Here is a 59,509-nt window from a genome sequence, read left to right on the forward strand (position 1 = left end):
TTTCTAAGCTACGTTTTCTCTTGAGCCTGAAAACTTACTGGGTATAAGTGCTTAGAAAATGTCACATGCTAGGGCACCTGGGGTTCAAGTGGGTTAAAGCCTCTGCCTTCTGCTCAGGTCATGATCTCCGGGTCCTGGGATCGAGCCCCGCATGGGGCTCTCTGCTCGGCAGGGAGCCTGCTTCCTCCTCTCTCTCTGCCTGCCTCTCTGCCTACTTGTGATCTCTGTCAAATAAATAAATAAAATCTGTAAAAAGGAAAAAAGAAAATGTCACATGCTCTTTGAAGTTTCTTCTACTCTCATCTTCATCTTCAGCCCAACTTTGCCTAGAGCTTTGGAGGCTGATGCAGATGCACTGCAGAGGACTGAAGGTACAGTCCATATTCATCTCACCAACGGGCTTGCAGTATTGCTGAGCCCATTATCACGTCCTCATGAATGTGGAGTGCCCCCAGTACATTTCCCATTATTGTCTCAGTGCTTTCTAAGTTTATAATCCAAGAAGAAGAAAAAGAGAAAAAAGACCAGTTGCACTAAAGATAAGTCGGAAAAAGTTTCAAGTGAGTAACTAGATGAGTAATAAGCTACAACACGGTATCAGGGTTGAAAAGAATGCTAAAGATCATCTCTAATTTTATCAATGAGGGAAAGGGAACAAGCAGAGAAGAATCTCCGCTGTGGAGATCATGAAGTTATGACCACAGGGGACCATGGGGAAAAATAAGGATGAGTTGGCAGAGAGGGAGAAGGGAGAGAAGCCATGGCCCATGTAACAGGGCAGGAATAGGTCATTAGGCAACAGAGCCCCATGGTTAAGTAATAAGTTCTGGCATCAGACATACCTGGGTTTGAATCCCAGCTACCATCACTCAATAGCTGTGTGACCTCAGAAAAGTTGCTTGTCCTCCCAATGTCTGTTTTTATCTGAAAAACAGGATAATAATTGTATTAATTAGTTGGCAGAATTGTTTTACATCGACTGTAGAATGTTTGGATTGGGGCCTAGTACACAGAGCTCACTAAATACTAGTGATTTATCAATCTCTCCTCTGAACAATCTAAAAATGTTTCACAGAAAATTTAGGGATTTCAGGGACAGTTTAAATAATAGGTATGAGGAAGAAGTAAGACTCATAAAAATGCAATTACAGAATTTCCAGTTTCCACAATATATGGATTGAGATAATATAGACCTTCTCCAGCTATAAACATATAAATGGGCCAGAAAACATAACAAAAGATATCAACTACATAGTTGAACCAAGAGGGGAAAAATAAAGTCCCAGCCAGAAATGAAGAAGCAGCTTAGAGCCAGAGTTGTTGGCCAAGGCTGGGATCCTAAAACACAGGTGCGGGAAGGAAGGCGGTATTAATGCCCAAGTGAAAATACATGAGGTCAGAGGCTTGCACATGACAGAATTCTAGAACTGATACCCTTCAACCCTGGAAAAGACTGCTTTCTCCATGAAAGAATGAGCAGGGGGTCTACCCACTAACTACTAAGTAACAAGAGACTTGCCTAAGGTTGTAGGGGAGAGCTTCCTTGAGAAATTATTGTTAAAAGGAATCGTAGGCAAGTGATACCCCTGTTGGAACAGTACTTATACCACGAAGATATGTTGAATTTCTACACATACCCCATAGATCAATGCTAAAGATGTGCTCACAATGAAAAAAATTAAAGTATACGAAGATACAGTTCACCATGAGGCAGGCAGCAGAAGCTAACACAACAAACAAAAGTACTAGTATAAAATTTCTTGAGATGATGCAAGAATTTGGAAGAAAATCTAAAATACCTGAGTTTAAAATTATTAAGGTGACTAAAAAAAAGGAAGAACAACCTCAGAGAGGGATACATGCACAAAGAATAGGAAGATATAAAAAAGAAAGAAATATAACCTCTATAAATGAAAAATAAGGTCTTTGAAACAGACAAACAAACAAAAAACTTCAGAAAAAGATTAAACAGATTAGCCAAATTGGAAAATTGGTGAGCTAGTTGAGAGAGAAAGATTGTAAAAATATGAAAGGATGCTAAAAGAAACATAAGGAAGACTAGAAAGACCCAACATACATGTATTAAGAATTTCCAAAGGACAGAGAACATAGAATACTGGAAAAGAATATGTCTGAAATTTTTCCAGAATGATTCAAGAACTAAAATTCTCAGTTTGAAGAAGCATCAATTTTGAGTGGGATAAATAAGTTCACACCTACATATATGCAACAGCAAAGACTCTAAAATACAAGAGAAAAGGTGGACTGCCACAAAAAACTTTCCTTAAAATAAAGGCAGATTTCCTATCAGCAACAACAGAGGCCAAGAGATAATGTAATATCTTAAAGGTGGTGATGAAATAGAACTATCCTGAAATTCTATATTAAGCAATCAAGACTGAAGAGAAATGAATACACTTTCAAGCAAAGTTTAAGAACAGTTTTCTGAAAGAACCATTAATGGAGGTCTTTCTCTAAGAAGGAAACTGAACAAAGAAGAAAGAAGCAGATAGTAATAATGAATAAATAAATTTATAAACATAAGTATAGCTGAAAAAGTTCTGGCTGTTAAACAGAAGCAACAATAATAGGAACTAATTTTAGTGGGTTGAAAATAAGATGCCATGACTGTTGGACAACAACATGAAGTCTGGTAAACAGAGTTTAATTTCCAGGAGGAGGGTAATGATATTAACTTTAGACTTTGGTAAGTATTTATTTTAAAAACTAAACAATATGGTGCAGCAGCCACTCTGGAAAACAGTATGGAGTTTCCTCAAAAAGTTAAAAATAGAACTAGCCTATGACCCAGCAATTACACTTCTGGGTATTTGCCCGAAAGATACAAAAATATTAACTTGAAGGGATACATGCCCTCCAATGTTTATAGCAGCATTATCTACAATAGCCAAATTATGTAAATAACCCAAATGTCCATCAACTGATGAATGAATAAAGATATGGTATGTGTACACACACACATACACACATACTGGAATATTACTCAGCCATAAAAAGATGAAATCTTGCAATTTGCAACAAGATGGATGGAGCTAGAGAGTATTATGCTAAGCAAAATAAGTCAGATAAAGGATTTCACTCATAAGTGGAATTTAACAAAATAAATATGCACAGGGAAGAAAAGAGGGAGGCAAACCAAGAAACAGACTCTTAACTATAGAAAACAAACTGATGGTTACCAGAGGGGAGGTTGGGAGGGAATGGGTGAAACAGGTGATGGGGATGAAGAAGTGTACTTGCGATGAGCACCAGGTGTTGAAAGTGTTGAATCACACTATATTGTACACCTGAAACTACTATTACCCTGCATGTTAACTACACTGGAATTAAACACTTAAAAAAAAACCCCAAACTAAACAATATTGTAAGAATGGAAAGAGATAGATAAACTCCAAACTAGCAGAGAGAGGAAAGGCAGAATAAGAAAAACTTCATGAATCCAATGAGCAGCAAAAAAAGAAAAGCAGACAATAATCTCAAACTATTAATGTACTTCTCATCCCAAATCTATTGACTGGGATTGTTAAGTGGCAGGGAATATGACAGGAAGTTTAAAAAGAAAAAAAAGAAAAGAAGGACGAAAGTACTTAATCACTGAAGCTACTTCTCTGGGAGGAAATCCTAATATCTCCAAGGCTATGAGTTCCATGTGGGGGTTCTCCATTCCCTTCTCTCTTACAGGGAGAAGCATAGGGAAAAAACAGGAGTGGATTCTGCTGCTCTTAGGGCCCAAACTTAGACCACTTCCTGTAACAGCACCACTTCCTATCTCTGGGGGTGATACAGCCAAACTATAATGAAAGCTACTGCACAAAATAATTTCATAAATATAAACAGCCGAAGGAGCCCAGAGGTCAGCATTGTCCACGAGCAAGCAGGCTAGAGACGGACAACTCAAATCCTTCAGGATAATGGTTTAGAAAAAAAAAAAAAAATCCTGCCAGCACATATTTATATAACTCTTATATGAAGGCAAAGTATTTTTGGACATCCTCATCTGATAAGAAAACGCTCATATACATGTGCTGTTTCATAAAATCATTAATTGCAGTAAGAAGAACGCCAGGAGGACTCCATTTACATGTTTTCATCCATTTAGAGAAGGGGCAAGGTGTTCAGACTGGAAGTTAGGTGGACAAAACCTTATGAGCTGGTATATTGCGACTGTTTGGCAAAGATTAAGCAATCAATGAACTCCAATAGCTCCCCATCACTTTCACTTGCCAGGCTGCTTGTTCAGGAGTGCCTGCAAACTTTCTGTGACTTTTTTAGAACACAAAAACCAACCTAAAATTGACTGACTGCCAAGGAAGTGTGTAGGACGGTCTGTCTTTTCCATCAGTCATACTCCCCCGGGTGAGGGAAAGATTCCTCATCAACAGGCATAGATAACACCAACACCAGCCTCCTGACACCCATTTGGATAAGTTGCTCCAGTTTCCCTATCTGTAAAATGGGGATAGCTACTGTACCTATCTCAGGGTTATTGTGTTAGTTACAACAGTTAGAGTGGCGAAGACCCAGACCCAGTGCCTACCACATAAAATATTTAAATTTGTTTAATGATTAGATGAATGGATGAAGTCATGAATGAAAAGCCGTGTGAGGCCCCGCCATGTTCTCCCTAATGCCTGGGCCACTGTTCTAAATACTGGAAGGCTGAATAATTTGCTCCAGTATTGATTCGAACTATTGGATAACCAAATGTCTACCCCCACTCTGAAACCAAACTTCGAAACATAGCCCAGCCTGCAGGTTTTGGCATAATTTGAGCCAGGTTCCCCTTCAAATAAAACACTGCCTCCTTTGCCCCCTGCTGTTCCAGAGCGTTTTTCTGACTTTTAACCCCAACTGGTATACACCTTTGGAGAAATGTCTGAAGAATTTGCCTCCTCCAGAACCATCTGGCACTACTAGATCATTTAGGTTCCGAGGTGTGTGTGCACAGCAGCTATGGACTGAAGGGAAATTGGGTGGATTCTCTCAAGGGGGGGGGAGGGGTTGCAAGACTTCTGTTTTAATGTCCTGGACTCCAAAGTGTGGGGAAGAAGAATATGTCCTTTTATAGAATGTTGCTTTTCTCCACTAGGATGCCCAGTGTGAGCGATTTCAACACATTGCTCTCCTCATCTAGAAAAGTGGTCTCCTTTTCTTTATTAACCCAGAGTTGACCCACTCAACCAGTCCAGGCCTCCTGAGGGGAAGTTCCTCACACCCAACCTCCTGAATCTGATAGTCATGAACCTGACTGCTCCCCTGCACCCACTCCGTTGTCCACTCCCCCAAAGCTTCTCAAGCTCTCCCTGGGCTGAACTCTGAAAAGAGCTGCCCCTTGCTTCCTCTTTTCCCTGCCTAGACCATGTGTCCTGCTCTTCTGCCACGCTTTCCCTTCACCTATAGAAGGAGACCTCTATAAACAGACCAGGTTGCAGCCACTAGCCCTCAGGGCTGATTCTGTAAATCTGAACTTGATCAAACTACTGGATACCTGGCGTGGCGGGGAGCGGGGGGTGGGGGGGCTCTGGTGTCACGTCACTGGAAGCCTCACTTTGTAAGCAACAGAAACAATGGCTGACTTCAGCAGAAAAGGAACGGTTTTCAAGGCATACAAAGTAGCCCATGAACCCTTCAAGAACACTGGACTCAGAGAGCCCATAGGAGCTTAGACCTTGTTCAGTGAGGACCTCCTCCCCCACGGTACACAGAAAGCTGCATGTTGGTGCTACTGTTACCACCACCACCAAATGGTGCCTCTCCTGCTTCTTCATGCCTCTGGCTTTCTGTTCAAAGTCTGGGATGAAGCATCCAACAGAACCCCCCTCAGTCACATGCCCAAACCTGAGCTGTAAGCAGGACCAGTAAAGGGTCTTTTCCAGCCTTTAAGAAGGAAGTTTCTCAAACACAGAGAGGGCATTCATATACTAGATAGCCCCCCTCCCCCACAAAATAGTCAATGATATGTGTCTCACCATTGCTTGTTCCGTTCCTCATTCCTGACTTCTAAAAACAAGCACTATGGAAAGGCACTCTCCATCTCCCATCTGCTGAATGTCCTGGGATCACAGGATTTGAGCTCCTGCTTTGGACATGGCACATGGGTCCCAGCCCAGATCTGGGATATGGCTTCTAATATGCTCTCCAAAACTTTCCTTGTGCCAGTTTTGAAAGGAAAGATATGTCATGGTTCCCAGTTTCTCCTGACAGATGGGCCAGGAAGGTTGAGGTTGTCATCATCACCATTTTTTAAGAATTTATTATTTATTTGGTAGGGAGAGAGAGAGGGAGAGAGAGAGAGAAAGCACAAGCAGGAGGAGTGGCAGGCAGAAGCAGGCTCCCCACTGAGCAGGAAGCCCAACACGGGGCCCAATCCCAGGACCCTGGGACCACGACCTGAGCCAAAGGCAGACATCCAACTGATTGAGCCACCCAGACACCATCATCACTGTTCTTCTCTGCCTTCCCCATGCCTTACTCTGGAGCTTAGCACATGCCTCAAACTGTGCAGTATCCTTAGCACCTTTGCTTAGGTGCACAATCACTATTTTTGGAATATCCAGGCTTATAGGGCTAGTAGAAATATTTTTAAGTCTGCAATTTCTAAGCCATGCCTTTCGAGGACATGGCCACGCAAAGGGTCCCTGAGGTCAGAGCACTTAAAGCAACTGAGAAGTAAAAGTTCATCAGCTGAGGGAGAAGATGCTCTTATCATCCTTCCTTCACGATTGCTAGCAAAGGGCTTTGTGTTGATTCCATCCCTCTGCCAACATTTGGTTCCCAAGCTTGTTCTCTTGTATCTGTCCCATGTCCTGGAATGCAGCCAGCCTACCACACTGAAAGGATGGCTGCTCTCTGCAAGGAGACTGCCTGTCTGGCTGTGTACAGCGAGGATGCCAGCAGGACACCAGACAGCTGCTGGAGGGGAGAGGAAGTGGGCAGCTGCAAGCAGGGTGGTCACAAGGAGCGCCTCAGAGATGCCCCGAGATGCAACAAATCACAAAGCACCACATCCTTAAACAGTCAAGCAGGCAGAGCAGCCTGTTGGGAAGCAACCAGAAATAAGGGATTCCTTTCTGAACAGAAGTCTGGGTCAGGAAGTGAGTCAAAGAAGCAGAGGTGAGGTCTGTTACATTCTGGTGGCAGTTCCGGTGACCAAGCCCAATGCTCTCCTGTGCATGGGCCCCCCGTGGAAGGTCCTGCAGGCCCGCCAGTGCACACAAGAGAAGGTCACATTGTGTTAGATGTTTCTGCTTTAAAGCAAAACAAGTGGTCTCCATTTCTATCTGAGTACCTTCTACACACTAATTCTATAAATGTGACAGACAGCATGAAGTCTCAAAGGTAGGGTCACTTCCCGCACTGGAACAGACAGATCAGTATCTTGGTGTGACTTTGGAGCCTGAGGTCAAAATGATATCAAGCTATTTCACCTACTTCTTGAAAGGATTTAAGACTGCTTAGGATAAGAGCTTAGGTGAAATAAAACCCAAAACTGTAACTATAAACTCTAAACACGGGGTGGGAAGGGAGTGGGGAGAAAAATAGCAAATAGCAAGTTTAAATGGGAAAAAAAAAATCCTACCAGGAGTCTCTGACAAAAGAGAACAGTAGTTATCTAAGCCCAAATCCTAGTGTCGGATGCCAGCAGGCTCAAATCTAAGGGAAAATCTAGCAGGTTAGAGAATTCTTGCTATCTACAAGTAAGCAGCCTAGCCATCAGCTCATGAAACTAGATAAACTTTTTTTTTTGGCCGCTACGCAGAAGCTGGCAGGTATTGTCATTCTGTGTGCGGCAGAGGTGGTAAGCCGAGGTATCAGAGCAGTTTGGAGTACACAGAAACGTGTGTGAGGAGACCACGAGGGGCCTTTCTGGTATTGTCTCCTGCCCACACAAGCAGCTTATCTGAAGCTCTTTCAAAGCCTCATTCTGTAAAGGCAGATCTCTGGGAGAGATGTGATCCAAAGAACCTAGGTTCCTGGTGATCTAAGTACTTAATATAAGGAGGGGGTCTGCAGACACAAAGTCAGCCTGGGTTTCAGATGGGACTCTCAACCTGGTTGCCATTCAAAACACCTTCTATTAACTTCTCCAGATCTCAATCAAGTCAATTATTTTGAAAGCTTTTCGTAAACTAAACAAATATACTCTTATTGAGTCACAGCCCAGGCAGCCTTATCATGAGCAACTGTTTAATTTCCAACATATTTTTGAAATGTTGACAATAGCCTCCTATTGCAATAAACTATCCCCAAAATGTCCCTTGTCTCATCCTGACTTTTGGCAGAAAGGTAAATTTGAGGTACTTCACCAATACCTGGACAGACTTGCATTAATTTGAGGATCCACTATCGTGGACATAGGTGTGTGGGCTATGAAGGTGATATTTCACGTGAACAGAAAAAATTCTAACTTGCTGAGTGCTCTTGCAGCGGACATGGGAGCCCTTGCCTCAAGTCTGGTTCTAGGTTTTTGTTTTTGGTTTTTTTTCCTGTCGAATCTGTTCCTGTCACAATAAGTTATCAGTTGAAACTCCCAGCTTGTCTATGATAAATCATAGAGGTCAAGGCCTGGTCTGGAAGATGCTATAGGCAGGGATGGTTTTTAAATGCCAACACATTTTATTTTAAATGATCCTACTCCAACAAACCCCCCAGGGAAGTTGAGTGCCAAAAAACTAAACTCATAGTGGAGATTTATTGAGTATTATTTCAGTGTAATTAAAACTTAGATGCTCTTTCTGACAATGATTGTTCTGTGACTAGGACTCAGAGGAGGTGGAAAGTAATCTGGGTAGCAACACACACTTGGAACAACATACAAACTGAGAAGGGCCAGTAAAGGAACCAAGTGATTCTGGTTCTGGCCAGAAACACATGGGTCTCTGCCCATGTAAGATAAAACACAAGGAGTATAGAAGAGTGATCAGGAAAAAAAGAAAACAATCCCATTTACATTGCTTCAAAAAGAATAAAATACCTAGGAATTAATTTAACCCAAGAGGTAAAAGACTTGTGCACTGAAAACTGTAAGACCCTGATGAAAGAAGTTGAAGACAGAAATAATTAAAAAGATATTCCATATCCAGGGATTGGACAAATCAGTATTGTTAAAATTTCCTTACAACCCAAAGCAATCTATAAATTCAATGTAATCTCTATCAAAATTCCAATGGCTTTTTTTTTTTTGTAGAAATAGAACAATCCTAAAATATTTATGGAACCACAAAAGATCCTGAATAGCCAAGGCAATCTTGAGAAAGGAAAAGTTAGTAGCATCACGTTACCTGATTTAAAACTATATTACAAAGCTGTAGTAACCAAAACACTATAGTATTGGCATAAAACCAGACACATACGACCAATAAAACAGAATAGAGATCCCAGAAACAGACCTGTGTATAAATGTTTGTTTATAACAAAGGAGCCAAGATAATACAGTCCAGACAGGACAGTCTTTTCAATAAATGTTGCTGGTAAAACTGGAAAGATGCATGCAAAAGAATGAAATTGGACGGCTATCTTATATGTTTTGCAAAAATGAACAAATGGATGTAATAAATGATGCCATAAATCTTCCAGAAGAAAACATGGGCAGTAAGCTCCTTGGCATCAGTCTTGGAGAAAAATTTTGCCAAAATTTTGCCAAAAGCAAAAATAAACAACTGGAACATCAAACTAAAAAGCTTCTGCACAGCAGAGAAAGCCATCAACACAATGAAAAGGCTACCTACCAAATGGGAGAGACTATTTGCCAATCACAGATCTGATAAAGGTTGATATCAATAAAGAACTCCTACAACTCAATAGCAAAACAAACAAGCAAACAAATAACAACAAAACCAACCCCAATCTAATTTAAAAATGAGCAGAGGATCTGAATAGATGTTTTTCTGAAGACCTACAGGTGACTAACAGGTACACGAAAAGATGCTCAACATCACTAATCATGAAGGAAATGCAAATCAAAAACCACAATGAGCTATCACCTCATACCTGTTAGAACGGCTGTTTTAAAGAAAGAGACAAGAAATAACAAGTGTTGGCAAGAATGTGGAGAAGAGGGAGCCTTTGTGCACTGTTGGCAGGAAAGTAAGTTGGCACTGCCACTCTGGAAAACAGTGTAGAGGTTCCTAAAAAAATTAAAAATAGATCTACCATATGATCCAGCAATTCCACTTCTGGATATTTATCTGAAGAAAAGGAAAACACTAACGTGAAAAGATATAAGCACCCTCCGTGTTTATTGAGGCATTATTTACAATAGCCGAGACACAGAAACTACCTAATATGGACACATGTAATGGACACTATATATATGTATGCTGTATACCTGCAACTAACGTGACATGTCAATTATATCTCAATTAAAAGAAAAGAAAAATGGAACAGAGTGGGGATGGAGAATAGAGAAAATTCCCAGAAAGTTCCAGGCTCCTCTCAGCCACAGAAAGTGTTAAGCAAGTGCTGCTGGGTTTTCCCCACCACTTCATTTCCAAACCTCAATCACTTTTTTGTCTTCCATTATATAGTTAAATTATAAATGTATTGGGAATTCACTGAGAAATCTAGAACACTGATTCACTGATCTTAAATCCACAGGAATCCAGACAACATACAAATTCTGTACTGACCTATCAAAGAACAACAACGTCTTTGGTAGTCTGACTGCAAGGCTCGTGCTTACTTATGGTTTTGCTCTAGAAGAGGAGACGGAAAAGAAAAGGAGTCAGTGCTGGAGTCCAGCACTGAGGATTGCTTCCATCTGTCAGAAGAAAATCTGGCTAGGGTGCCTGGCTGGCTTAACTGGTAGAGCATGTTGCTGTTGGTCTTGGGGTTGTGAGTTCAAGCCCCACATGCAGTGTAGAGTTTACTTATTTTAAAAAAAAAAAATTACAATTTTAAAAAAAGTTAAGAAAGTCTTCCTTTGATGAAATGAAAATACAGTTTATTTTTACCTAGACATCATTAGCCTCAATAAAAAAAATTTTTTTTTAAAAACCTAGTCTATGATAGCAAAATTCCGAGGCCAAGAGTTTTGCGTTTCCAGTTTCTGAAGGGCCTGGTCATGTCCACAGAGCCAGTGGTGGTGGCGTGTGAGTGGTACGGTGCCTTGGAGGCTCATGCACCAAAAACTTCTCAAAGGAGTGCTCCATCTCCCTCCTCAAGCCCTCAGCCTCTCCAGGTGGGCCCAGACAAAGAAGGAGACTGTGGAAGAGAACAGCCAAGTGAGTTCTTTCCTCTCCACAGTGAGGAAGCAATTCTCAGCACAAGGCATGGGGGGCCCTGTGCCAGGAACTCGACACAGGGCGGATTTCAGGTCCTTCGTCTCCCCATGGTGCTCACCCAATTCTGAACTTCTGCAGGAGTGCAAAATGTGCTGACACATTTAAAGGAGGCAGAAAGCTCTGGGGATTGCTCAAACGCTCTATTGCACAGACCATTTGTGGCTGAAAGCTGGCTACCTTCCTGGGCTCTCAGTTCATTCACCAGTGCCCTATTCAGCACCTCCTGCTTCCTCTGAGTTCAGCAGGTGCTAAGGAGGAACGGTGAGAAGCAGGAGCTGCTGGCCCAGCCACCCAGGCCGGGCCTGGGCCGCGCAGGATGATTACGATCTTGAGTGCTGGCCCTTCTTGGAGAGACTGATCACACAAAGCCTCTGTTTGTTACATTCCTAGACAAAACACCTGCCTTTGGCGGCTTAAGTTCCCTTCGTGGGAGTCCTTATCTTTTCCTCAAGTGTAATAGTAGAGGTTGGATCATGCTGATGCTAGAAATTTACATTCCATACAAATACCTAAGTGCTTTGTATAACAAATCCATCAGCTACAACATGCACATAATAAATTTAAAAATTATTTAGTATCATGCATGGTCCTGTGCTGAGCACTGCTTTTATCGGTGGGTGTTTCTTTATCAAAGTATTTACTTGTGGTCCATTAGGGTGAATGTATTTGCGGGATACTGACAGACGTAGTGTTCAATATATACGCTATTAGGCCTAGATGTAATTACACCTATCATTTGTTTCCTTGGAGGTTAATATTGCTTTGAGAAGAGATATTAATATACACAACAATGGCACATCTGTTCTCCCCGGTTTAGGTGAGACTGATAAGACAAGTCTAAGTTAGCACAGCTTTATGCTCATTAACATTTTAATCTAATTAAGAGATGCTATTAACTTTGGGTGATGGCCTGGTTCGCCAGGCCCTATGCGGAGAGTGACTTCTTTGATGTCATAAAGTTATTTAAATGTGTCCAGGGACTGTGCGGAAAGTTGCCCTGAAGCAAGTCATCCAGAGGTCTATTTTATAATCCCTGCACATGGGAAGGAGGCTGAGCCCTTGTTGCCAGCAGCCATCTGGGGTGGGGTAGGAGCTGTGGGAAGCACACACCTACTAATGGGAACAGGATAAGCCGTCCAGAGAGTGATCTATGCTGCTCAAGAATGGGGTTTCTGTGACCAAGATTGTGTGTGTGTTAAAACTATATGAGCTGTGAGAGATTATAGTGGAGGGCAGAGTTTGGTTTTTTAGGGCTCTACCTGCTGGCATAAATCACCCCCAGCTGAAGGGACCGGGCCCACAGCTTTCTCAGACACCTACTATTGGGGCAGACTGGGGCTGATGGTGAGATGAACGTCACAGAAAGAGCTCTCGGAGGTCAACAGAAAGGAGGAAGAGATCCGGACCCCCTCCAGCCAGCGGTTCTCTGCAGCCTGTCCTCCAAGGCCATGCTGGGTCCCTGGAGGCCAGAGGCAAAACACACCCCACTGTGCATACAGAGCCCCTCCTGGGGCTCCCAGCCCTCACCAGCCAGCAGTTTGTGGAAACTCTGACTTAGCAGGAGCTTCTGGCCCAGCTGGCAGACAGGAGACAGGTCCCTTTGCTTGCTACTGGTGACTTCTTAACCAGATTGTCACCTGTGGCCAAAGGGATTGGCAGACAGTGAGGTGTTGGGGTGGGGGGTAACGTTACAAATCCAGACCCCATTTCCCTTTATTGCACCATCTTTCTTCTTTCCTCCTGTTCTTCTCTGTGCTCTTTTCCCCGTGGCTGCCCCTCTCCACCTTCAAGCATGGACTACTGAGGGGACACCCCTTTCCTAGGCCCTCCCACAGTTACCCCTCAAGCTGTCTCCTCCAAGGCAGCTGCTTTCTGACACCTGTGTGCCCCTTCTCTAGGGAGGGGAGCTGCTGTGCCCCCGGAGGGAGCAGTCCAGCTTCGTTTACAGCTTCCCCCGTGATGTAGGGCCACAGGGCTGGTGAGGATCTCTTTCTGACCAGAAGAGAAAGCCCTAAGTCCTAAGAGACCAATTCAGCAGTGAAGGGGTTACTCTTCAGGGTGCGGGGGTGGGGGGTGTGGAAAGTTGCTGGACACTCTTCCCAGCTTGTCTGATGGAGATGCGACCTGGCACCACTGAAAAGCTTCAAGATTAATGGAGAAAAGGAGAAATCTGACAGCTTTTCCGCTGGCTTCAGTCCTCCTGGGTGGGCCGATTGGTCTTGAATGTCACTAGCTACTTAATCTTGTGTATCTGAAACAGGCTGGCGTGTTTGAGGAGCCCTGCTTGCTCTGTGCAGACATCAATTGGAGAAGCAGATAAAAGGAAACTGCATTGAATCTCCCCTTTAAGCCTTTCACCAGGCACTTTCTGACTGCCAAATAATTAGGGGCCCCAGCAGACACAACCGTCGTGGGGTGGATACTCTGGCCACACCTATAGGGCGGCCAGGACTCCCCTGGCCAGGCTGCCCCGTTCTCTCCCATTTGGCGCGTCCCCCAACCATGCTCACATTCTTGCTCACCCTCATGTTCTGTTTTTCTCCTCCTTGGTCCCGCTTACCATTCATAAACTATGGGTGCCTGCTCCATCTAATGGCTAGGTTAATGGATCTCCAGAGGCATTGTTCTACAGCACGGATGCTGACAGGGTAAAGAAGGGAGGGGGGTTCCCTAAATGCACCACATGACCTGCTTATATGTCCTAAAAAAGTAGGGTTTAACTGTTTTTTCTATCTAAAATATCTACTAGGGAAAAGATTTAAAACCAAATGATGCTTTCTACTTCTTATTTTGTCAAACCTAACACGGGGGGCCGGGGGTGGGGGGTGACCATTCAGGTTAAATGTCAAGCATCAAAAGGAAATGGATAATTGCTTCTCAGCTTTTTGGCTAAGATCAAGTATAAAAGGGAATGGATAAATACAACGAGCGTTTGCCGAGGAGGTTACAATAGGTTGGCTTCTTATATTTAAAAGGTGGGAATGTTTTTGTGGTTCCTGCATGAAATAACTGTCTGGTCTCGTTCGGTCTGCAGCAAGCAGCCTCAGATGTGTCTTCCACGCACGAAACTCTGAACATAATGGCTTAGGAAGAACCTGTCCTAAACCTAAACCACTGCTCCAATCAGAGCTGGGCTTCTGTGGGTGTATTTCAGATCATTCACCCTGATGCTTTCGTCACTTTGATTTTTCTAAACCCACGAGCGGGCTGAGCATATCATCAAGAGGAAGTGATGAATAGCCCAGGGTTGACCGAAGCCAACATACTCGATGTTGTCTGCAGCCTGGCATCTGGGAACAAACGAAACCGCCGTGTCTGAAATCTGCCACATGACAAGCATACGCAGGTCTATGTGGAGTATCTTCCCTGAAGTGTACATTTGGCTGGGGTGAAAGGTCTCTCTGAAGCAGAACATTTTCCAATAAACATACACAAAACTCATCATAAACCAGACTAATTCTTCTGTCTGCCTGAGGAAGATGGAAGACATAAACTGAGCCCAACACCACAGCAACATGTCACGGCTCTCCATTATGCCTTTGAAATATCACCAGATATCTGGCTAGTTTTAAATTACCAGCTTCTCCTCTCTGGCCAAAGACGTCTGTTTAAAAGAAGATACAGGAAGTTACTGATGAGACCTAAAATGGAAAATGAAGTGGAAAATGTCTTCAGTGTACCAAAGCAACCTTGTTTCAGCCATCATCTCAAACAGCAGGCTATACTTCGTGTGTGTTTCTCATTTAAAGGCACAGCCTCGGGACGCCTGGGTGGCTCAGTTGGTTGGGCAGCTGCCTTCGGCTCAGGTCATGATCCCAGCGTCCTGGGATCGAGTCCCATATCGGGCTCCTTGCTCCGCAGGGAGCCTGCTTCTCCGTCTGACTCTGCCTTCCACTCTGTCTGCCTGTGCTCGCTCTCGCTCGCTCTGACAAATAAATAAAATCTTTAAAAAAAAAATAAAAATAAAAATAAAGGCACAGCCTCACCTAGTGTCAAAGCACAAGGCTAGTGTGGCAGAAGGAATGTTGAGGACACTGAAGAGAGACAAACGCTTTGTTATTCTTCCCAGTATGTTGTGCTGTCAGGGGCCTGGGAAGTAGTTGGACGGAGAGGACAGAGGTACTGGGTGAGAAGACAGAAAGGTATAAGGGTATTACCTTCAGTAGTACCAGGATTTAAAAGGGAAGATGGGTGATTCATATGGAATCACAAGGAACTGAAACGGGAGAGACTATTCGAAAGAAACGGTCACTTTTTTGGAGACTGGCTATGAATATTTTTCAATCTTGTTTGAGACGCCCGAAACTTTGCCTGACCTCTCCTGGGGGTGTGAGGACGGGAGGGCGGTGGTAGAGGTGTGCAGCAACATTTCTATGTGCGGGCAAGAAGCAGGTGAGCCTGCAGAACAAGAAACCCAAGGTCCAGACCTAATGTTGTCGCCAGAGTCTCTGCAGCTTCAGTCCTAAGGCCCCCTTTGAACAAAAAAGGTAGAGGTTCCCACACTCACGAAAAGTCAAGAGATGCCAAAACAAAAACAAAAAACAAACAAACAAAAGACCAAACCTATTGGATTCTCTCTGCAGCTATAATCAGTGGCAGAGCTTCCCCCGCAGCAATGTTTTTGCCTCGTTATTTTATTGTCGATTTGCCTTATAGGTGGCAAAAACAAAGGTAGATTAAACTGTGGGATCCCCATAACATTCTCACGAGAATGAACCCAGGACCCTTGAGACAACTCTAATAAATATAATGGAATATGGACTGGGAAGAGATGAGTTCAAAATATATTCTTGGTAGCTTATAGGCTCTTAGTTCCCCAACATAATGTAAGCTAGTAAGCACTTGAAAAGGCTCCTCCGCCCTTATGTACCTTAGCAACTGACCTACTGGGCTGCTTTGAAGGTAAGGTTTTGTTTTATTCAGTGTTTTCATTTAGAGGTAAATACCCTGAGAAGGGTGCCACATATATTCATTGATCCAACAAATATTTGTTAACCTCTGTGACTGCCAGAGACTGTGTTGGGGATACAGCAAGGATCACAAGAAACACAGTTCCTCCCCCCAGGGAGCTTAGAGTCTATTGGGTGTCTCAGATGTTGGACCAGGAACTATAAATCTGAAGAACATTTAAAAAGAGGTCCTACTGGGTGCTCTGGGATTTTAGGCCATGGGGTCAGAGAAGGGCTCCCTAGGTACCGCCGAGTGACAAAGTTGGTGATATCCCAGGAAGAAGGAACAGAAGATTTGGAAGCAGAGAAGATCACAGAGTCCATAAATTGCTGAAAGAGGACAAAATTCTTAGAACACAGAGAACAGGATGAGGCACATAGACATGGAAGGGTAGGCAAGGCCAGGTCCCAGAGGACCTCAAGGGTACTGTTGACAAGCTTGGTCTCTATTCTAAGAGAATGGGAAGCCAATGAAAAACTTCAAAAGGAGAGGGACATGATCAGATTTGTACCTCAGAAACACCCACTGTGACTACTTTGTGAAGAAAACATGGGATTGAGTCACAGAGGATTCTAGGAAATAGGTAGAAAGCTGTTGCAGAAGTCCGAGTGGGACTCAATGGTGAATCGGACCAAGGTGGCAGTAGTGAGATTGCAGACAAATTTACGGTAAAGATACCTCAGGGCTGTGGGACAGAGCAGAGGAAGGCAATAGACCTGTGTGAGGATCATATCCTACCCTTAGAAGGTGGGTCTTAGCCAATCCATCTGAGGTGGGTCTGACCAGTGGAGGCAATGAAAGGTGAGGAGGGTAACTGGGAGGAAATGTACTGAAAATTACTTTGATCAACTTCAAGATTTTGCCTGAAACTGGTCTTAGGTATTTGCTTCAAAAAATACCTGGGGGACGCCTGGGTGGCTCAGTGGGTTAAGCCGCTGCCTTCGGCTCAGGTCATGATCTCGAGTCTTGGGATCGAGTCCCACATGGGGCTCTCTGCTCAGCAGGGAGCCTGCTTCCTCCTCTCTCTCTCTCTCTGCCTGCCTCTCCAACTACTTGTGATTTCTCTCTGTCAAATAAATAAATAAAATCTTAAAAAAAAAAATACCTGGGGGCTTTCAAGGATTTAACAAGTCAGTCTGTAGAGAAAAGGCTGTTAGCAAATTATGGGCAACAGCTGAAGACAGGCTATACGGGATTGGAGAAAAGAGAAAAAAAAAAAAACTAGAAATATATTCCATATTCAGATTCCAGAACAAACGCATTTAAGTTTAGATCAACTTTGGTAAAACACAAACTGTAGAGGATACATTTGAATGTAGCTGATACAAGAAAAGTAGTTTGGAATATTCATCAGAAGACCTAGATTCAAAGGAATAACCTGTAAAAAGCTCTGTTTTGAATGTCAAATAGTTGAATATCAGTAATTTCACATGCTTATCTGAACTCAGTATATGCTTTAAGAACAAATAAAATGTTAAGTTTACATATATATGTATCTTTTCCTTGTGTCAGCGAAAGATAATAATGTTGAAAGGATATCTTATCTTAAACCTACTTTTTTTTTTTTTTTCCAAATGATCTGATTCCTCCCCATCCAAACTACTGGGTAAAGGCTTCCTCCATGGAATCCAGGGCCCTGCTAGGAGAAAGCCACACTCCCACGTGCAGATTCCTAGCTTAAGGGAACAGTGTGGGAAACTAAGAGGATCATCACAACCCTGACTTGTCCAGAGAAGAGACTATATTCTCAGCCACACTTGATAAGATTTCACCAGTAACTAGCAAGGAGGAATAGGAAACTCTTGCCAGAGCCCTCTGTATATCATTTATAGCCTATTATATAAACATACGGTACATGTTTACTATAAAGTTTACTATATAGTAAACTGCACATAGTTCTTATTTCATGCTGTTTAGTCATTCTCATCTAATCCTCTTGTATCTTCATAAAGTCCTGAAAGAATCTCTGCAGCTGTTGTTCGTGAGGTGGCATGAGCCCAGGGAGCCTACCGGAATCTGTGGTTCTATTCTGCTCTGAGTACCTTCCCAGGAAGGCAGTCTCCTTACACAACACTGCTCAGTGGGGCCTATGTTGCTCAGAATTACATGTACACAGGAAAGACAGCCCATTGCAAAGAAGTGTCATTTAAAGGCATGTCTGGCTTTTAGTAATGAATACTTATATAACTTACACTGGGTTGCATAAAAATTAAATAAATAAAAATTACAACATGGATAAACCTTAGAAGCATTATGCTAAAACAAAGAAGGCAGTCACAGATCCTGATGCAAGATGGCGATGGAGGAAGATTCCAGATTCACCTCCTTCCACAGATACACTGCATCTACAGCTACATATGGGACAGTTTCCTCTGAAAAAATAAATTAATACACCCAAAACTAGCTGAGTGACTCATACACCAGGCAAACAAACAAAAACCTCTATCAAAGCAGGTAGGTGAGGCTGAGACACAATTTCACTATAAACCCAGTCCCTTGCATGGTGACCTACAATGAGGAGGGAACTCAAAACCTGGAGCATCTCCCCAAGGAGTGAAGGCTTTGAAGTCCACATTGGACATCCCAACCAATATCCTGCCCCTAAGAGATGATCCCCAAAACGTCTAGCTTTGAAAGCCAATGGGGCCCACATCTAGGAGACCCACAAAGCTACAGTGAATGAGAAAAGGCCCTTGAAGGGCGTGCACACTAAGATCCAACCATGCCAGGGCCCAGGGCAGAGGCAGCTAGTTGAAAAGCACCAGACTTTCTGCAGAAGAGGTTTATTTGCTTATCTTCAAGCATCATCCTGAGGAGTAAGCATCTAAGTTAACTTACATGTAGGGGTGACTGAAATATTCTCAGGACAGAGGCCAGTGGACATCACTTCTGTACCCTCACTCTGCCTTGTATTAGCTCAGTGGTGTCTCCCAAAAAAGAGCCTGTAGCTCTGTGGGGGCACCCTGAATTTTCTGGCTGCTGCCTAATGGGCAGCTCTAGATCACAGACTCTGGGAGCCTGTAGGGCTTTACTTGTGGATCCCATAGGATTATAACCGATAACCAGTTACTATCCCCAGGATACAACAAGAGGCAACAGTCCAAGGGGCCCTGTCTTTCTGTGAAAGAGGCGTATTAGTTTATCTTCATAGCTGTGGCTTGAGGGATAGGCTTCCAATTAAATCATATCTAAGGGTTGACTATAATCCTTTCCAGAAACATTGGAGGGTGGGTACTATCTTTGTGCTCACCCTATGGCATGCTCCAAAGAGGAACACTTACAGTGTCTAGTGCCCCAGATTTTGTGGCTGATGCCTTGGGGTGCCTCCTTGATTACCTGGCTGTGGTGGCCAGCAGAGCTTGCCTTCCTGGGTTCCACAGAGATTGCAGCAACTGGAGAGATCAGTTTTGGTCAGCTACTACCCCCAGGGCACTGTACAAATATACTAAAACATATCCCCAGTCTTCCTCTGAAAGAGACCTAGTTGTTTATCCTATAGTTTTGGCCTGAGGAGCTGGCATCCAGTCTGGCATACATCTAGCAGCCTACTAAGGGGTTCTCAGGGGTAGAGGCCAGTGATCACCATCTTCGTGCTCTCCCTCAGCCTTACCTCAGCTCACAGTATCTCCCAGATAAGTTCCTGTGCCAACTAAAGTCTGGCTTCCTGACTTCTGTGGCTGACGCCATTGTTCTGTGAAAGCCCTCTATGAGCTTATCTGAACTGCTTGTACACTCCTTTGGCGCCCTGATTTTTTGCAGTAGCCACCCAGGGGACACCTCTAGATGGCCTAGCTATGGTGGCCAGTGGGACTTACGCTTGCAGTCCCACAGAATTGTGCATATTTTCATACTTTAAAAGTTACTGCCTGAGGATCTGGCTTCAGTCAGTCTGAATCTAGGTGTGGACTGAGATCCTCCTTTTTGGGACACTGACAGGTCATGGCACCCTCTCAACTACTGGCAGTCACTAAAAATAAATTATGCTAGTTTGACAGTCACCGAGGTTTGAGGGACAACCAAGAGTTAGAGCAAGTTTGAACAATAAGATTCATCTCCTACGTAAGGCCGCTCTTAAGACTGGGAGAGGTGGCTGTTTTATGTAATGCATAGAAATGAACAGAGTCAAGAAAAATGAAGAAACAGAGGACTATGTTACAAACAAAAGAACAAAACAAAACCTCAGAAAAAGTCCCTGACGAAATGGAGATCTGTGACTTACCTCATAAAGAGTTAGAAATAATGGTCATAATGATGCTCACTGTACTGGGGAGAATGATGGATGAACCCAGTGAGAATTTCAACAAATGGGAAATATAGGTAATTACAAAATAGAAGTTACAGAGCTGAAAATACTAAAGTTTACTGAACTGAAAAATACAACTGGAGAGGTTTAAAAGCAGACTAGATGAAATGGAAGAGAGAATCAGTAAACTCAAAGATAGGCACTGGCATTCACACAATCAGGGCTGCATAAAGTAAAAAAAAAAAAAAAAAGAAAAGAAAAAAAATGAAAATAGCTCATGGGGCTTCTAGGAAAACATCAAGCAGACCAAATTCCACATGAAAGGGCTGTTACAAGGGCAAGAGAGGGAGAAAAAAGGTAGGAAATTTATTTGAAGAATAATTACTGAAAACTTCCCTATCCTAGGGAGGGAAATAGCCTTCCGGATCCAGAAAGCCCAAAGAGTTACATATAGACCCACATTGAAGAGACCCACAACAAGTCACATAATAATAATGTCAAGTTAAAGATAAGAAGAGAATCTTAAAGGTAGCAGGAGAAAAACAACTTATTATGTATAAGGAAATCCCCCATAAGACAATCCAGATTTTCAGCAGAAACTCTGCAGGCCAGAGGAATGGCATGATATATTCAAACTGCTGAAAGAAACATTCTGCCAGCCAAAAATACTCTGCCTGGCCAAAGCTGTCATTTAGAATTGAAAGAGAGATAAAGCATTTTTCAGACAAACAAAAGTTAAGGGAATTTATCACACTAATTCAGCCCTACAAGAAATCTTAAGAGTACTTCTTTAAGAGGTGCCTGGGTGGCTCAGTGGGTTGAGCCTCTGCCTTCGACTCTGGTCGTGATCTCAGGGTCCTGGGATCGAGCCCCGTAATGAGCCCCATATCGAGCTCTCTGTTCAGCGGGGAGCCTGCTTCCTCCTCTCTCTCTGCCTGTGTCTCTGCCTACTTGTGATCTCTGTCAAATAAATAAATAAAATCTTAAAAAAAAAAAGAGTACTTCTTTAAGCTGAAATAAAAGTGCTAATTACTAACAGAAAAATATAGGACAGTATAAATATCACTGATAAACACATAGTAAAACTTCAAGAACAATCTAATGTTATAAAGGTAGTTAATCATTTACAAAGCTAGTATGGGGGTTTAAAGACAAAAGAAGTAAAAACTAGCTTAAACTACAATAATTAGATAAGAGATATGCAGGATTTAAAAATGTAAAATGTGACACAAAAAATATAAAACATGGGAAGGGGAGAATAAAAATGAAAAATGTAGTGACTAGAGAGGAGAAGGGAGTTGGGGTAAATTGGAAGGGGAGGTGAATCATGAGAGACTATGGACTCTGAAAAACAATCTGAGGGGTTTGAAGTGGCGGGGGGGTGGTGGGAGGTTGGGGTACCAGGTGGTGGGTATTATAGAGGGCACGGATTGCATGGAGCACTGGGTGTGGTGAAAAAAATAATGAATACTGTTTTTCTGAAAATAAATAAATCAATTAAATAAATAAATAAATAAAAATGTAGTGACTTCTAATGCATTCAAACCTAAGTTATCAACTTAAAGTAACCTGTAATAAATATGAATTGTTATATACAAGACTCATGGTAACTTCTAGGCTTTTTAATTACACAGAAGATGAAGAGAAAGGAATCTAAGTACAGCACTACAGAAAACCACATCTCAAAGGAAGAGAGTAAGAGAAGGAAGGAACAAGGAACTATAAAACAGCTAGAAAATATTTTTTTTAATGGCAGCATGTACATACCTATCAATGATTACTTTAAATGTAAATGGTCTAAGTTCTCCAATCAAAGGCATAGATTGGGTGAATGGATTTAAGAAAAACACAAACCAAGACCCATCTATATGTTATCTATAGAGACTCATTTGATATGTAAGGACACATAGAGGCTGAAAGTGAAGGCATGAAAAAAGATATTCCATACAAATGGAAACCAAAAGAAAGCAGTGGTAGCTACACTTATATCAGACAAAATAGACATTAAGACAAAGACTGTAATAAGGGCAAAGAAGGGCATTACATAAAGTAGTCAATCCAAGAAGAAGATATAACATTTGGAAATATTTATGCACCCGTCATAGTAACAACTAAATATATAAAGCAAATATTAACAGACATAAAGGAAAAAATAACAATACAATAATAGGAGTTTAAGCCCACTTTCATCAATGGATAGATTCTTCTGATAGAAAATCAGTAAGAAAACCTTGGCCTTAAATGACACATTAAATCAGATGGAGTTAAGAACATAAGAACATTCCATCCAAAAGCAGCAAAATAAACTTTCTTCCCAAGTACATATGAAACATTCTCCAGGATATGTTAGGTTATAAAACAAGTCTTAATTACTTTAAGAAGACTGAAATATCACAAGTTTCTTCTGACAACAGTTGTATGAAATTAGAAATCAATTACAAGAAGAAAACTAGAAAATTCACAAATATGTGGAGAACAAACAATATACTACTGAAAAACCAATGCATCAAAGAAAAATATAAAAAAAGGAAATAACACTTGAAACAAAAGGGAATGGAAACACAATATCCCAAAAGGTAGGGGATGGAGCAAAAGTAGTTCCCGTTTACAATTACATCAAAAGAATAAAATAGCTAGGAATAAATTTAACTAAGGAGGTGAAAGACCTGTACACTGAACACTATAAGATGCTGACAAAAGAAATCAAAGACACAAGATAGACATTCTGTGCTCGTGAATTAGAAGAATGTTGTTAAAATGTCTATAATATCCAAAGCAATCTACGGATTCAATGTAATCCCTATCAATATTCCAATGGCATTTTTTACAGAAATAGAACAATCTTAAAATTTTCACAGAATCACGAAAGACCCCAAACAACCAAAGCACTCTTGAGAAAGAACAAAGCTAGGGTACCACACAGCCTGATTTTAAACCATATTACAAAGCTATAACAATCAAAAGACTATGGTACTGATATAACAGACACATAGATCAATGGAACAGAATAGAGACTAGAAACATACCCACACATATATGATTAATTAATTTATAACAAAGGAGCCAAGAATAAACAATGGGGACAGGACAGTCTCTCCAACAAACAGTGTTGGGAAAAATGGACAGCCACATGCAAAAGAATGAAACCGAACCACTATCTTATACCATAAACAAAAATTAATCAAAATGGATTAAAGATTTGAATGTAAAACCTGAAACCATAAAACTTCCATAAGAAAATATAAGCAGTAAGCCCCTTGACATCAGTCTTGGTGAACATTTTTTGGACTTGACACCAAAAGAAAATGCAACAAAAACAAAAATATGTGGTGCAACATCAGACTAAAATGCTTCTGGACAAGAAAGGAAACGATAAAATGAAAAGGGTACCTAACAAATGGGAAAAAATATTTGCGAATCACTTATCTGAGAAGGGGCTAATAACAAAAATATAAAGAGCTCCTACAACACAAGAGCCAAACTTCCAATCTTATTTAAAAATTGGCAGAAGATCTGAATAGACATTTTTCCAAAGAAGGCATACAGATGGCCAACAGGTATGTGAAAAGATACATCACTAATGGTGAGGGAAATGCAAATCAAAACCACAATGAGACATCACCTCATATGTGTTATAATGGTTATTATAAAAGAGACAAGAAATAACAAGTGTTGGCAAGAGAAGCCTTGTGTACTGTTGGTAGAAAATTGTACTATGTGAAGTAGTATGGAAATTCCTCCAAAAATTAAAAAACAGAACTATCATATGATCCAGCAATTCCATTTCTGGGTATTTATCCAAAGAAAATGAAAATACGAACAAGAAAAAATATAAGCACCCCCATGTTTATTGTAGTATTTATAATATACAAGATATGAAAACAACCTAAGTATTCATTCATGGATGAACGGATAAAGATGTGTAGGTATATTGTGGAATATTACTCACCCATAAAAATGAAGGAAATCTTGCTATTTACAACAAGGATGAACCCTGAGGGCATTATGCTAAGTATAATAAGTCAGAGAGAGATAGATCCTGTATGTTTTCACTTACATGTGGAATCTTAAAAAAACCCAAAACAGTAACAAAAACGAAAACCAAGGTCATTGGTGACTGGCAGAGGCAGGGATGGGGAGTGAGAGAAACTGGTGATTAGAGCCAACAGGTAGAAACTTCCAGCTATAAAATAAATAAGCTAGGGATATAATGTACAGCTTTGTGACTATAGTTAATAATACCATACTGCTTATTTGAAAGTAGTAAAGAGAATAAATCATAGAAGTTCTTATAATGAGAAAACAAATTTAGTAACTATATATAGTGATGGATATTAACTAGACATCGTAGTGATCACTTCACAAAATATACAAATATCAAATCATTATACTGTATACCTGAAACTAGTATGTCAGTTATACCTCAATTAAAAAAATAAGGCAGTCACAGAAGACCACATATTATGCTTTTATTCATATCCAAGTCCAGAATAAAGAAATCTACAGAGGTGGAAAGTAGACTCGTGGTTGCTTAGGGCTAGGAGGGTTTGGTGGGGGGGAGCATCTTTGGAGAGGTATCAAGGAGAGAGAGGGATGATAGCTAAAAGGTATCATTTTCTTCTCAAGGCGATAAACATGTTCTAGCACTGAATGTAGTGATGGTTGTACAAATCTATGAATGTACAAAAAAACACTGAATTATACACTTTCAATGGATAAATTGTATGGTATGAGAATTCTATCTCCATAAAGCTATTGAAAAAAAGAGCCAATGGTAAAGACATAATTTGCCAATTTTGCTCATATTATTTCACAAGATATTAATCCCCACTCACAGGTAAGTAAATGAATATCTAAGAATTGCTAATAAGTGACTTTCAGGGTCTTGCGATGCCAGCTCTTTTTCTGACCAGTAGCGTGCTACTGCTGGTGCCTAGGGTGGGAGGATAGTGAACTCAAGACCCTTAGTGTTCTGTGTTCAAACTGCCAGTAGACGATCTGCTAACCATAGGTCTTTGGATGGGCAACTTAATCTTACATTTAGGTCCTTATTTTTCTCTCTTGAGATTGAATAACATCAACCACCTTAGAGCACTACTGGAAGGAGTTCGTGAGACACAGTATGTAAGGCACCTGGGACCATGCCTGGTACGTGGCAGGTGCAGTGATCATTATGTTTTATGAACCTGTGCGTATTAGCATTGATGGGGTTGCAGGAGAAAAACCCAGTTTAACTTTTTTGAAGCAAAGAAGGAAATGTATTAATTCATATCACATGAAGTCCTCAGAGCAGTTATGTCCTAGGACTCAGGTGACCTCTCAGGACACTGTGTCCCTTTTCTCTTGGCTTCATGCTCAGGCTGACTCCCCATGTGGAGGCAAAGATGCCAAAGAAACTCCAGGTTCACATTTCACCAGGTTAGCAGCCCTGGTAGAAGAACAGATCTCTTTCCAGATGGTGCCAGCCCAAGTCCTGGGAAAGACTCTCACTGGCCGGGGTTGGTCCCTTTCTGAATCTCTACGGCACAGGAAATGGAATTTCAAAGGCTGATCAGGCCCAAATCATGTCCCCTGTCTGTGGGTGGAGGATGGCTCAATCTTCCCCAAAATAAGACCTCTGCCATGTCTATAGACATTTATTCTCTCCCACAGCAAGACACCCTTTTAGGCTGAGTGGTGAGGCCAAGAAAGTTTCTATTTCAAATCCGCATTTGTACCTTAAACGATCACCTACTCTGTAAAGGGCATTTGTGAGTTTATCTACAGGGCCCTCTTTCTACATTCTGTGCCTGTGTGTGTCCACAAATGCACGCACGTGAACCCTCGGACATGTGGGGAGACTGCCAGATGCCAAGGCTAAAATGAGAATCTTGTATAATCAACTGTTTATACATTTCATAACAACAGTAATCCCTTCCTGATGGCTTTAACTAGTTGTTGAAGTCTAGAAAAGACAACCTTTGTAAGAAATGTGGAGAAAATTATATGTTGTGGGTAATTTTACTTATTGAATATTTTCTTGGTTGTGAGTTTAGAAAAGCTAACAAGAAAACACAAACGAATGTTTTGGGAAGCCCCGCAGTGCTAGGCAGTGACTGATGGGAAGACACCAGTAGCAGGTTTGCGACTGTAAATGACCAAACCCTGCAGAGTGAAGCTGTGCTCTGAGGGTCCGTTCCTGGGGGGCCACAGGCATACTCATCCTTCGGGCCATTTTGGGAGATGTTTGGATTTAATTTGTGGGGGTCTTTCCCTCTTCCAAAGGCGAGTTTAGAACACAGAAGAAATTTAAGGCTCCAGGATGCTCTGCAGAGCTGTGGCCTCCCCTGGGGCCTGTTTCTCATCTTTAAATATTTTCATGGGTGATTCTCATTAAGTTCAAGACCTGTTACACATGTGCCTCCCTTGCCTCAGGAGAGGCCTGGCCCCAGTTGCTTATAACCATTCTTTGTAGGTTTCCCATGGTCAAAAAACTAATAGAAACTAATAGAAAACTGTGGCAAAGTGCTTCTTTTTTTCTCTCTCCCTTTTTTTTTTTTTTTTTTTGAAGATTTTATTTTTAAGTAAAAAAAAAAACAACCCCAAACCCTCAAAACAATGTGGGGCTTGAACTAGCCACCCCAAGACCAAGAGTCACATGTTTCAGCAACTGAGCCAGCCAGGTGCCCCCAGGCTTTGAATTTCAATCAGGCTTTACATCCTTATCTTCCTCTATTTTTTCTTTTATCACCAGAGTACACTGAATAATTTATTATGTGTACTGGTTACATCTGTCTTCTCTAGTTAGGCTCTTAAGCTACCTTAAGGGGACAGGCACCTCTGTCTGTTTTGTTGAAGAATATATCTCAAGCACCTGGAACAGGGTCAGGCACGCAGTAAATGCCGAATTAGCACATCTAGAATCTACCAGCACGTTTTGAATCAGGTGGTTGTCAGGGACTAGGGGTTAGCACGAGCAACTAACCATGTTCTCTTCTTTCCAACCTCTTCCTATTCCTTCATTTGCCCTGAGAGGATTTTATCTTCCTTTTGTATGAACCAGAAACCTGTACTTGGGTCGGCATGTGTTCTTCCCCACTCTAAGTTTAATGTGTAAGCTCTAGGTGATCAGTTCTCCATGTCTGCTCTTGATAGAAAAGAGTTTTGGAATGCCAACAGAAATTCTTTCCCACCAAAGCCTGCTTCGGCAAAGTAAAAAAATCAAAATGCTTTGGGTTTTAGACTTGTCTCTCTTGTAGATTTAAGAACTAGATTTTGAAACTCAGAACTAGAACAATGACCACTTTGTCTTGAACTACCTCTGCCCTCCTCATGGACAGATAAAAAGCTGCAAATGCTGCCCAGGAGACAGTGCACTCTCCGTGTTGTGGCGTAGCTCCTACTGTAGCCACTGCCACAAATGACCAGCACATCCTCTGAGGCACCGGTCTTTATTTTGCCTTGAAATGCCTACATGGGATAATGGACTGGGGGACTCTTTCCTCTCTTTAAAAGACTTCATGGGGGGGCGCCTGGGTGGCTCAGTGGGTTAAGCCGCTGCCTTCGGCTCAGGTCATGATCTCAGGGTCCTGGGATCGAGTCCCACATCGGGCTCTCTGCTCAGCAGGGGGCCTGCTTCCCTTCCTCTCTATCTGCCTGCCTGTCTACTTGTGTTCTCTGTCTGTCAAATAAATAAAAATCTTTAAAAAAAAATTAAAATATTAAAAAAAAAAAGACTTCATGGGTCTTTGCTTGGTTCAGGACATGCTGATCTCATTCTCCAGGTCTAGGAGAGCCGTCTCTAGCTGGAGGCTTACAACGGACCCCCAGCATGGGAACTGGGCTGCTGCCCTCGTGTTCAGATCCTACCATCCAAAGCTCCTTTACTACCTGATCTTACATTAACAATTATTCATCAACTAAGCTTTTCCTAGGAAGGACGGTTTATTTTTATCCTATTTTGACTACTGAATGATCCTGACAAGTTTGTATGGAGGCAGGCATATAGAGTTAGAACTGCAAATAGAGCGTCTGAAACCACCACATTCCTTTTACTGTATTGATAACATTTTAAACACAGGGAGACTGATTTAAAGGAAATTTATTGGAAAGAGAATAAATATTCTTCCCAAATAAAGCATCCTCACACAAGTCAAGTCACTGGCTGATAGTCAGGGCAGAGAGTACCACAGTGGACCCGGGGTGGGAGCTGGGGCTTCCCCCTCAGCCCTCCAGGTGCCTTCCCACCCCACAGTGGAGACCTGGGAGGACAGGTATGTCGGAACCCAGACCATGGCAGCCACCAGGAAGAGGACAGAGTCCCCAAGAGATTGTGACTTTGGGTGCCTAGAAGAAATTCCTTAGCTCTCAGGGCTCAAATCCACCTCAAAAGATTCCCAAGCTCTCCAAAGTGGAGCTTAAATTTGGCAACGTTCACCTCACAGAGTTCAGGGAAAGGGACAGTTTGCTAGAGGACTCGACTGTCTGGTTTCTATGGGAAAACAGACAATCAGACATGGGACTATTCACCATTTAAAGAATTTAATTGACTCACCTTGCTTGGAGTCCTTGCATGCTTGGCAATCTTCTGATCGTGGTTGGCTCCCTCGTGTTTAGTTTTTTGGCCTTAAGGAAAAAACACTTGACTGAAACTGGCTTAAACAATAAAGGGTAATATTTCTCAACAGAGGAACAGTCTGAGAGATGGCAGGTCCAGGGCTGGTTAACTTAGTGGCTCAACAACATCATCAAAAACTCGATTCTTTCCATAATTCTGCCCTGCAGTCCTCAGGGTGTTGGCTTTGGTCCTTTAACTCATCTCCCCATGGTTAAAAGATGGTGGCAACAGCCAACACAACACGTGGAGGCCATAGCAGACTCTTTTCTTTAGAAAATGGGACGCTTTCCCAAGCCCCACCCCTATGCCACTCAAAAATCTTTCCTTATATCTTATTGGCTATAATTGTTACCATGACTTTTTCTAAGCCAATTGTTAGCAAGGGGAAGAGAATCACCGCGATCACCTTAAATTAATCAAGACTGAGGGTGGACACTACTTTCTTAAAGCACGAGGTCACACGTGATATTATTAGATATATTAGAACTCTGTTTACAAGAAAAACCTGAGGAAATGGCCCTTGTGTATCTAGTGCAATCTGAAGGATCTGCCATGGCTGGAGTGTTTCCTGCCAGGAAAGATGCCTTGATAAAGTGCTCTGAACTCAACTGCCTGGTCCCTGTGGGGGCGACTTGTCTTGTTATTTTAAAAGTTATTATCTTGCTTACTTAAAATTTTTTATTCTTCTTCAGAAACAAACAAAAATGCTCCTAGAAGGAAGAAGTGACCTATTAAACTTCAAAAAGTGTTGACGCTTATCAGATATGCTTCTGTAGCACAGAGGACAGATGCTTGACAATTTCAAGGGCTCCGTGGGTGGACAAGAAAAAAATGTTAAGAGCACCAAAAAACCTTAGTAAAAGATTTGGCAAATGCCCGTTGAAGGCTCTGGGTATGACAGGCATGGCACCAAGCAGGACACCAAGGAAGCAGTTTCTGCTCCTAGGAACCACAGGCCACCTCACCGCTTTGCCTGGAGACACTTTGACACTTTGTGAGAGCTAGACCCAACTAGTCAGGGACTCCACATCCATCCAGATGTCTCGGGCTTCTGGCTGCACCGTCAGTGAGCATGACCAGTCTGCCACCAGTGGAACAATAGAGACAGAAGGCAGTCTCTTATTTGTCCCCCTTAATTGACCAAAGCCCACTGGAAGGTGATGCATGTACCTTGTTTCAGTCCCTGGGTCAGTGGTTCTTGTCAGCAGACAAGGCCAGCAGTGACTGCCCTGTTTTTGCCTTTTAAGAGTTCATTTATTTGTCAGAGAGAGCGCGCGCACAAGCAGGGGGAGCAGGAGAGGGAGAAGCAGACTCCGGACGGAGCAGGGAGCCGGACACAGGGCTCTATCCCACAAAGCCGGTATCACGACCTGAGCAGAAGGCAGATGCTTACCCAAACTAAGCTACTCAGGCGCCTCTGCCTGCCCTGTTTTGTAACTACAAGGTGGTTACATGTCTGCTCTCCAGCAAAGCACTGGTAGCAATCTTTGGAATAATCTTTATATAGGAAAGCCTTATAAGAGGGCAAAGAACAAGTTGGTGAAGGGTTGAAGGGGCGTAGGCAGAGTTCCAGGAAGAAGTGAGAGATACTGTATTTGAGAAAGCCCAGGATCAGGAGTGGGGCACGCAATGAAAAGCGCTTGCACCAATTTCCCTTGTAAGGCAATGGAAACACATAAAGAATGGATTCCAAGACCTCAAACCCTATAAGAAGCAATGTGCTGACACCATGAGCCCCTATTTAATAAACATTTTGGGACTTGTGGGTATATTAGATTTAGCAGACACAGTAGAATTTTGTTATTACTATGATTAAAAATAATTTGCCTAATTCAGGAATACTAGGGGGGGGAAAGAAAGCAAATTTCCCCACCAAAACACTTATCTATTACTAAAGCCTGTTGGGTGAATTATTTTAGTAATTTACTGATGCCCATATAGATGCACATACTCATCCATGCAGTGGTAATTAATAGCACTGCCCAGAGAAATTTACCTCTACAGATGCAAACAAGTGGAATTTAATGAGGCTTCCAGATGGTCACAAACCACCATTTCTCTTCATATATATATATATTTTTTAGATTTTATTTTTAAGTAATCTCTGCATCCAATGTAGGGATCTCACGACCCCAAGATCAAGAGTCATGTGTTCTAATTGCTGAGCCAGCCAGGTGCCCCTCTCTTCATACACTTTCTTGATATAGAAAATGAATGGAACAAAGATTCTATCACATGAACCAATAATTACACCCATTCTTGTGGGGACTACTGTCCTTTCTAACGGACTACTGTACTTATGCGATTGGCTTGAATTTATTATCTACCACATGAATGTGTCTTAACTGGGATTCTATGAAATGAGACTTCCAACTAAGAGAAGGTTCAAAGACTAAAGATCACCCCTTCAACTCCAAGAAAATTTCACAGTTAAATTTAAAAACCGTAGAGGGTGAGAAATTGGAATGAAACACCTAACAGCAACCCATTTAAGGTAAGAGAGACAAGACAGTAAATTCCGTGATATAGTCCAACTTTCCGGGGTGTGGCGTCTGAAACAAATGCCAGTTTTAAGGAGTAGTAAGGCTCCTCGCAACCCATGCGTGATCTCATGGCGACAAAGATGGTAGCACAGGGCCTCTGCATTCCCCAAGCTTCTCAAAGGGCAAGATCTGTCAGGACTCCTAAGCTCTGGGTGGTTGCTGTGCAGGGGATGTGAGCACACTACACCCCTGTGGTTTACGAACAGGCTGCTGGTGGTGATGGAGAGATGGGAGCGATGACACCAGGATGCGAGGACGGAAGACGTGTGACGGGAAAGTGGTGGCAGTTCCGTGAGTGCAGGAACTTGGTTGGCCTGATTCACTGCTGTGTTTGTAGCACCGAAAGCTGTGCCTAGAATGCAGTAGGTGCCAAATAAGTATCTGTGGAAGACTGAAAGCATGAACAGTGCAAGCTAACTGCGTCACCCGTGCCTGCTTCCTCTTTGCCCTCCCTTGCAGCGTGCTTTCCTCCCGCGTTCCTTTCACCCCGGGAGGTGTGGTCACCTCACCTTTCCCATGTCTCCCCTTCCTATTTACTTTTGTCTAGCCAATTTATGGGGTTGCTCGGCAAATGTTTTGACTCCAATTGGGAAAACAAGCTCTTGGTGCCATCATTGTCACCTGGCCCAGACTCTCAAAACAAGCCTGGTGTTGAAGAAAATGTCAACGGAAAGGTTTTGGTCTGCCTCTTTGGCAGATTACACAGGGCTTACAAAACACTTAACACGTCTGGATATCAAATTTGAGCTTCTTCAATTGCCTTTCCAGAGAGACCTCGCCCGCCCCTGCTCATAGCCATCCCCTGCGATGACTCTAGAACTGTGTCAGACAGCAGCTCCCTGGCACCTCAAACAAAACAGAAGTGGAAAATGAAGATGATGCTAAACCTGGAGTCACTGTGTCCGGAACTTGAGGAGAAAACCAGACTCAAGTCCTTTATCTCTCATGTGGAAGGCTGTGATGCATTAGGGGTGTGCACTGGTGCAACTCGCCTACACTGTGTGCTTTGCCTATAGAAAAAAATGGTTTTTTTTCTTCTTCTAACAGGCATTAGTTGCCAATACTTAAAAATCAGGAGATTTAATGTTAAAATCTACATTCCCACCTTCTCTTGAGAAATTAGAAGTTCTAGCAATGTGGTGCCTGCATTTTCACAGAGTGGCTGCAGCTGGGGCCGAGTCACTATGGGGGCAGAAGGGCAACTGAAGCCCTTTTCATTTCCCTCCTGTTGGGACTGTGTGCTCTTTCCCTCTGTCCTCACTGCTCCCTACTGTCTCCTACCTTGTTTTGAGTCTTGAAGGCCCATGTGGTCTGCTGAGGCATGCCTCCCTGCCTCTTCCACCTTTCTGCCTGGCACCTGAAGGGAAATGGGGATCTCTTCTAGCGCTCTGATCCTTTGGCTGGCTCAACAAGTTGTGGCTGAGAACTTGCAAGATCGTACCCTCTCTCACACACTTCTGTAGAAAGGCCCCGTTGGCTTCTAAATCCCCACCTGTTAGAATCAGCCGGGGAGTAGTTTTAAACTTAAATCAATGCCTGATCTGCATACCCAGAAATCCTGGTTTAATTGGTCTGGGGTGGGCCTAGGGATTGTGTTTTGTTTCGTTTCTTTAATGTTCCAGATTATTCTAGTATACCTCCAGTTGAAAACTACAGTATTAGATAGCATTAACCCTCAATATCAAAGCTCAATTTCTAGGCTGAAGCTTAGCTGTAATGACATGAGATTTCTGTTACTTTCCAAGGATAGATAGCAGTGGTCCCTGCAAGGCGTGGACTGTGTGCAGGGGGCTCCTCGGTATATCAGCTGAGCTCCACGTTCCCATTCTCCCGATCGCCTTCAAGATGCCAGTGCTCAGATTCTGGAGTCAGTTCTCTATGTGATCTTATCTGTCATGCTGACTCTGAATCTTCAGAAACCAAACCTGGTTACATCCCTCGCTTGCCCAGGGGTCTCAGCTCTGTAGTGAACAACTTCTAACTGCTTCCTGCACTCCCTCCATGCCTGTCTCCAAGGCCTCCTGAGGTCCATCTCAAGTTTATTCCTGCCCATATCCCTGCTTGTTCGGACCACATGCAATTAGGTGTGGTAGGCAACAAGCTGCATTTTTTTTTTTTAAGATTTTATTTATTTATCAGAGAGAGAGAGGGAGCGTGAGCGAGCACAGGCAGACAGAGTGGCAGGCAGAGGCAGAGGGAGAAGCAGGCTCCCTGCCGAGCAAGGAGCCGGATGTGGGACTCGATCCCAGGACGCTGGGATCATGACCTGAGCCAAAGGCAGCTGCTTAACCAACTAAGCCACCCAGGCGTCCCCAACAAGCTGCATTTAAGTGAGAGAACCCAAACCTGCTTTAAGCCTGTCCTGGCTGTCCCCTCCTCTGCTTTTGTTAACCATTTCCTTTAGCAAAGTGGCCTTCTGAGTCTGGCCCAGAACTGCCGCTTCTTTCCTGGATGGGGAAAAGACAAACCAGATTATCTGGCTCAGTTGGGGAGCTTGCTCCCATCCACTAAAAGTTTTATGATATCTCTCTTCCCTCACTTTTTGGTCCCAAATCTTTCCTCTCCCATCCAGAATGCTCAAATTCATAAGCCTATATATTGAGAAAGGCTTAAATGAATGAATGAATAAGTACATATGGTCAAAAGGATAACCACAAAGTCAACACATAACCTTGCAGAAAGTCCAATACACATTTATTGAGCATCACTGCAAGAAGGACTGGACACTGGCCATATAGTGGTGAATACGTCCATATTGTCCTTGCTCTTTCTGAGCTGGTACTTCTTAGTATCTCAGATACTTTTTAGTATCTCTGTGCACCTGAAAGCAGAACTGGCTGGAGTGGAGCTGACCAATAGGCTTCAACTCACAAGTCAGAGCCAGTCAAGGGAGAGCACCAGGCTGACAATTCTAAGACCATCTCTAGGTTCCTGGGTCTAGAGCGATACTGTATGGGTAGATGGTAGAGACAGAGGCTGGTGGTGGTACCAGTTTCTGTCATCCCATTATGGCTGAAACAACATCAAACTAAGAATTGTAAGATCTATGCTCGGAACCTGGCTTCACCAATTCCTACTCACCTGTCCTTGGGCAATCAAGATTTTTTGGTTTTTTGGACTATTTAATGTAGATTTCCTTCCTCACTTTAGTAGAGTACATCCTCTTACAGAAGCTTCCTAAGAAAGGGTTCATGGAGGCAAATTTTTTGGGTCCCAGCAACTTTGAAAATAGCATTATCTATCTTCATCCCAAGATCAAAGAAATAAGTCAATGTATTAAGGACTGGCAGGGAGAATTGAAAATCGTGAAGCAAAGTGTTAAATATAAATGACTGTTGTAAATATATAGATTGACATTAATGTCAGCAAGAATTATTAACGATCCTTAAAGCCTTAAAATGCAACACAGATAGTACAACAGGGAGGAAGGGAATTCAGAGGGAAAACCTGAGAGAATTATAGGGTAAAACTGTATCCTCTCTATGTTATAAGGAATGCTTCATTTTTGCTCATTGTCCAGTGTTACTTCTGACACATTCTGATACTATTTTTACTGCCATTCTCATATTGCATGCGGCCTATGTTTGATGTCTTCTTTATCCCTGCTGTTCTGAAATTTCATCAGGATGCCTATGTGCAGACCCTTTTCCATGTAATGTATGGGTCCCTTAACCTGGAGACTTGTGTCTTTCAGTTCTGGGTACATTCCTTGCTTTAGGTCTTTGGATATTTCATTCTTGTATTTTTTTATATTCTCTATATCTGGAACTCCTATTTGTTATACATCAAATTTCCTAAATTTATTATTTGTATTTTTTTCCTCCTATTTTCTATTCTCTTTGAATATACTTTCTGGAAGCTTTTACTAACTTTCTTTAGCCCTTTTACTGACTTTTAAATTTCAGTTAACCTTTTTTCTAGTTTTAATTTCCAGGAGCTCTCTCCTCTGTTTTTTTTTTTTTTAAATATATATATAAAACCCTGTTACACAATATTTTCTTTTACCTCTCTGTGAATATGAATCACAGCACTAAAAAACTTATATTTTAGTTTTCTTTTGCTCCCTGGTTTTGTTTCCTCTGAGTTCCTTCCTTTTCATTTTCCATTCCTCTCTGCTGTAATATTTGTTTTCATTTTAAGGATTTCAGAGATGTTAACAATTATTGTTGACATTTATATCCAGATAAACATTTACAACAATTATTTTTGTTTAACTCTTTGCCGTTTAAATCCTTCTCAACAGTGTTTTATACTATGATTTACTTCCTATTCTTGGGATCTTAATTTTGATTCATCATTTAGTTGGCCAGAGTACATCTTCAAATAACTCTCTCAAAATGTGATACATGGGGAGTATGTATTTGGACTCTATGTCTAGAAATGCATTTCTTTTGGCTTCACAGATGAAAATCTACACGGGTATAATATTCTTCATTTATTATTCTTGGATTTCATTATTATTCTTGGATTTCACTTCAAAATCTTATAAATACAGCATCATTGTTTCTCTGGCATTTCCATTTGCAGAGGCAAGTTGAGACCTTGTCCAGTCTTTTTCATTTGTGGGTACTATTTCTGGTTAGATGCATTCCCATTTACCCACTTAGACATGTAATTCCAGGTTTTGCTAGAATATATTTTGGAATACTTCCTTTAAAAAAATTTTTTTTAAGTAGGCTCCATGACTAGCATGGAACCTAACATGGGGCTTGAATTCATAACCCCAAGATCAAGACCTGAGCTGAGATCAAGAGCTTCTGACACCTGGGTGGCTCAGTCAGTTTTGTATCTGTCTTTGGCGTAGGTCATGATCCCAGGGTCCTGAGATCAAAAGTGTGGTGGGCTCCCTGCTCAGTGAGGAGTCTGCTTCTCCCTCTCCCTCTGCTCCTACTCCCGCTGTGCTTGCTCTCTCTCTCTTGCTCTCAAAAAAACAAAAACTAAAACTAAAACAAAAAAAAAGTGAAAAAAAAAAAAATCAGAGTCTTAACCGACGGAGCCACCCAGGTGCCCCAGAATATTTTTCTGGATGAGCCAGTTGTCCCCTTACATCTGCAGATTCAGGACTTTTTCTTCACTGGTAAGTTTTCATTTTTATCATGATTTGAAGTGTTGTTTCTGTTCTAGGTACTCTAGTTTCTAGAATTAGAAATCTATGGTTCTTGGATTAGCCCTCTGTTCTCTGAATGATAATCACTTCTTATCTGCCATCTTTTTTCTCATTTAAAAAATATGTATTTTTTCCTTTTCTCTCTTCTGAAGGAGTTTCTAGGTTTATCTCCACATTACTGATTGAAATGCTACCACGTCAGCTTGGCTCCTTATGCCTTTGAGGCAGATTTTGGTTGTGTTATTGCAAATATTGTGTTATTGTTTGGTTGTGCTATTGCAAATATTGTTTCCATGCCAACCCACCTTTCCTCCTCAACGTTTTCATTTTATGTTGGGGCACGTGAGGTAGCTATTGTATCTTGTTAGCCCTTCACTTTAGAATGGGTGCAGCCATCACTTTTTGTTCCTATTTCATTAAGGTCATGTGTTACTGAGGATGTTAATTTTCTAAAATTTTATTTTTAAGTCATTTCTATTCTAAGGCAGCCCCTTGAAGTCTTTAGTTCTTAAGGTATCAGAATTATCTGGGAGAACTTGTAAGGTTGATTTCTGGCTCCATCCTGAGAGATTCAGCAGGCTACCTAGTATAGGTGTTGTCCAGGCTCAAGAGGGTCCACTGGAGTGCAGGTTCTATTAGCTTAGGCCTGTCACCAGAAATGAGACAGAAGTGCACAGCACACAGTCCACTTCCTGGTCACTCATAGGCCTGAGTCATGTTGGCTTTCCTGTAAAGAGGTAGAAATTTTTCCCACTACTTCCAAGGCTTTGCTCTCTGTTGTTCACTATCTACAGTGTTCTTTGGGTGGGACTTCAATCAGCAATGCTCCACTATCAGTCCCAACAGGCCCCATATCAATGGGCACAGATCACAGTGGAAAGGAGAGTCCACATCTATTGTAGGAACAGGGGCTCTGTTCTCAACAGGGGGCACACACCTGTGTCTCTGAATAAAGAGGACAGTTCATGGGATCTTCTTCCTCAGTCTCTGGTGCAGAGCCCTCTTATGTTATATGGAGGGAGTATAGCTAGCTCGCGGATATGCTAGATTATTTGGCCCTTCGATTTTGGATCCATCAAACATATTAAAAATCTCTCTCAGTTTCCAGCAGTGGGGTTTGTTTTCTTTGTTGGTTAAATAAGAAGAATCTTAATCTGCGCATATTCATCCTTACTCGAGACTTCACAAATTTGTCAAGTTGGAAAGGCTACGAGAAGCGGTCGCTACTAGCTAGATAGCATGTTCAGCAGGAATAGAAAATTTTAGCATGAGCAAACTGAGATGGAAGGTAGAATAATTTGGAAAGGGGGAGAAACTGTGGAGGTAAGGAGTTTAACTCATTTTACCAAATTGTTCTCATAAGTGTGCTCCAATATGCACATGGCTCCTGATCTGCCTGTCCTTCTTTTCCTTTCTGTCTGTAACAGAGGAGCTTCCTTTATTCCTCTTCTCTTTCCAACCACACTCGGCTGGGAGAATTTCATTCTCCACTTCTTCTAGTCCTATGGCCTCAGAGTCCTTTGGACGGCTCTGTTCCGGCCCCATAGGCTTACCTAAACCTGCCTTCACAGGAGTGCCTTCCTGGGGTTGATGCTAACATTGTGGCTTTCTATGTCTTTCTTCCCACAGGCTTTTTCAATTACCTCCAAGCCTTCTTCTCTCCTCCCTGCCGCCTGGCTCCTCATACAGCTGTCATCATTTAAATGGATATTCTGGGCCTGTGTTACTTGTGTTCTTGTGTATATGCATTATATTTGTTCTATTCTGCAGTGATACTGTACACTCCTTCGACCAGAGGGACCCAGTCTTCCATTGCCTTAGTAGTTGCTCAGTCTGTCATGTGTGCCCTCAACATGGGGACCCCTCAGATGAAGAAGATTACATGTTTCCTTTTGCATGTACATGCCAAACTGTAAGAGCAGACTCTTCCCTCTGTAGTTTCTGTTTCTTACTCACTTCTCATTTCCCTCCTCATTAACTTTAGTTCTATGAGGCTGTGGATAGATTCCTGGTACTTGAAATCAGAAAACCTCTGTTCTTCTCCAATGATATTACCTGTAACTTTATACAAGTTGTTTCACATCAGTGAGCTTCAGACTCTAATGTGTCTTTGTAAGGGGGGGTGGATTATAATGGCTTCCCCACACGGCTCCTGATTCCTGCTGCTAACACTAAGTTCATATTGTGCTCCTTGTTCTGCTGAGGTGTCAGAGCTCCTCAGTGATTTCCTTCCACATTTCCCTGGCCATCAGAGTACCTAGAAACTAAGATGTTTTCCTACATGGACAATAGGTAGACATGGCTCTATAAAAAGGAAGCCCTCGGGCCTGACATGAGGTATAAGGAAAGGCCAATCATACCTCTGAGCATCCTGGTTTAAAGCAAGTGACTAGAAGAGACCTTCCAGATGACAAAGGCAAGGCTTTCTGTATGGGGAAGATAGCTACAGCCAAGGTTCAAGCTCCTACTTACATCTCCTGCCTAGAACCAAACCTTTACCAAACTCAAAAACTGGTTCCAGGATTGCGGCCCCAGTGTAGTCATACAATATCTTCCATGGCTGTCATTTCATTCCCAAATATCATGTACTTAGCCTTTATCCTAGAGCAGCTCAGCGGCGTCAAATTGCTTCCAGTAACAGCATTGGCTTTTCCATTGCCTGATTCCAAATGAATCATATATGATCTTATTTCTGAAATTGACATCAATTGATGTTAGGCCTGGGATTTACATAACAGCTAAGATGTTTATAAGCACCATCCCAGCTTAACCTTCTTCTCTCAGGCCACAGTGTACTCTGTGATGAGGGCTGGGTTGCAATTCTAGTTCCCTACAGCTGGCTGGAGCACCTCCCCCCCCAATCCTCACCTCAGTTTCTAGCCTTCCAAATCTAAGTCTTAGCACACTGCCTGGTATAAAGGAGGGAATCAACATGTTTGTAGGGTAAAGGCAGACCTCACGCCAACAGGAATCCTGATGAGAAATAACTATTTTCTAATTTCAGTGTGAAACATATGGAAAGACTCATTCTCTCCTCCAGATAGCAAGGAATAGCAATAGCCAATTTATTTGTTCTCAAGTGTGACTTGGGCTGGTATGCAAAGAGAGTTCCAACTTGCTAAGTAGTCTTGTTAATTTGGTTCTTTCTCTTGTAGTTTCCCTTGATGCCAGCCCCAACTGGCAGTTTCTGGAAGTTCCCAGCAATGGCATCTCTTGATGGTGGTAATTACTAATTTGCTGTCTTGGGAATGATAGCTGGTCCTATAAAATCTCCAGTATCTTTAATGTCCCTGAAGATGTTCCATGCAATTTTTTTCAATACATTCTTACAGAGCAGTCCAAAGTTGGAGCACTCTTCTTTGAGCAACTTCTATTTGCTGCTCCAAGTCCTCTACCGCGTTGCTACTCAAAGTGTGGTCCATGGATCAGCAGCGTTGAAATCACTTGGGAGCTTGTTAGAAAGGCAGTATCTTGGATTGCACCCCAGAGGGGTGAAAACACAGAATCTGTGTTTTCACAAGATTCCAGGTGTTTCCTATGCACATTAAAGTTTCAGAAACATTTCCCCAATACAGTTCAGATTCAATAAGTCTAGGTCAAGGGTGGGGCCCAAGATTTTGCAGTTTTGAACAAGGTCCAAAGTAATGGTAATGCAGCTGGTCCAGGGGCCACTCTTTGAGTAGCAAAGCTTTAGTTCATTAGGGAAAATTGATGTCCCCTTCCCCCGCCCAACATCAAAGCAGGCAGGGCACAGATGGCTGATGTTCCCTTAGCCTAGAACACAGTTTCTCCATCCCAGCTGCACACCAGAATCATCTGGGAGGTTTTTGACAATACTGCCACCCTGGCCTATTCCCAGAGTTCGTGATTTGAATGGTGTGGGAAGGGACTCTAGCACTGGGATGGTCTGGAATTTCTTTGGCAGTTCTAATGGATGGAGAACAACTGGCCTAAGTTGAGCTCCTATTGTTAGTAAGAGTACTCCCTGCCTCCCTCTCCTACCAAATTCTTACTCCTCTTGCAGGTCTAACCTCTTACATTGGAAAGACTTTAGTTAAATTCTCAATTCCATTTGAAGTACCTCCCAAAGATCACAAGAACATTTGTGGAAATCAAATTCCAGCAGCTACTGGGTAGATATTCTAAGCAACCCTCTAATAATGACAGATGATTCTTCTTCATAATCTTTGCCACAAAACAATTCCTGAAAGGCACTTTTTTTTTTTTTTTTTTGAAAGGCACCATTCTTTAAAAGATTCCAGGATGGCTACTGGTCCTGCTGTCAAGGTCTTTCTGCTCCATCCCCCCCACCCCAGCGTAATTTTTCCACCCGACCCCACACCCCAGCATCAACTTTTTGAGTGGAATTCCCAGGAGAAAAACCCAAGTCAGGTTTCCTGTATTCTTCCACATCTCTTCCTCCGTCTTCATGTTGGTCAGCAATTCCTTTCCTACATCAGTTTGTCATGTTTAGGTGCTTATGGTCTTCTCAGGGAATTCTTCAGCAGTCCCCTGGCTCCTCTCCTCTTCACTGCTGAGGGCAGCGTTGGAGTTTGAGGGTGACAATGAATTACTTCCCTTCTTTTCCACTCTAAACCTCAAAGCTAGGGAGACATAGACATAGGAGGCCCAGGGCTGGAAATAAGAATGTCTGCTCAATTGCTGATAAAGTTAGACTGGAGAGCATGGCGAGGAGGAGGTCCGGGTGGCTTTCAAGATTTCTCCTATTGCCCTGCGTGACATGCCCGCCTGGAACTGCAGGCCTTACCTCTGCAAACCAAAGTTCAGTCCTGGGAAGCTTCTGGAGAATATAAAAAGCTTGAGTCTAGGGAAGCCTGGGTGGCTCAGTTGGTTAGGCAGCTGCCTTCAGCTCAGGTCATGATCCCAGCATCCTGGGATCGAGTCCCACATCGGGCTCCTTGCTCAGCAGGGAGCCTGCTTCTCCCTCTGCCTCTGCCTGCCATTCTGTCTGCCTGTGCTCGCTCTCCCCCCCCCCCGATAAATAAATAAAATCTTTAAAAAAAAAAAAAAACTTGAGTCTAGAAGAAGCTTCTCAGGAATGAGACAGGAAGGGATGGTACTGCACGTGTCTAATTCTCCAATCTAACTCAGGAATCAGAGAAGGGGGATGAGAAGAGAGGAGGTCATCCTGCCAACATGCAAAATGGCCTCCTTTGGGCCAAGATGGGAACTCAAGGAGAGACTCCCGCAGGCAGTGACATCTTGCTAAGCACCTCAGAGGGAAGTGTCAAGGCTGTAACCCCTCACGGGCCCTTGGAAAAGCCAGTAATCAGAAAACTGACCAATCTCCCCTACTGAATCTAATCTGTTTTCTACTCGGGTCTACAGCCCAACAGAGCCTTCAATCCCCAGACAGTCCATTCGACAGGGTTCCACCAGATCTGATGGGCTTGGAGAGAGCTGCTGGTTCCCACTGGCAATAGAGATGGGGAGCCTTTTAAAAAATATATCTTCCCCTCACACTCATTCACGTGCAAGTAGCTGGCAGCATTAGGCGTGGGCCAATGGGAACTTGAAGCTGCTCTAACTGAAAGAAGAGGTGCTTGGTGCCAAGCAGTTTTCCAGTAAAAATGGTTTTAAATATAATAAGGGAAAAGACAGTGATGACCAGAAGAAGGGACAGGTTTTGAATAAGTCACTGGAGAAGGGTGCTGAGCCTAATTCCAGAGAAACAAGATGAACCAGAAGCCCTCTTTGCTTCACTGACTGGAAATGTGGACAAGAGGAGAATAAGGAAGGAGGGGCTTAGGGTTCACAGTGGAATCACATTTAGCCAAGACCCAGCTAATTGTCCATGATTGTTTTCTCTTCACATTTACTCCTCTACATTGGGGATGTCTCCCAGGCACCACAGATATAATTCAAGTTGGGTTTCTGTCTCTCTCAGATGTGGACTCCTCTTTGGGAAATTAACAAGACTGTAGTGATCTTTGGTTCTAAAAATACTTAATGATTTCCTAGAAGCATCCTTAAAGTCAATAGCTGCGGGTTTAACAAGAACTTGCTTTCTAAAAACTGAAAACTAAAAAATGGAAAGTCAGGGGGCGCCTGGGTGGCTCAGTGGGTTAAAGCCTCTGCCTTCGGCTCAGGTCATGATCCCGGGGTCCTGGGATGGAGCCCCGCATCACTCTCTGCTCAGCAGGGAGCCTGCTTCCGCCTCCCTCTCTCTCTGCCTGCTTTTCTGCCTACTTGTGATCTCTATCTGTCAAATAAAATAAATAAAATCTTAAAAAAAAAAAAGGAAAGTCAGTATCATGAGTGATGCAGAAAAATGGACGCTGGATAACTTGTCTGTATAATTAATTACAGAAGGTAACACTGTTTTCATTATCAAGTCGACCTGGAGTCCCTTTAAACTAATGTACCAGTTACAAGCAGTCAGGGGATGTAGTAAAGTGAGGGAGACCTGCCTGATCCATTGCCATAAACAGACCCCGTGTTAGAGCTCATGTATTTGTTTTCTTTTCTTTTATCCCTCTGAACAGAAATACTTAAATTGTAAGTGGGGACTTCTCACAGCACAAATCTTGCGTCATATGTTTAAAAGCTGTGGCAAAATCATCTTTTGGCAGAAGTTGTATAGCCTTAGACAAGCCATGCCTTGGTGTGTGTCCTTTAGGAGGGATGGTTTTCAGAGAGATTTCCCATATGGTGCGTCCAATCAGCCTGCTGACTCATTTTGGACTTGGCACTACTGGTGTATGAACCAGCGTTCAGAAGGGTACAAGAGTATGCAAGTGGTTTTACTGGTGGGAGCTCATGGCTCCCCATTGAGGTGGTGCCCCAACTGTCCACACACTTGTCTTGACGGCTGTTTTCCAAGCATAGTGCACCTACAGTGTGGCCCCCTCTAAAACTTGTGCACACTCAGCAGTTGACTTCACGGGGAGTTGTCCAGAGCTTAATTTCCTTTCTCTTAAGGTATGCCACTGAGCTTCACAATGTTCTCTTAATTTGTGATGATTCTCCCAAATGTGTTCAAGAGGAGATGAAAGGACTTTTACATGAGGTGGATCTCACATGCAAAGTGAATGGGCTTCATCTGTGTACTCACAAATCTTCGCACCAGAGGGTTGAAAGGTCCCTAAAGGTCAACCAGTACAAAGCCCGGGTTGCAAACAATTGCAGATATGGAAACCCACATAGGCATGCAACCCATTCTTTAAAAAGATTAAAATTACCCAGTTTTGCTGAGGATTGTTCAAAGCACTGTTGCAAATTGGGGTGGGGAGGCAATGTCTTGGTTAATTAGCAAGACTAAAAAAAGTGGAAATTCCTATGAACAGAGAAAATAACCTATTCAAGTTCTTAGCAGAGCAGAAATCTGCTTTTCTCTTTGTGAATAACATATGGGCTTCAAGCCCATTTACTGAAGCCAGTGAGTGTGATGTACAAGTCTTGGTTTACAAACACCTTGTTATATCTGAAACGCGCACACAATACAGAGAGGGAAAGAGAGGCTGAGGGACAGTGAGAAACTTCCTTCCCATGAGTCCCATGGGGTTGCTCTTCAGGAACCTATCTTCTAAGCCATACATCTATAAGTTGTATGATTTAATTTCAAGAACTTACCAGAGTTGGGCTGGTATGCACTGTACATGTTTCCCTATCCTATTTGTTTCTGCTAATATATATAATGAGGTCCTTAGTTAGGGTCATGCCTTAGCTATGTCCACTTGCCAGGGTTCTGATGAACAGCAAGGGCAACCTAACCAAACCCATGTGCATAAGGACTATGGACCCTCCTGGGTGAGTAAAGGGAATAAGAATCAGGAGGAGCTTGCTTCAGAAAATCATAGTTGTTGGAAGGGAGAGACTTGGGGCTATTTACATTTATTTCATGGCTTGCTCCCATCAGACTCAGGTCTCAGTTCTGGTGATATTAAACACTGAAAGAGCTCTATGGCTGGGCACTGTTTGTCTTATCTGCCTGGGACAGCACTCCCCTCCTATTAGTAGGATTCTGGGGGTGGTTGTCAATCACAGTGTCTCATCCTTGGTCATAGTGATGGGTCCAGTGATGGTCATATGACCCAACCATAGACAAAAGTCTCTTTCCCGGGATTCCTAATGAGAGCTCTCTGAGTTTTTGTGGTCATGACGCTTTGAGGACACAAGCCCAGAGCTGAGGATAGTGTCCAAATTTTCCCCACATGGGGACAAGTCTGAGGAATAAAGTTAATACACTAAATGAAGCAGAGACAAAAAGCAGACATTAAAGGAATGAGTTCCCTGGTGTTTGGAGTCCTGAATCTAGTGGCTGCTGAGGCAAACTCTACCCCTTGTCCTTTTCCTGGTTTGGTTATGTCACTCAATAAACACCTCCCTCTTTGGTTAATTTAAGTCAAAGGGGGTTTCTCTGGCACTCTATAAAATCCTGGGGGCACAAATTGCACTTCTTGAAAGCTTCTTTAACAGGATTCACAAAGGTCTCCTTGCCTTGGACCATTCTAAATCCTGTGCATTTGACAGAGGTAGAACATATAATTTATCATACAAACCAGGACACTTTTGAGAATAAAAGGGAGCACTATTAAAAATGACACCAAGACAACAGCCATACACTAAAATTGAGGGGCACCTAGTCTGGTGCATGTGTTGTGGTCACGTGTGGTCGTAATGCCTGGTGGATAGCCGGCATACCTTGGGAGTGAGGGAGGACCCAGCTGGAGTTGGTCTTTTATGAGCTCAGATAAACACTCAAGAGAACCCTTGGGGGCACTTGTGCAAGTTTGAGGTCCAATATAATTTTGGTACTGTGATCAGGGCTCCATTTGTGCCCATAGCTGATGGGAGCTGGGGACATTCAGGTTATAAATAGGAAATACAGGAAACTCTGGATAGCTTTCATCTGGAACAGGGACTATTCCAAATGCATACAAAGCTCCTTTTTCTGAGAACATATCCCCAGTGTCCTAGGTGAGCCCCTAGTGTGTGACTCTGTCCCTTTGTTAGTAATTCATTAGGCCACTGTGGAGGCTGATCCAAGTTGGACCAATTAGGTTCTCTCTCCCAAGAACCGGGGCTAATTATTAGCTACTTACCCTTTAGGTGGTTGATAACACGTCAATCCAGGAGACTTGGGACAGCCATTTTGTGATGTGACCAGAGAAAGTCAGGCTGCAGTGAAAGAGAAAAGAAGAAGCAGATGTTCAGAGGCCAGCAAGAATGAGAGGCAGTGTTTTTTCCTGGGTTGCTGACAAGCTTCCCAGACCTTAGTTCCTCAGGTTGGGCTGCACTTTCTAGCTACAGGCTCTAGGAGACACCGCTTATCCTCAGACCACCCTCCACATCTTGCTTCAGCTAGCTTAAATTGATTTCTACTTCTTTTATCCAAACTGTCTTAACTAATACCAGGATATTTATTTTTGATGATTTAAGAGCTCATATATTCCCTCGATAGCTTATGAGCCAAACAATTCCCTCTCTGTACCATACCTCTCAAACCAAATATTGATGTGTTCCTTCTCTAACTCAAGCAACACATTAAAGGAAAATACAAAACAAAACAAAACAAAACACGGAAACATGGTCCTCATACTCTGAAGTCACATGGGATCCACATGGACTTAATTAGGATGAGAGACAAACAGATAAACATTTGGGGACACCTCCTTCCCATACAATATTTCATAACATGGGACCAGCCTGTAAAATTGAGATGTCAAAAATGATTTTGGTAACTTGTTCACTCAATTTTTCCTAAGTAGACAAGTGCTGAAACACAAAGATTCGTGAAATTCTAGCTGAAATACACACAGAGCTGATCCTAGGAAAAATTGGGAAATAGATGAAATTTGTTAATGTTTCCCCAACTCTGCTTTCTGTGTTTTTCTCCCCTTCCTGCCTCCCCTATATCCCCCAAAGGAGAGCCATCTGACAAACTAAATTACAGTAAAGTGTCAGTTGCTACTATTAGGTGTATTGCATTTTTAAAAAGTCTAGAGAGGGTGATACAAAATCAAAGAAATGATTCTTTTGCTATTTTGAGGATATCTACTTTTTGTGAACACTTCTCTACTTATATATAAAGCCAGTAGTAACCTTGATAAATAAGGTGAAAGAAAATGACAAAATTCATTGTCATCATTCATTTTGTCATTAATGACAAAATTCAGAGCACTTTTTTAGTAGTCTCAAAAAATTTTACCTCTTACTTTTCTTTTGGAGCCAAAAATTCCAAGTCAAAAGCTAGAAATGGAAAAGGAATGATTAGAAGGGTGGAGTAGGCAAGACCCTCGATGCCCCTGTGTGTGCACAAGTATGTGTGTGTGCACGTCTGTGTGTTAGGTTTGACCAAAGAACCATTCCCACGATTTCCCTGCAGGTCTTTCCCTCTTCTGTAGCATAAAGGAGATGGGCGCCTCTCACAGAAGATCAAAGCTCTTCAGCTCGGGTGGGTGGCCAAACCACTGTCCCTCTTCCACTGCTGGGCTGTCTAGCAAAAGTGACCAAACTATGCTCAACTAGCCGTCACCGCCATGGGGAAGAGAGTTGGAGCCAAGGACCTCACAGAATAGGAGCCCGTGATCAGTCCCAGGAGAACGCCAGTGACTGTCTAGAAAGCAGTAGAACCTCACCCCCGTGGCAGGACTTGCTGAAGATGTTGGAGAGGTCTGCTGGGGAATGGAGGGTGATTGAACTGAGTTCTGCATTCATCTGTTGATGGCACTGCCTGGCAGGGCACCAGAGGTTGAAAATGAAAAGTCCATGTTGTGCTTTGACTTAAGACTGGGGCAAAGGCCAGCCCGTTATTTGTTCCATGTTCCCGAGGGAATGATTTTAGAGGAAGGAAGCATTCTACCCAATTGAAGGCTTTGGGTAGTTGATGTGGAAAGGATATAGGAATATCAAAATGCATCCAAGGGTAGGAGCCTAAGCCAACAATACCACTTTCGGGTATATATCCAAAAAAATTAAAAGCAGGATCTCAAAGAGATATTTGCACACCTATATTCATTGCAGCATTATTCACAATAGCCAAAAGATGGAAGGAACCCAAAAGTCCATTGAAAATGAATGCAAGAATAAATGGAATATTATTCAGCCTCAAAAAAGAAAGAAATCCCACCACATGCTATGTCATGAATGAACCTTTAGGACATGACAGTAAGTTAAATAAATCAGTGACTAAAAGACAAATATTGTCTTATTTTCACTTATATGAGTTATCTAAAGTAGTCAAACTCATAGAAAGCAGAAAGTAGAATGGTGGCTGCCAAAGCTGGAGGGAGGGGAAGCAGGTATTGTTCGGTAGGATGGGGTCTACCTCTCTAGAGGTTCAGTTTTGTAAGAGGAAAATGTCCTAGAGATCTGGCAGATAGTAATTTGAATATAGCTGGCCCTTTTGAACTGTATGATGAGAAATGGTTAAGACAGTGAATTGTATGCTATGTGTTTTTTCCTTTTTCTTTTCCTTTCTTTTTTTTTTTTTTTTTTGCCACAATTGAAAATAAAAAAAAATGATTTGACAGGTGTCTACGTGGAACAAGGGGTGTTTCTGTTGTCTGTGCGGATAGATGGAGTGAGACCACCTAAAGTGGTTTTCCCCAGGGGTAGGGAGGGCGGAGGGAAGCGGTCAGCAGGTGTCTACCTGAGGTGGGAACATTAATACATTGAGCAAAACCAAGGCTGACCCTGGTGCTGTTTCTCTTTCAGGAGCAGCCCCAGAAGGCGCCCCATTCTTGGGCCTCCTCCTTCAGTCACTGGGAAGTAAACAGAGATGGGAGGGTCCCTGTTCTGGGAAAAAGCTAATCAAATGATCCAACTGCTCCTCCTTTGCAACCCCGAGAGAGGTACCAGGAAATACAGAGTTGGCTGAGACCGAGACCGGGAGGGCCATGAATAAGGGAGGCTGTCCGGGACAACCGCTCCCCTCCTCCCAGCTCCTCCCAGACCTTTGCCTTCACACGCTAGCCCTGGAGTAGGTATCAGCCAGGGGGCTGGAGTGAGACCCTGGCTCGGGGAACACAGTCGCCCAGCCTTCTGCTTTCGCACTTTGGAAAAGAAACCATCTTCGCTCCCTATCCTGTTATTTAGTGTTTGGGAAAGGACCAAAAGTCAGCTAGGAGGCAGAGGACTGGGAACCACCGTGAAGGTAGGCATCCACGGAACAGTCGTGAAGCTTGTAAATCCAAACCCCCACGAAGAGTTTCCTGATGAACTCCCCGGTGACACTCTTGGCTGAGATGGGAGGGCGGGGGAGGGGCTGCAGAGAGAGAGATGCTTCTCCCTTACTGGGAAGCTGTGTTCCTGTGACCCTATTTCAATCTTTGGTAATGAACCATTTCAGAACAAATGAAGTCATTGGAGTCACTGATAATTACATAAATTTTCTTTTTCACTTAAAACTCTTAAGTTTCTATCCACAAAGGCCCATTTTTAGTAATACATTGAATCCTGCCAACATCCTGAGACTGATTTTGTCTTTACACTTCTAGGAATTTCCGAGGACGTGGGGGTTTGGGCTGCCAGGACGGATGTGGATATGTGTGACCAGCAAGGAGCTTCTAAGGTCTGAAGATTGGGAAGGTCGAGGGTCAATCCCTCCTAAACCCCAAAGAGAGCGTCATCTCCTCTCAGGCCTTTTCTGTGAGTTCTCCTTCAACCTCTTGAAAACAAGATCCCCATTTCACCTCGGCCACAAGGTGATCCAGTGCCAGGAGTGTTTTTAGTGACTCTAACCCGTCCCCAAGGCCACATCAATGCAACGTCCAAAAAGGCAAGCATTTGGAACTCTGAAACCCCCGGAGACAAAAACAGGACTCTGTGATGTGGTTTATGGAGTCTCATTTTTAAAAATCGGACACACTTACCACGAAAGATGCTGTGGAAAAATAATTGGATTTACCCCAACTCCTCTGCTATTTATTGCCTTGAATGGCACTGAGGTTATATCAGAACACAGTCATAAGGGGAAGAGGCTTTGGAACAACTAAACCACATTTCTCCCAAAAAGTAAGTCTGTCATTAACCCTTTGTACAGTGTAAGCCATGTGACTCTTGCACAGTGTTTGTTTGCAAAATACCAAGACAAGGTTAACAAATGTAAGTTGTTTTATGCTTCGAATTGAGGATGTGGTCCTGTTGTGTAGACAACAGGGTCTCTAATAGCCCTACCCTTCGGTGGACTTCAGGTCTTAAGACTTAGACATTTCTCTCCCTCCAAGAGCTAAGGGCCCAGCATGCAGAGGGATGGATGGTCTTCCTTCTGTCCTCTGCTCTCTGCAGGAAGCCAGCCCTGAGGGGTATATTGCACAAACCTTGTTTGACCGTGACTGACTTTACTGTGTACTTGGGTTTCAGGACCTCAATATTTGCAGCTCCTACGCTGCCATATCAAATCCATGACAGCTTGTGGGGGAAGCTCATAAAACGCCTTGGAAATTAAAACAGTTGACTGCAGCAGGACAAAATCTAGTGGCTATTTGACAGGCAAGATTTTGCAATTAGAATTTTTATTCCAGCTGACCACAGACAGACCCTTGGCTGCCATCTTCCAAGGGGCTTCTGAGAAGTTTTTAGAGCTCCCATGGCCGGTGGATCACGGCTTAATCAATGATATCAGATGTGAAGTCGCTCTTCCTGCCACGAATCCATCTGTAGTTAAACAAGATAGTCTGACTGTGCCAATGATTTGCTCAATTTTGCACAGCCATGTTTAAGGAGGCAACAAGAAATCTGCTTGCAGATCTCTAGGGAACTCTCAAATCAAAGACAGCAGAGATCAAAAGTCCTTGAAAAAGCCATCTGGGAACTTTTGTGCGCTGACAAGTTTGCTCTTGAAGCTCACACACCACACTTGCAAGATGACAAACAGATACCAGAGACTTCTGGGGAAATTCTGCACCACACTCTGCCCTGAAGAGAAGCCATACACTCTCTAAGGTCATATGTCCCCCACTGATGCAATCCCTGCCCCAATCCCCCAACCACAAGGTCACTGGCTTTCATGGGAGATAGAATGGACACCTCTCTGCTATTGCTCTAGTGATGTGCTGGGTAGCAAAGAAGCCAATGGTGCAACAATGGTAGAAATAGCCACCATTTCTTAAGGACCCGGGAGCTATGATTTTGCTGAACCTGTAGTATACACTATGCAATTTGTCATAATAATTCTATTTGGAAGCCATTAGTTTCACCACCTTACAGACAGGAAGTAACTTGTCCCAAGGTACAGAGCTTTAAGCAGCATAGCCCAAGTTTCTAATCAGGTAGGTTTGGCAGGTTCACAGTGCTGCCCTCACGGGAAATTGAATGATGCTAGAGAAATGTCATTTCTCCTCTTTGAAAACTCAATCTGTTGCATGATTGTTTAATGTCCTTTTCAGCAGCAGTGGCAAACTTCTACTCCTCTGTTGCATCCCAGTCAGAGCTCATGTTCTGTGTAAAGATATCTCTGCCTTTTCTAGGCTCGTGTAAATGTTCTTTTCTCAACACCCTCAAGACATTTTATGCAGAACTTCAGGGGTGCAGTGATCTTATTTGAATAATTATTTGTATATTTGTCTGCTTCCTATTAAAAACTAAGAATTTCTTAGTGCAAGATCCATGTCTCCATAGCTTTTGATCTAGGACTGACATAGTGCTCAGCTCTGTAACTACTGCTGATAGGTGGACCAAGGGGCCATGGATCCCTAAGAAGTGTACCATGTACTCAATTGTGCCAAAAGTATTAGATCAAACCATTTGGAACTGCAATTTTTCTAGGTCAAAAAGAGTCAACTTCAGGTACTTCTGTACATTTCAATCTAATAAATCTATTACAGTGGATGTGGCTACTCAGAAATGTGGCTGGTTTTCAAATTTGATGTATTAAAAGTCACACATCTAAGTGAATGCTTTATGAATCTGCTGTCACATTTTATTGAGAATGTCCTTTATTTTTGTAGTTCTGAAACATTCAGTCTTGCATTTTTACCCCAGATCAGCTGGTCTTCGGAAGTCCTTTCACTACTCAAGGTGTTTGTCACAAGACATTTGGGATGCTTGGAAAGGCAGTGTCATGTAATGCTCAAGAACAAATTTCTAGGTGTCATCTTTAGCAAAAAGTCTCTACTCTTTCCCCATCTGCAAGAGCAGGATCTCCAGGGTGTCTGTCTCACGAGGTTGTTGTAGGAATTATATGAGGTAATACACACTGCTTAGAACAATGTTTGGGACACACTCAGAGCTCACTGAGTGTTTGCTGTTATTGTTATTATTATTATTATTATTATTACGGAATTTGGTGTGTGTGGAAGGCATGCATGTTGGAATAGCAACAGAGTGCATGAGTAGCCATGAAGAAAAATTAAGTAAATGAGTAAAGGGATCCCAAACAACATGGACTCTATCTTTACTTAGATAGCTCCCTGATGGAGTATGTAAATCGGAACATTTTAATTATAGGAACCGAAGTATCTTAAGAGTGCACGAATTTTGCAGTTTTCTGAGTGCCTAAAGCCTTGTCATTTAGTCCTCCATGTGGTATCCCAGCACTCGGATTCCCGCTGGTGTCCTTTACAATACCATGAGTCCTATTGTATAAATCCAAGTCCAGCTGTGGTATTTGAAAATAATCAAACTGGCGTCACCAATTCACTTCTTCCTTTCTTTTCCCTCAAAGTTTCTTTCTTTCAAACAGTTTTGAAATACCATTACTAAATTTCCTCTTGCCTTTTAAATATATTACACATTGTGTTACGTATTTGTGGTTGAGATAATCACATGGTTCCATTTGTTTTAAATTAAATCCGTTTAAGCTACAAAAGTCTCCAAGTGTCCTGGTAAAGGCCTGCTCTGCATGCAATATGGGCAGAGCCCACGGCCAAATAATTAGGAACTAATTTGTCAGAATCATAACCTGCTCGCAACTTTTGAACACTATCTGTCTAAATTCCTCTATGGAGATAAAGCTCAGCTTTGTGGAAGTTCAACCCAACCCAGTAGCCAAGGGGATATTTAAAGTGAATGGGTCCGCTTCTAAATTATAACCAGATACAGGACCCTTTCTTTGTGTTCCATGTTGAGTACTGTCCGACGTTGTTCCTAAATCAACTGCATGTTTGGGGACAATTAGAGAAAGAAATTAGATCCAATGCATCCTTTTTGCAAGTCATGAAATGAAGGACAAAGGACAGGCGCTGCAGAGTTAGAGGACAGGAACCAATTATCAGAAGCAAAGTAGCAATGACAGGCTACAGCAACCTTATTCAAACCTATGTGGGGAAAAAAGGTGTATAATTACACATACATGTGGCCAGTCACGTTCTACATAAATTTAAAACTTTCTGTAATGCAGAGAGTTGTTTGAATCCAATATTTGAAGTTGCTCTTTTAAAAAAATTCTTTGTAAAAAAAAAAAACGCTTCATGTAGGAACTCAGACTAAAAGGTGGATGTGGCATGTGGTGTACTTGGGGACTATTATGTTACTTTCTGAGTTTTAAACAAGTATGCTTTTTAGAGTATTTCCTAATTCAAATTTTTTAAAACAGGGGCACTTGGGTGGCTCAGTCAGTCAGGCACCTGCCTTCAGCTCAGGTCGTGATCCCAGGGTTCAGGGTTCCAGCCAACGCCAGGCTCCTTGCTTAGGGGAGCCTGCGGCTCCCTGTCCTCCCCACTTGTGCTCTCTGTCACTATCTCTCTCTCTCAAATAAATACATAAATAAAGGGGCACCTGGGTGGCTCAGTGGGTTGGGGCCTCTGCCTTCGGCTCAGGTCATGATCCCGGGGTCCTGGGATCGAGCCCTGCGTCGGGCTCTCTGCTCAGCCAGGGAGCCTGCTTCCTCCTCTCTCTCTGCCTGCCTCTCTGCCCACTTGTGGTCTTTGTCTGTTAAATAAATAAAGATAAAATCTTTTAAAAAAATACATAAATAAAATCTTTAAAAAAAAGATAGAATACATTTTTTAAAGCAACCAAAAGTAAACCTACCAACCCAAACATGTGAAATGAGTAGCGTCCTTTAGGAAGACAGAACTCACCTGCCAAGAGAAAGGCACATGAAGAGAAAGAAACACAGATCGTCATGCTATTACTTTTAGGCAGCGAACAGTTAGCACGCCCTTCCTCTTGAAGTCTGTAAACAAAAAAGAAATACAGCATTAGCCTCAAAACTGTGAAAGTCTCTTCCAGACGCTTTTCAAGATCTGAATGTTTGTTTTATTCTGCAGGAGGAGTGCTGATGAAAGCCTCAGTTAGTTTCTAAGAAGAGGAATAGGAATTTAAGAAAACATCTCCCTGCTTTGGTGGCAATGGCTTTAGAGGGAAGAACATTTGTTGGCCACATTTTGCACAGTCAAAATTTGTTGGGGGCCCTTCAGCTTTATCCAAAGCTTTTGCTAGCAGGACCTCCTCCCTGCACTCATCCCTACATTATCACTTTCATCCACCCAAGTTAACAAAAGCTCTGTGAGGAAAACGGATACTAAGTTTGGGGAAGGAGTGTTACTCGGAAACCTCGGGTTTATCTAGCAATAATTGCACTAATAATGGTAAGGCAGATCGGTGGACGTCAGGGGCTCCAAGGGGAATCATTAGGGTTGAGGTCTCTGGGCATTCAGCCAGTGATTTCCTTGGACTTGGACTGCTCAAATCAGGGTTCTTTCTTTCTAAATTATTCCTATCCTATGCCTGTGCTGGGTACAGAAATGAAACCTAGAGGATAGATTATAAAAGTGAAAAATGCAAACTTTGCATTTGAAAATACCATAAGCACAGTAAAAAGACAAATGTTAAGCTGGGAAAAAATGTTTGCCATTTAAACTGTACACAAAATTTTTTTTTTTTATATTCTTCATGTCTAAAAGCTTCTGAAAACAGAAGAAAAAGTTCAACTACTTTATAAATAAATAGGCTAGAGATATGAACAGATAGTTCATAAAGATAGGCAAATGGCCCTTAAAGGTGTTTAAACTCACTCATAATGATATAAATGCAAATTAAAACTTTATGGAGTTACTATATCCTATCTACCAAAATGGCAAAAAGAAAAAGAAGTTAGGCAAAATACTTTTTCAGTCAAGCTGTGCACAAACAGTCAATTTTTAAACAAAATGCAAAATGGTTCAACTCCCAAGGAAAGGAATTTGGCATATCTAGCAGAGTTCCACATGTGTCTACTCTTTGGCTCATGAATCTTACTTCTGAGAATCTATACCACACATGCATGAGCATATGAAAAAGTATATTGTCAGGGTAATTCAGTGCAGTATGAGTTATAATAGGAAAGGACTGGAAACAATTCAAATGTCTATCATTAAGGAGCTGGTTGAATAAGCATTGGTACATCTGCTCAGTGGAGTACTATAAACCTATTAAAAAAAGTAATGAGAACACACAAAGAATACATATCCACATAGTTTTGTATAGTAAAAAATGGACGTACTATTCCAGAAGGAGGAAACACTTCCCAGCTCATTCTATGAGGTCAGTATTGCTTTGATATGAAAACCAGACAAAAACATCATAGAAAAACTGTAGGCCAACATCTCTTATGAATATAGACACAAAAATCCTCAACAAATACCAGCAAATCAATACAACAATATATAAAAAGAATTACACACCATGGTCAAGTGGAATTTGCCCCAGAAATGCAAGGCTGTTTTAACACTTGACAATTAATTAATGTAGCTCATTGTATCAATAAAATTAAAAACACATTATCATCTCAATAGATACAGCAAAGCATTTGACAAAATCAGACACTTTCGTAATAAAAGCACTCACCAAACTAGAAATGGGAGGGAACTTCCTTGGTCAGTTAAAGGCATCTATGAAAAACCTGCAGCTAACATCATCCTTAATAGTGAATGAGTGGAGAGCTCCTGCTGAGATCTGGAATAAGACAACAATGATCACTTGTAAAAAAGGGACTTCTCCCTTTCTAAATTTAATTTTAATTTTAATTTTCCTTTTACTAAAAAGGGATGCTTTCAAAATTTTAAGTTACTTTAGTATTTGTATTAGCGAAAACTTCCAAGTGTAACAATGGATAAATGAGAATACGTCCATTAGAAGAAATTACTTGCCATTTCTGTTCAACATTGTACTGGAGATTCTAGCCAGGGCAATTAGGCAAGGAACAGAAACAAAGGGCATTCAGATTGCAAAGGAATAAGGAACACTATCTATTCATAGATGGCATGATCATATACACAGAAAACCCTAAGGAATCTACTATCATAAATGACTAATGGTCATTTATTAGTTTAACTAATAAATGAGTACAACAAGGTTGCAAAATACAAGATCAATATGCAAAAATGGAGGGACAGAAAAGTTTAAATGATCACTTGTAAAAAAGGGACTTCTCCCTTTCTAAATTTAATTTTAGAAAACTCTGAAAATTGAAAATAAATAGATAAAATGAAATTAATTGTGTACCAAGTTGGTGGCATAACTACATATAGAAAAATTGGTTCACATGACAATAATATGCAGTAATTCCACTGTCCATCCTGAGTGGAATGTACTCCAAGGACAAAAAGAATTGCAAGAATAATTTTATTATTTTTTTAAGTTCTTTTTTTTTTTCATTTTATTTATTATTTGACAGAGAGAGAGAGAGAAAGAGAGAGGGAGAATACAAGCAGCGGGAATGGGAGGGGGAGAAGCAGGTTTCCTGCTAAGGAGGGAGCCCAATGTGGGGCTTGATCCCAGGATCTGAGCTGAAGGCAGACACTTAAAGACTTAGCCACCCAGGGGCCCCACAAGAATAATTTTAAAAGCCTTAACCTGTTTTCAGTAACCACGTCATTGGTAGTACTGTTAGTTTTGTTATTTTGAGTCTATCGTGTGTGTGTATCACAGGATAAAGTAAAAGAGTAATATTCCGTGTGCCATTGAGAACCAGGACTTCACCATGGAAGAAAGGAGACATAGGTAATGGTTTGAGGGGTTAAGTCTGAGAGTCTTGAATTTAATTGGAAGTGAAAGTTACAAATTTATAATGTACTTTATCTTTAAAAATATAAAAAGCATTTCCCATTTCTGTCCTTTGAAAAGACCTAGAGGTAATGACTAACATGGTAAAGATGAACATTTCTAGTGCTCAGATTGTGGTCCCTAAACATTGTTCCCAACTTTAAAGAATGAGACCTGATTCTGGGTCTATAACATTTTGTCTTACCAGAAAGCAAGGAAGAGCTCTCAAAGACTATCACAGATGTTGAGGGGTCAGATTTTGTCTCCAAAAAGATATGTTCACAGCCTAACCCCTGGTACTCATGAATATGACTTTACTTGGAAATAGGATCTTTGCAGATGAAATCAAGTAAAATGAGGTGATGATACTGGGTTTGAGTGACGCCATCACAATGACTGGTATCTGTATCAGGAGAGGGAAATTTAGACATCGACAGAGAGGGAGAGAATACCATGTTGTGTTGGAGGCAGAGATGGAAGTGATAGGTCTACAAATCAAGTAATACCAAGGATTGCTGGGACTTGCCAGCAGCCGGAGAGGGGCATGGGACAGATTCTCTCTCAGTGTCTCCCGGAGAAGCCAAGCCTGCCAACAACTTGATTTTAGTCTTCTAGCCCTCAGAACTGTGAGACAATAACTGTCTGTTGTTTGAAGCCACTCAGTTAGTGATACTTTGTTACAGCAGCCCTAGGAAATGAACCTGAATCCAGGTTATGTCAGACACACTCAGGAACCATTTGGAAGGAGCTACCACTGGCTTAAGGCACAATCTGAGCACCCACAAGGATAGTAGTTCTAATAAACTAAAACTAAAACAAACTAACATGTTTAAATCTATAAAATAATACTAATGCCTAAAAAATTTTTAAAAAACTTAATTAGATAACTTGGGAAACAATTTGAGAACTCAATAATGTGATAATTAATACATAAAGAAGAGAATCGAGCATTAATTCTGCCTTGGCATCCAACTCTTGATTTTGGCTTGGTCATGGTCTCAGGGTTGTGGGATCGAGCCCCACAGCAGGCCCCACACAGACTCTGCATCAGATTCTCTCTCTCTGTGTTCTCTCTCTCTCTAAAATAAATAAGTAAATAAATAAAACCTTAAAAAAAAAAAAACAAAAAACAAAAAGAAGTAGTATTCCAGGTAATTTGTGATAGAATATCACCATTTTGTAGTTTCTAATGAATGCATGGGTGCTGACAACAATCACCCATGACGAGAAATGAAAAGGGAGACAAGTCATGTATCTTTTGACACAAGTATCTGGTTCTATCATGTACTCTTGGAAAAACAAAAACAAAAACAAAAAAACTTCAAACCTAACCTGATCAAATCTTTGGATCCAGTCCCCAGTTTGCAAAAAATATGAAGGACAGATGAAGTTATTGAAAAAATATTATGGACATGCAATCAGCAAAATGCAGGGCAAAATCCTACAAGAAAACAGATTTGGTCTTTTAAACCAACAGATTGCAAGGAAAAACAAAAACAAGATAGTCAGGAAAGTCCTGGATTAGAGACTTGAGAAACATCAACCAATTATAACTAGTGAAATTTAATTTAAATCTTGATTCTTATTAAAAAAAAAAACTGAAGGCAAAAAAATATTTATGAGGTAATCGGCGAGAGTGGCTGGATAAAAATTACTGGTAATTTTTTTAGGTGTGACAATTTATGTTTTAGAAGAATATCCTTATCTTCTAGAGATAATCATCATAGTGTTTATAGATCTAAAGTTAGGTCTGGGATTTTTATCTAAAATAATTCAGCAAAAAAAGTAAAATGAAAAAATTCAGCTGATTTTGGAGGAGATGGATGGGGGAATGTGGGTGGAGTAGGGAGAAATTTAGATTGGTCATGACTTTATAATTGTTGAAGATGAGGTCATGGGAGTTTATCAGACTTTTCTTTCTACTTGTGACTATTTTTAACACTAAAAAGTTAAGGGCAAAAAACTTAACTGAAGGAGCGAGGGCCTCTGACCCCAAAAAACTCATAATTCAAAATGTTAGCAGGGACCAGTCAAAAAGGCCGTGCAGAGAAAGGAGCCCAGTTACCTCCTTGAGGCAGTTGTTTTCTCCCCACAAGCGCCAGCCACAGGGAGAGTACTGCCCTAACTCACGGGGCCACAGTGAAGAGTACGGAAAGGTTGAAAGCATGTCACAAATACAAAGCGCTAAGTGTTTCACAATAGTCATTGCAAGGCAGTTCTCTTTATCTTTTTGCTGAGTTCAGGCTCAGGGCCACAACGCTCCTTTGGACTTGTGTATTTATTGCCATTGCCCTGGGCCCTTAGACACAAAGATAGATCCAGACCCCTGACTGCCAGGCCCTTCGTCTGATATCCAGACCACCCACCCACTTCCCATGGCAACTTCCATTTCAGGAAAATATTTATGGGAAGGCACCTGCTCCCAGGGTGAAAAAAAAAACCCAGCGGTGGACTGAAATCATTTTCTCGCAGTCTAGTTTTAATCCACCACACGGCGTGTTGAGGGCATTAACGAGTTGAAGATGCCTCCCATGGGAGCAAAGTCACAAATCCCATAACATAATGACGTTTCATCACAGGAGGGCCTTGGTTTGTAATAGAGACTCATCACTGCCAGAGTGCTTGGTAAATAATGAATCACTAATGAAATAAACACCTGTGGAGTTAGACATTGTAGCTGCCAAGGTAATAATTACAATTAATACGCTCACAACACATGCGAGTAAATGGACCCCTTATTACTGACGTCATCTGGAGGCTTTCTGGCAGCAGTTGTAATTGAGAATTAGTATAATTAGCAATAATCACAATTACATGTGAAATCTCTACGGCCCCTCT

At 42.1% G+C, this 59,509-nt stretch overlaps 1 long non-coding RNA gene across 1 annotated transcript; it reads right to left on the reverse strand.

Moving 5' to 3' along the window:
• Positions 1-876: 876 nt before the first annotated feature.
• On the reverse strand, positions 877-46,101 carry LOC101674739. The gene is made up of 3 exons (XR_198384.3): positions 45,808-46,101; positions 29,030-29,100; positions 877-924 (listed from the first exon to the last, which is right to left on the reverse strand). It is a non-coding gene; the product is annotated as an uncharacterized LOC101674739 (long non-coding RNA).
• Between the last annotated feature and the right edge of the window lie 13,408 nt (positions 46,102-59,509).

Source organism: Mustela putorius, unplaced genomic scaffold (assembly GCF_011764305.1).
Source record: "Mustela putorius furo isolate JIRA1106 unplaced genomic scaffold, ASM1176430v1.1 tig00000407_pilon_pilon_pilon, whole genome shotgun sequence".
In the NCBI taxonomy this organism is placed as follows: domain Eukaryota; kingdom Metazoa; phylum Chordata; class Mammalia; order Carnivora; family Mustelidae; genus Mustela; species Mustela putorius.